This window comes from Phocoena sinus, chromosome 2, assembly GCF_008692025.1.
Source record: "Phocoena sinus isolate mPhoSin1 chromosome 2, mPhoSin1.pri, whole genome shotgun sequence".
NCBI lineage: Eukaryota > Metazoa > Chordata > Mammalia > Artiodactyla > Phocoenidae > Phocoena > Phocoena sinus.
Window position 1 is genome coordinate 46,644,331 of NC_045764.1, and position 72,089 is coordinate 46,716,419.

General features: G+C 37.1%; 1 long non-coding RNA gene across 2 annotated transcripts; it reads right to left on the reverse strand.

Annotated features, from left to right (window-relative positions):
* Window positions 1-7,164: 7,164 nt before the first annotated feature.
* LOC116746976 lies at window positions 7,165-24,155 on the reverse strand. 2 transcript variants are annotated; one of them, XR_004347936.1, is made up of 5 exons: window positions 24,027-24,155; window positions 22,443-22,569; window positions 19,958-20,076; window positions 17,849-18,060; window positions 7,165-7,830 (listed from the first exon to the last, which is right to left on the reverse strand). It is a non-coding gene; the product is annotated as an uncharacterized LOC116746976 (long non-coding RNA). The 2 variants fall into 2 exon arrangements; XR_004347937.1 differs by lacking the exon at window positions 17,849-18,060.
* Window positions 24,156-72,089: the final 47,934 nt, after the last annotated feature.

Consider the following 72,089-nt stretch of genomic DNA (forward strand, 5'->3'; position numbering starts at 1 on the left):
AGAATGAATTATAATGACATCACTGGGTCGTGAACTAGGCCCACTGGCTACTTTCCAGAATGAAATTGACTAGGAGAGATCAGATGAGCCCATTTGTAACCATCCGGGATGCAGCCAGGGAATCGAGGTTCCAGCCCCCCATTTAGGACACACTTCCTCTTCCTCTTCGTCATCAAATACCATTGCAATTTCCCAGGCAAGGTTTCTAGCCTAGCAGTGTATTTCCATCCATATTCTAAAGAACACCCCGAAAGTTCTTTGTACTCATTTTCAGTGAAAGGCATCATGAAAAATATTAACATGTCAACATCTGGCTGACACCTTTGGTGCATTTTCATCATGTTGCTGATGGGAAGCATTTTGCCTTCAAATAAGCATAATTTTCCAGTCTTTTCCATCTTCTTTTTTGTCTCTCTTGCAGCATAATAAATGGTGTCTGAAGCCTAAGAGAAACTCATTTCTGTTAACAGATCATTTGTAAACCTTTAAGGGCAGCTGGTGAGAAAGGGGCATTTTTTTCTTCTGTCTTAACTTTCCTGGTTGTCTCTCTAAATGCAAAATGACACCTCATTCAAAGCTTTCTGGTGTCATCTTAATCTCCCTTATTTTACACTTTCTACCTTTTTGATATTGCTATAGACTGCATGGAGGCTTTTTACCTAATACTGTAATACCTATTATCTGAGGCATTTAGGTATATAGGCTCTTGCCAGCTAAGAATAATGCAGATCAATTGGATGTCAGCAGTCCAATAAAGTCAGATAGTATATATATATTTTTTTCAGCATAGAAAAAAAGATGTCTGCTTACCTGACCTTAAAGCCAGCACATTTCAATATTAATATATTTTATGCATGCATGTGATAATGTTTTACAATTCTTATGGATATGTAGGGAAGTCTCATTTTTCTCAGTGGAGGGTTATTACCTACTCTGAGGGGGCTATGATTATAGATACTTGCTAAGACAAGAATAATTGACTATAAAATACCTTTCATATTCCCACAATTATTTTTGCATTGACTAAAAGTGTCAAGAAAATCTGATTTTATTAGCTGGCCCCTAATTTGGACTCCATTTAATTTTTTATCTGGCTTTTTCCCCCAATGTGTTTTTAGTCTGGGAGAGTTGGCAATTGTACAAAAGAACAATCTGTTACAGAACCTTTACTGAATGGAAGTTTTATAATCCAAGCATAACATCAAGTATCAAATAAAATAAAAATGTATGAGATCAGCAAAGAGGACATGCTCCAAGGTAAGGAACTGATCTAGGGCCTAGGAAAAAAGAAGTTTAAATCAGAATCTGACAGCTCAGCTATGAAGTAAGGCTGTGGAACAAAGGGTCAGATGCAGCTTTGACCCCTCATTCCCCTCCACCCACCAAGAGATCAGATCCCATCAGCACTGAGCCTATTTCCAGTAAGAAGCAAGGAGCGGAATTGTGCTTGTTAAGAAGCAGTGTGGACATATCTAATGGACACTGGAGGGGAAGAGGGAGGAAGTTTATTGCCTCTTCAGGAGCCAGGGGATGCTGTGGACAGAAGGAGTAGCAGTGACATGGTACCCACTTGACTCTCAAAAACAAAATCCACCCTGGTTACCACAGTGCTTCTTTTCATGCCTTTGTCTTCAAAATATTAGAAACAAGGACAAATCAGTGATCACAAGTGGACATTGTGGTCAAAAGCATGACTGCTTCTGAAAAGAACTCAGATGAAGAGGAGGACAAGTGTTACACTGTCACTGTTAATGGGTGGAGGATCTTGGCAACTCCTTTCTAGGACTAGCATTCTGATTTTGGAGATCCTAGAGGCATAGAGGCATTGGATTTTCAGGCAGTAGAGGAAGTAGTGGACAGGAAAAGTGGAAGTGACATGGCATCCATTTTACCCTTGCAAATAAATCCTTCCTGGCTTTCATATACATATCGGTCAGTGTAGACTTGTCTTTACTTTATGACTAATCTAACTCCATAAAACTTAATTTTTTATATTTTCCTGAAATCAATAAGCATGGCATACAACTGAAAATGAGACTCATGGGTACCCCACACTCTCAAGTCACCAGTGAGCCAACTACAGTTGGGGCCAGACATTTCCCCCAGGTGATGTGAGTGGAATCTGCTACCATCAACCATACCTCATTCAACTCAACCTCACACCTCATTCCCAGTCTACTGATGGAGGAAATCATGGAGCAGAAAATTTCTCAGCTCTGTGAAGAGTGCAGGCTCATAGGGAGAGGCTATTTTCTTCCCATTCCTAAAATAACTGGTTGTAGGATGGGAGATTCAAGGGGATAGCTTGTAGAATCTGGAGGTGCCTGTGGGAAAGGGAACTGACTTATTATGCTTTAGCTGAGTGTTTGCTGGAACCAAGAAACCGTAGCATATCCTAATGCTGCCATGACCAAGTGGAAGAATACAGTGAAGGAGATTCTGTGTGACCTAAACAAGTGCTTACTTGTGTTTTAGGGCAAAATGCCCATGAGACTGGACTCAAAGTTGGTCAAAAGTGATCTTCAAAGGGAGGAAGTCTACTAGGAAGGAGATTAAAGATGGCTAAGAGAGTGGGGCTTGCTGGGACTGTGATGCAGTGTGCCTGGGAAGAAGACAGAGCCACTGCTCCCACCCTAAGTGGCCTTCCTGCCCCCAGAGGGTGAAAAGAAGACTCAGTGGTTCCATCTCCAAGTGAGCAAGCACCGAAACTAAAGAGGGGTCTGGAGACTTAGGGCTGCCTAGGAGGCTAATTGGCCAATGGAGAAGCAGGCTAAGAACTTCTGGGGACATCAAGGGAACAGGTAGGGTCTTCAGAAAGATGTTCTGAGGTTAAACTACACACCTCAGGGAGAAAGAGTACATCATGAGTGGTGGTTACTAGCTGCAAAGAGAATCGCTGAAACCAAGGACCATGCCCCAATCTGACTTTTCTACCAATTTAGATAAATCCTTCCTCCTTTAACTTCTTCTCCAATATCCTACATTTAATACCAGAAAGTCAATGAAGGACAGGGGAAGTCAAATATGCATTTAGTTCTTCTTGATCAGGTCAGATCAGGAAGGCCAGAAGAGCTTGACTAAGAAGAGGGAGAATGATGAGAGTGTCAAGGAAAACACTTGCCTCCATTTTCCAATCCAAGCAGCCATGATCAAGTCTGTCATGGGGTCAGCTGGGGGAAAGAGGAGAAGAAATTTGAATCCAATATGAGATTTTAGTTTTAAAATAGGCTAAATGGAGTTTTAATATCTGAGAAGGAAACTTATAGAGGCCTGCCAAGTTATTTTTAAAGAATGGAAAAGGGAGGTTTTGGCATAGCATGGTTGAAGATCAGGATTAGAAAACAAAGTAAAACAACAACAAAAAGGACCCATTTTGTTTCTTACTCAATTTAAGGTTATTTTATAAACCAGTTTTACTGCTAAGGTGTTCATTGTACTCTCTGTCTATCTGACCAAAATAATCACCTTCTGACCTGATTAATAATTTAACATAAGCAACAGGAACACCTAAAGAGATTGTTAAGGGGTTATCTGTCATATACGTAGCTGTTGATGATTCCAAAGCAAACCATGACTGCTTTGTCAAATTTAATTACATATGTAGGAAGAAAGTTCCTTGCTTCCCTAGAACCTTATTTATTTGGGAGCATTCACTGCCATTTCTGGCAGCCACTTCCAATCGTAAGGTTTCATTTAAGAGAGACAATTGTAAGAATCATTTATAAATAAACACATAACACTGATTTCACCCTCAGAATAGACAAGAAATACCTTACCTTATTCATCCCACTGTCGCTTTTGGTATCTCAGGGAATGAAAAGACAACATAGTGATTTCATCTTATATTATTGAAGGAATAAACATATAAAATAGATACTTCAGGTTAATTAGCAGAAGTTTCCTATGGTGATTCATCATTTCATTTTCAAGACTCCACAAATTTGGTGGGTATAAACACAACACCTATAATGAAAGAACAGGGGGCTGTCCATTTAATATTCCAGAACAATTGGTTATACTGGTAGCAATCAATCAACCACTTTTATTTTCCATCTATTTCCTACTGAATTCAACCCTGAGCTCACAATCCACAGCAGCCTTCATTTCCATTTCTGTGTAGAGGGCTCTACTTACTTTTGCTCGTGGCCTCAGGCACCTAGACCAGCCTGGATTCCTGAAATGAAGGCATCTGTGGCTTCCCTAGTCTTTGGCTTGTATTCATTTAGTATTTCAAAAGATGAACATGATTTTGATGTACTGTGTCCTGTATCTTATCCTTTGAGTTATCTTTTTCTCACTCTTTGACCTGGATGCTTGACTTCTTTTGTCCTAAATCACAGCCTCAAGACTGGACCATAACAAAATATAGTAAAGTGACTGTAGTTTTCACTGCACAGCATAGCAGGGTAAGTCATCTTCAGCAGATCCTATAGGAAACATTCCTAATAGCTCAAATATCCTGAAATTAATTCACTTGCAGAGTCATTCCATCCTCTTTCAGTTGACCTCAGTGACAACTAGACTAATGTCAGGAAGACAACTTGTTCACCTCTCCTTCCTCTTAGGAAGCCATCACTTGATAGAGCCCATAGGTTGGAGAAGATACCATGTAGTTATAACCAAAAGTGTTATTAACCTTGACCAAGAGTGAGAACCATAGAGTCCCAGACTCAGACTTTAGAGCTGGATGGATGGGCTCCAAATCCTGGCTCTACCTTTTTCCAATGCATAGACTTAGGCAAGTCACTTAAAGTCTCTACACCTTCTCTGTAAAATGGAAAAAAAAATAATATTTCCTCAATCAAGTGGATTAATGAGGTGGCATAGAAGATAAAAGCCCAGGCTAGATAGCAAACTGCTCTCAATTAGTGTCCAGGGTCACCACTAATCAGGTGTGATCCATGGGCATTGAGTTCTCTATGTTTCAGTTTCATCATCTATTTAATGAGGATGCTAACAGTAACCAAGTCATTGAAACGCTTTGGATATGAATTTAGTTATTATTGACAAAGTGTTTAGAAAGTGCCTGGCCATGGTTAATACTCAATAAGTGTAAGCCATTATGAATGATATTATTGTAATATACTATTATTTGTATCACTACCCATAATCAAAATAATGAGGTGAATATTAATAATCTTCTTAGCAGGTTTGACTTGGAGCCACAACCATAAGTCATTAGTTTACTGAAGGGGGTCTAAAGCCAAAAGACTGAGAAACAAAATGTCCCTAAATTGGCCCCATAACCACTCAAGATCCCAGCCACTTTCCATCTCTGCTGGGAACTTAGCAAATCACATCTTATGGGGGTTTCTTGTTGGGCCCCAGCCTCTGCCTGAGGACCTCTAAGTTGGGTGAGTAGTAAAGAGGAGATAACTCTTTTTTTTCTATTCTAGAAGAATCAATGGTATTAGAAGAAATCCATTGCTTTAATAGCAGGAGCAAAACCAGTTCAGCCAAGTTTCCTGGGTGATGGGGAAGTTGTAGCACATCTATCAATGCTTACTATACATCAAGCTGTATAAGAAAAAAGACAAGCCTCTTTTCACCCAGGTAAAGCCCATAGATAAAATGACCAAGAACCCCACCATGATAGAGAGAGTGAATGTGAAATACACTGACTTTCATTCTTCAAAAAACAACAAAAAAAGAAAACATACATATATATAGTTTTAAGTTGAGGGCACTGTGGAGAATACCAGGCTAAAGCAGTCTCTGGTTTGTCTAGTGTGTAATGAAAGTAAAATAAGTACACAGATATCTCTAATGCAAAGCAGGAAGTAGTAAATGTCAAAGAAATCCACAGATGTGGTGCAATTAAAGTGCTAAGGCAGTAGAGAGGGCTTCCTGTATAAGCTCTGCAACAGAAGTGGCATTTGAATAACTTTTAGGTTCTGTTAAGAACTCTTATGCCAAACACCAACTCCTACCCCACCACCAATGGACCAAGCATTAACCCATGCCCTGAATGTCCCTTTTCCTTTCTCTGCCTAGCAAGCATGTACTCATCTTATAATACTCACTTTAAGGGTTATTCCTCTGATGCACCTCTCCAAATAGATTTGGCCCTCCCCCATTTGGGAACACACACAACTTTGTATCCACTTCTCTTCCTTTGACATTTTAACTCATTACTCTGCTACAGTTCCAGTCTTTCAATCCTCAGTGCCCGGGGATAGAAAACTTTGTGGAATGATTGAACTTTAGTTTTTATAATGAAGAAATCTTGAAGAAAATGAAGCTTCCTGCCATCTATGAAAAGGAAAACATGGAAGAAAGGAGCTCCTTGTGTGTGATTGCCTGATGATACATGATTTGATTTAATCGTCATGATCCAAATATTACCAGTTAGCATCATTATCTCCTTTGACTCTTGTGGAAACTGAGGTTCAGAGAAATTCAATGACTTATCCAAAGTCACAGTGCTGTTAAACTGAGTAGCTGGGATTCGAACCCAGGTGGTTTCCTTCACTGTGTGATGTTCTCAAATAAGGAGATACATCAGCAGAGTGACATAGATGCACCACTTCTGAGGGTTACTCGATATTAGAAAGTCAATAGTCACTTTGGCAAACTCTAAAATGGGTGCTTCCTACCACCCCCAAAACCACCATGGAGTTTGCTCTTTAAAAAAATTTGCCTACCTGGAATAAATGCATCTGTTCCTGAGAAAGGGAAATCAGTTTTTTTTTTTCTTGCCCTCTTCCTCCATCTCTTCTTCAGTTTCTATCTCTCTCTCTCTCCCTCTCTCTCTCTCTCTCTCTCTTTGTGATGTAGAGGAGGATTAACTTCCTCAAGTGAAGATGGTGGTGATGAGAATGATGTAGATGTTGATGATGATGATGATGAAGATGACTGGGTCAAGCTTATGCTAGGATATTGGTTTATTCCCTAAAGGGTCTGCCCTGGGCTTCAGTTGCTAGGATGGTACAAGATTGAAATTTAATTTCATTTTTTTGATATCATAGGAAATAAAACAAGCTGAATATTTTGTTTAAAAATTGTTTTTCTAAGGAAAAATCAGAAATGAACAAAATGATTTACGTGCAAAATTAGACATCGTTTATAATTTTTTAAACTAGAAAAACTAATTAAAAAACTAAAGAACTAGAAAAAATTCAATGTTCAATGATAAGAGTTTAATAAATTAAGATAATCTATACATATGGAATATTCTATATTTATTCAAAATATGTTTACAAAGAGAACATGAGATAAAATGTTGTGATATGTTATTAACTCAGACATCAGATTACAAACATATGAAAAGCATAATTTTAATTAGATAAACACTATATATATGTATATATTTGAAGAAAAAGATAAAGAGATTAGAAAAACATTAACAGTAGTTAGCTCTGTCTGACTGTGTAACTGGTGATTCCTATACAGTTTCCTAATTCTACCAGTAACATGGAATTCTTTTGCAATCAGGAAATAAATTCAGGTTTGATAAATGCTTGTCAAGCACATGGAATTTCATCTTGCAACTCCTCCTAGAAAAAAATTTTTTAAAATATTTTTTTGGTATTTATTGCTTCATCCCAACCACGGTTTCCAGGAAGGAATCTCTGTCATCCTGTAGCTAGTGTTTATTCATACCTCTTCACTCTTGCACCCATCAGTCTGCCTTCCAGAAAACATCCTTGATACAGTTCAGTGCATTGAAAAGAAAGTAAGCTTCAGAACGAGGCAGATCTGAGTCTGAATCCATTTTCCCATATTTCTCAGCTGTGTAATCTTCAGAAAACTCTACTTTCTCTGAGTTTCAGCTTCAGGAATTGGTGAGAATTAAATAGGGTTGCATATGCAGAGCAACCAACACAGGCCCTGGAATACAATGCATTAGTCACTAACACAGGTCATTACTTCCTTCTGCCTCTCCTTCTCTCTGCACCTCTCCAAACTTACTGATTTTTCAAGTTCCAACTCCCATTCTAGTTCAAAGTCTTTCGTGACTCTCCCTGGGCAGCGTGATGTCAATTTCTAATTATGTTTTCGGACAACTCACTTAGCACTTATACACAGATTCATGCACTTAGTGAGTACATGGCAGGTCTCACCACCCAAATAGAAGAAGCAACCCACTCATTGCATCTAAGGCTCTCATTTATTATAAACTTTCAATCAGCAGCTTATGATGCAGAGCTGAATCTTATCAAGTTGAGTTTTGAATGCTAAAGTAAACTTATGAGTCATAATATGTAATAGAATAGTAAAAACTGCAGTCTGCAGTCATGTTTCTTCTTGTCTCACCTGGAACAGGCTGAAAAGCTATCAGTGGCCCGTGGGTGGTACCTGGTGGCTGTATCTGAGTTGTCAAGATAGAATGTCACCATCCAGAGAGACAAGAGGCCTCAAAAAGCCCAGGAATAGTCCTGATTCTTGTCAGACTGTGGAAAAGTGCTAAGAACATAAATTGGTGAGAGCACTTGATAAGGTAAAGTGAAGTACTTGGGTCCTACAGCTATAATTTCTTCTCTTACAAGTCCATCAGTCAAGTAGATTACTTGGGAGCTTGGTTTCTATGGTAAGGAAGCAGAAAAAAGAGAGAGAAGAACAGAGGCACACAATAATATCTGTCTAAGGTGTGTTTCTATTAGTACTTTTCTGTCTAAAATTATTGACATGCCAAATCTAATGATTAAATCCCAAGCTTTACGTCCAAATGCCTGAAATGCCCGTATTTTACTTCTAAGAAGTTACGAGTTCTTTTATTCTCATACACTTACTTGTCTTCCAAGCAGTGAACAACATAAATAAAGCTATTTTTATATTTGATAACTTAAAACCATCACTTAATAATATATCTTTAGTATAACATTCTTCTTTTCTTCCAAAGTCTTATTTTTTATATTCAGGAGAAAACAAACTATATTTACCTCTTCCTGCTGTTGTGTAGAATGTAAATAGGAATAAATATATAGGTAAGAATCATGTGTTGTGCTGTCAGTTGAGACTGATTTTTTTCTTCAAAAATTGAAATAAAAATGCACTAAGCGGTGCATAGGAAGAATCCCTTTTACTACATTGTCCCCATGAATGAAAGTTGAATTGTTTGGCCTCAGTTAATTTTTTAAGAAACTTGCAAATGAAGAGGAAGGCAAGCTTTTAAGAAACCTGTGGTCATAAACATAAGATTTTGATGCCAGAGAGTAATTAGTGCTTTGTTCCTCTTTTGAATAGCAAGGGAGGGAAGGTTTTTTGGCTCTCTCTCATTCAATTCTATTGATCTGCCAAAATTTTACAGAATTTAGTAACATCTATTATTTCTTTTTACATATAGTTGTCCCTATCCCTTACTTGTATTATTGCCTGTTTCTTCTTTGCTTTTTTTATTTTGCATGTCATAAAAATGCTGAATTTGTACAACTTTCAGGTAATTATTTTTATGAGCTCACTGCAGGTTATCTTCAGTGCTATCACGAAGCCGTCCAGTGGTCAATGAATCATACAGAATATTTCATGATTCCTCATGCAGCATTGCTGCAGAAGCATAAATCAGTCTGTAGAAATACTTTTAAAAGTTGGGAGCAAAGAGCATCCTTATAACATTGTTTTTCTAATTATAAAAGCAGTATACACAATGTGAAATATTTAGAAAGTAGAAAAAAAAGTGGAAAAAAGTAGTTAACCTCCTCATAAATATTTTTAATATTTTAATTTATATCTTTCTGTTATGAATGCTAACAGGCACAAATGTAGAGTTTTGTACTCTGATTTATTGTCACTTACATCAGAAAGAGAATATTTTCCTTTGTCACCAACGAGTTTTCAAAATTATTTAAGAATCATTTTTATATCATTGTCTGAATAAACTATAATTTAAATTGATATTGACTTTTAGACTATTTTGGGTTTTTACCTGAAAAAAAACCTAACATAGGAAAATAGAAAGATATGATTTTATGCAGTTTAATTTGGTCTGGTTACACAAATTCTCCTTCCCCCCACCCCATGCCTAAGTCACACATAATTAAGATTCTCTTCTAAATTCAATGAGTTTAAAAAGTTTAATGAGCCTTTTCTGAAATAACAAAAGATAAGACTCAAGTTAAAGAAAAGCACCTTATTCGCAGGAGATGATAGTTAAATGGTAAACAACAGTTGTCTGAGAGCAGCTAGGAAGGGTCTGTCTTTCTGTAAGATGATTCACATACTTGAACTAGAACTTCTGAACTCTAGAACAGGGGGTTCTGTGGCAAACTATGGCCCAAGGGCCAAATCCAGGCCCACGGCTGCTTTTGTATTACCCATAAGACAAGAATAGTTTCACATTTGTAAATGGTTGAAAACAATCTAAAGAAGAATGATATTTTGGGAGACCTGGACATTATATGAAATTCATATTTTCATGTTCATAATAAAGTTGTATTGACATATAGTCAACACTCATTTGTTTAAATATTTCATTGGCTGTTTCACACTATTAACAGCAAAGATCAGTAGCTTCTGAACAAAGTACAAAACTATTTACTATCTGGTCTTTTACAGAAAAACTTTTCAGAAAAAAAAGTCCTGCTCTAAATGATCATCAGGTTTTGAGTAAAGTAGCATTAGAAAAGTCTAGGTTCATTTTCTTTCTGCCCTCACTCTGAATCCCTTTCCTTTTACTTAGCAGTATTATTTGCTCCCATCAGGGAAATAAGGATTGTCAGTAATCATTTGCTATCAGAGTTGCCTTTGAACTTCAGGAAAGCCGCCATCTTGTTTTTGTTCACTTCTCTAAAGCTTTGTGTCTGCCACATGAAACACAAGTAAGTCCTTTAAACTTCTTGTTATCTTGAGACAGGGCAAGACCTTTACCCAATTTATTTAGCTATGGAGGAGAAGAATGAAAGATTGGGTCCTAAGCGTTATTCAATGGCATGACATGGTTTTCCCTGGAAAGCAGCCAGAACTGATGCTTATGAGGTGTTTGTCTGATGAACTGTACCCCTGTGACACTAAGCAGAGCCTGGAGGAGGTGGCAGTCCATCCTTCTAACTCAGGTTTGACTTACAAATCAGAAGAATGTGCAAAGTCCATGGAAGCCAGACCCACCCCTAAGACAGTCTAACAAGGGGACTATAACCCCTGCTTGTTGAATAACCATTTGGAAGGTGGGATGATTTGGATTGTTGTTGAAGTGTATTATAAGATTTTCGTGAAAGCAAAATAGACCCTAGGTAACTGCTGACTGTGATATTTGCTTTAGTAACAGGATGTATGGGAAATAATTATTAGCTAATGTCTATAGGTTACAGAGAAACTTTCTACATAAAGGAAGCCATATGTTGAATGTATGGAAACTTCCAGCACAGCTGACATAAACAGAAAAAAAATAACAAAAATGTTGGGAGGTTGAGAGGAAGGGAACACTGTGTCAAAATGCCTCCAGGATAAAATTCCACATTCAGCAAAATAAGATGAGCCCAAATATTTGATAATGAAATTCTCTTATAATAGGATTTTATTATTACAGAAATCTGTATGTACCATGAGTTACTTCCGTCTACCCCAACTGTCCTCAACTTCAGTTTTAAAGTCAGATTGGAATTGTACATGCTCTGTACAAACTCATGAGGCTCTAAGAACTGATTTTTGTTCTGGCCATGAAAACAAATTCTACAAGAGTGTTTGACAGTGTTTACAATAAGTAAAATTCTGGGTAACTGAGGTCAGTATGAAATGTAATGACTTTGCAAAGACACAATTGCATTGTATGTGTTACTGCATTAAATTTAAGTGACATTTTAGTTTTTCCAATTAAAAAAGTAGTATATTTATTATAGAAAAATTAATAAAAAAGAAATTTTAAATGAAACCTCCATAATCTCTCTACCCAAAGGCAACGTTACTTAAAGAGTGCTTCCTTTCAGTCTTTTGCTGTGATATTTTTTCACAGTTCTAATTATACTCAAAGTTCAGTGTAGTCTCTTGCTTTTTCACTTAACTGCATAACATAATTTCCATAGAAGACATTTACAGTTATCTTGAAAAAGCCTTAGGGATGGTTAGGCAACCTATTAGAATATTTAGATATTAAGAATAAAACTAAATTCAATACCCAAAGTGCACATTTTCTGTAATCACAGAAGAAACAAAACTTTTGTAACTTTTTTTTTTATCTCATGAATTCTTTTTTGGCCAAGATCTTACAGTCTGAGTGAATACCAAAACAAAACAAAACAAAAAAAGTCGGGGAGGAATAGGATGGGGAGAAACCAAAAAAAAAAAAAAAAAAAAAAAAAAGTCAAGAAAAAATGAAAAGGAAAAGAGCCAAAGAATTGAAAAGAAAATATGCCATTCCCGAAATACAGCTGGTCCTGCTGAGAGTAATAGTGTTTGCGTAAATGTGTAGACAACTCCCTAAGCTGAATTTTTTTAAAGCCTACCTCTCTGATACTTATTGCATTAATCCCATGGTCCACACAATTGACATTCAATAAAGAAAAAAAGACCCAGAACAGAATTCATTTTTTAAAATACTATAGTCTTTTAAGTTAATTTTTTATTTCACATTTTCCCTTCTTATTTCAATATTGGCAAATTAGATATGGAAACAAGGCCATGCCAGAGTGGCATGGCTGGTATTGACCTGGCGGGGAGCCGTCTCCTTGCAATGGGTCACACAGCATGGCTGTGGCCGGTCTCAGGAGCAGCACAAAAGTCATAGGATCTGATGCCAGAAGGCAGAATTCCTTACTCTCCAATTCCTTACACTCCAATTACTTACATACTCTCCAATTCTTTACACTGCCCAAAACAAGTTTTTCCTTGAGGTCTTCTTTTTTTGAAATCTCTGTATTAGGGCTGTGTGTGTCCCTGATACAAAACCCCAATGCCACTTGCCCTCTTCACAGGAATCAGGAGAGAAAGTAATCCGAGCTTTTCTTGGTCTACCTCAACACTGAGACATCATAACATTGAAGTGTAGATTTATAGCATGCTTTATGTATATTTTCTTAGTCCCAGGGCCCCCCTTTTCACAGATACATACACAACATGTCATGTAGAAAATATAAATCGTTGATGGTATAGGCACTTTCTTCCTTTTTAAACCTTTCCAAAGGTCTTTTTGTTAAATACACCCAGATGCCGTTTGACAGATGAGGGGCTAATTGCTCTGTGAATTACCTCTATCGATTCCTGTTTCATGTTGAGCCAAACAAACAAAAGATATTAATGCTTTGAAAAAAATGAATGATGACCTTTCTCTGCAAACACAGCTTGCGGTCTCTGATTATTGGTGATTCCAGAGAGCAGCGGTCAATGGCAATAGCTGTAACGCTATGATCACTATAATAAGCTTGCCTGACCTTCTCTGCCATGTTAAGTGGTTTAAATTTATTTGCCCAACAACAGAAGAGCTTTCATTTAAAGTCACAGAACATTCAATTCAATTTAAAGACGTAGTGTCTTCTTTCCTCTCCTTCCTTTCTTGTCCATTTCCCCACTTCAAACACCTCCATCCCAAGATTCTGAATTGTTTTGCCATTGCAGAATAACCACCTTACCTGTGAAACCCATTCCTTCAGTTCTTGTTGGAATTCTGAATGTCATTTTCTCTTTTCACTTGTTCTTTCTTAAGACACTAGAACATTTTGTTTCTCTCTCTGTGTAAGTTTTTTTCTGTGGATCAGGTTTGGTGTTCTAGATAATATGAGCTGTATAAGAAATCAAGAATGCATATTATCTAGAACATCAAACCTGTATACTGTATAGCACTGAACTCTACTCAATATTCTGTAATAGCCTATATGGGAGAAGAATCTGATAAAGAATGGATATAGGTAAGGAAATTTTGGGCTGTGTTAAATGACAATATAGATATAATCAACAGAAAAAACAGAATGAATGAATAGTGATGCTGGGTAATAATTCTAAGAAAACCAAGAAAATTGTTGCTCAAATAAATATTTAGAAACATTCTCATTTAAGAAAAAAAAAAAAGAAAAAGAAATGCAAGAGGGTGCAGTCCTAAGCTCACTAGCCTGGGAGCCAAGCGATCCAGTTTCATTTTTGTCCTTAACTAATGAGACTTTGAATCAGCCTTTTTTTTTTTTTTTTTAACCCCCAGAGCATGCTCATCCAACTTGGTAAATGCAGAGGACTGGGCCCAGTGACCTCAAAGCTTCTTTTCAATTGAAACATACTAATTTTCAAGATATCTCTACTTAAAAAAAAAAAAAAAAAAGAAAAAAAAACCCAAAAAATTCTTTCATGTAAATAGCAAAGTTATAACTTGGCAGTTAAGAAAACATGTTTGTGGTGCCTTTAAGGACTTCCTGAGTTTTTGTCAACAAAACTTCATAATAGTGAACATGAGTAAACCACAAATGGCTAAAGCCTTGAATGGTTAGGAAGTGGATGCAGCCCCCCTTGGTTTAGGTGGAAATCTCTTGAAAAGGGTACCCCTGACACTTCCACCAGTTTCCTGGTAAAAGACAAGCCAAAAATACCAAGGAAGTAGTTCTCCTTAGAATAGTTTGGTCCCTGTGCTATAAGATTAAAGCAGGAAGTAAAGAGAAAAACACCACAAATAATCAAAAGGCTTCCTGCCTAAGTTTGACATTCTCAAGAAGTGAGGTCTGAATTTAGATAGAGAACTGGGTGATTTTTAAGGTGACTTTCCTTAAACATTGTCTCCTCAAGACAGTGACCAATAAAATCACCAAGCCATTCTTGAGCTATACCTGAGTTTGCCATGTTAAGAACCTCATGGAGTATAAGAAAATGCAAGATATGGTTCCTGACCATGTCAGATTCCTCGCTCTGCCCTCAAAGCAGCAGGATCTTTCGCAGCAATAGGATATTTGCAAATGCTGCGTGCTTTCTCAACATAGAATGCCTTTCCATCTTTCTCTCCTTCAAAATCCAAACCTAGGGGCTTCCTAATCCCTACTTACTCTTTAAAATTTTTCTAGGCTTATCTCTCCTCTGCCAGAATGCCTTCCATAACACCCTATGGGTTTCATCATAGCACTGAGAATATACTTTCATCTCAGTACTTTGCAAATCTATATGATTTGCTACTCTTTTGTCTCACTCCCCTAGAAGTTCACCCTTTGTGTCTCAGGCTGTTGCCACAGAAGTTGGGTCTTATTAGGTGTCCAACTGATGCTGGAGGATGGATAACGAATGAGTCCTACTGTATCAGGTAACTATTGCTGTAAAACAAGCCACTCTAAAACCAGTGGCTTTAGACAGCCATTGTTTATTATCACTTGTGAAGCTGTAGGTCACCTGGGGCTTGGTTGATCAAAGCCGAGCTTGGCTGGGATGACTCCATTATCTGTGTTTTTCAGTTTCCTCTTGGAACCTGGTATGTGCTCCTCAAGGCCACAGCAGAAGCACAAGAAGGAAAGCAGAAACTCCCAAAGCCTGTTGAGGCATACTATCATTTGCACCTTGTTCTTTTGGCCACAGCAAGCCACATGGGGAACCTAAGTCAAAGGACAAGTCGATACACTCTTCTCCTTTAGTCACATGACAAGGTCACATACTAAAGGGTATGGGTACAAAGAGAGATGAAAAATCAGTCTCAGTCATGAATCCAAACCCATTAAGAAGGAAATACTGACAACCATATTAAGATAGGAATAGAAAATTGGTTACTCATCATTAAAGCCATTTGGCCAAACTCCAGTGTCATCTCCTTTATTCTCATATCACCAGCCCATAGCCCAACCATTTAATGACCTATGTGGTCCATAAATATTTACCAAATTAGATTGGATCATAGACAGTAAATAGAGTAATCAGAATTGGAAGAATCCTGATATCTTCATTTTTATTTTTTTTTTTTAATTAAAGAAAATAGGTATGGCGGTCAGATGTGTTATGAATACAAACAAAAAGCTTTAAACACAAAGTGTTTGTCCTTTATGAATGAAGACACTTTTACACCATATTTCACTATGGAACTTGTTTAAAAATGTTCAGGGCCCTAATAGTAGCTCACACAATAACCTTCTTTTCACTTTTAAACAAGCTTGGAGAAATATCCTGTAGGCATTGCTGGGGCTTCTTCTTTAGAGAGTTTCCACTCAATTCACTGCGTTGGTGTTGAACCTCTAATGTCCAGGCGTTGATTTACTAGGAAGAGCATAGTTCACTTAAAAGCAGAAAAAGCCCTGGCAGTAATCAAGCCCTGTGAATTCCTGGCCCTTTTCCTTGAAGGCCCAGTGGGGCCCACTCAACTGGGCCAACCCCACACTATGCACACTGGATTGGTGGTCCTCTTATCATAGAAAATTCCACCAGGGCAGCCAAAAAATACAAAAGGAAGCACACAAGAAAAAAAAAAAAGTGAATATAGTATACAGGCCTGTGGATTGAGTTTTATGAAAAGAAAAAAAATAAGGAGGGTAATTTTTCTTAGCTCTTTTTCAAGATTCATTGGACAAGAAATAATGGGACAAATGGCTTATCAAATATAATAGCTTTACTATTTTTAATGATGCTACAAGGACAACTTTAAAATGTCTCTCCTCATTTTCCCCTATAATCAGATCATTTAAATGTGACTATTTGATCAATAGAATCATACATTTTCCCACGATTTTACATTTCATTTCCTATGCTGAAGAGTTTGTGTTTATTAAAGGTATGCAGATCCAAATATTCCCAACATTTCTTTCTTGCTTGACTTTAGTTTGTAAATATGTATGGTATCAGAACCCTGCCCTATAGCTGAGAAACATGAAGTTCCTGGAGGAAACAGGATTCTTATGGTTGTTGTTTTTTAAACCCACCAACATTTCAGAATCTAGTCCTTCAGTTTCAGAAAAGATTAGTGAAAGAAGAGAATGTGCTTTCTTGCTTTGCCCTGCCCAGTCTCCTGGATTTGTCTGTGTGTTTCAGTATGTAGAGTCTTCTTTACATGGGAGCAGCTCCAGCATTTTAATTTCTCCACATTTCTGCTTATAATTCCTCTCCATTTTCTGCTGAGAGAACTTTTAAGTAATCAGCTGAGAGAGAGTGTAAATGTTGAATCCTGATACCATTTGAGCAAAGGAACTGTGACAGAGTTCTCATGGTCATCAGTAAAATTCTGTCCAATGTGAGACTGGACCTAGGAAATGCAAAAATCCCTAATAAATGTCAGACAGGGCTCAACTTCTTATCTGTTGCCTATGAAATGTTAGAAAAGAAATGAGTTTGTTGCTAGGAATTGATATGATCCAACGTTCTCATTCATTCTTTTCTGTTCTATCATTTACTCTAATGTTGGGTAAGACACTCGTTGAAAATGTGGGCAGGGGACAGGGAATTGCCAGAAATGGGAAACAATGCTGCTTTACAAATATTCACAGCTGCAGCTTTCTGTAGCTACGCTCCATTTTCCAGTGGACTTTAAAAGAAAAATTCATGTTATTTTGCCATAAAAGGGAATAAGTTCTTAAGTCCAGCTTCCCAAAGACCTCAGACACGAAATTACCACAGCACTCCCTAAGGTCCAGAGTACAGAATTTTCCTCCCCTCCCACATGCCTATCCCTAAGAAAAGAGTTTTCCCACTAGATAAAATAATTAAAAGCATTCTCAGAATAGAAAACAAAACATGTATGGCTTGGACATGAGCCTATTTTCAGACATAATCAATTTATTGCATATTTACAGTTTGGTATTCCAACAGCTGTGAAACTATTATATGTGGGATTTAATGGCTTAGTGGAATCAATAAATAAAGTGTACAAGAGTAGTTGTGTGTGTGTGTGTGTGTTTTATTATTCTGCCTACCTCTGATTTGTAAACTAACTTCACGGAGAGTCCTTAAAAGGCACAATACACCAGCCCACGTGAAGTCATTGGTTATCTCTGAGCTGGAACCTGTTTTTTTAAATCCTGTCTAGGTAAATTACCTTTCCAGTGCAGGGTATTTCCTTTTAGGAGATTCCTTGGGAAGGGCCTCCAGGGAACTGAGTAACTTTTTAATGGTTCACTCAGATTAAGAGGAAGGAAATGTGAACTCCTCTCGGGGGAGGCACCACACTCGAGGCTGTCTGCATCCTGTAATTCTTCCCGAGTCTGTGAATCATACTTTTAAGACGCCTTTTCAAGGGCATTTGCCTTCCTTTAAGAGAAGGCCAACACAGAAAAGACAAGGTTTAAAATAGGTCTCAATCAAACTTTAGCAATAAAAACAATTGCCTGATTCTCCCCCTGTCTGTCCAGGGAAGGTCTCTCTGCATCCTTTACCTGCATGCTGCCCCTCACCTTGCACAGTACTTGACTGGATTACTTTTATACTTATTTTGCTTTCAGAATTAAGATGATTTCTAATATCATCTAAGAGTCTCTGAGTTATAATTCTGGACAATGTTGTCCATTACAACCAGCCTCTGAGACTGATTTCACTTATGCTGTAAGAATTTGAAGAAATGAGCTATCATAAGAAGCTTTTTCCAAGTATCTTTCGATAGAAATCTTGCTTTTAAAACCATGTCTTTATTTAATAAAATATCTTGTATGTAGGCAAATATAGACTATGTTTGCACCTTTTCCCAAAAAGCAAGAACACTTCTGAAAATAGTGTTGGCACTGGGTAGGGTTGAACAGGGATTGAAGCATGAGATCATTCAAAATTTCTGTACAAGAATGAAGTAACAAGAGCATATTTCTAAAAGGCAATGTCAATTGTATTGCAGTATCAATAGTATTTATTATTTATTAGTATTATTTATTATCAATATCAGTTACTCAGTGAATAAACTGTATTTTATTGATCATATAAAAACAGCAACTTCTAATTTTTTAAGCTACTACAGAGGATGGAAAAGCCCTATAAAAATATGCAAAAGGACAAATGTGCAATGATAAGGCATACTCATGTGAACCCTAATGTAAACTATAGACTTTGGGTGATAATGATGTGTCAACATAGGTTCATCGATTGCAACTAATGTATCACTCTGGTGGGGATTTTGGTATTGAGGGAGGCTAGGCATGTGTGGAAAATCTCTGTACATCCCACTCAGTGTTTCTGTAAACTTAACACTACTCTAAAAATACTAAAATCTTTAAAAAAACTATCCAAAATTAAATTCAAATTATATTAACAGAATGCTCTGTGTTGGTTTGTATAGATCTCCTATACAATCACCTGTTTGTGATTTCTTAATTTAAGAGTTTCTAGGAAATCAACATTTATTTATTTGTGTGTGTGTGTGTGTGTGTGTGTGTGTGTGTGTGTGTGTGTGTTTTGTTGGCTGCCTCTCTATGGGAGCCAACCTGTACTGACTTGAACTCATATGTTGCAAAATGTAACCTGGGCTGAATAAGGTCTATGTAGTCTTTATGTCCATTTAGTGTGAGTGTTCATATGTGTTTTTGCAGACATATTCATGTATGCCACGCCAGACCCCACTGGTGATGGGGGTTAATGTATGGATATATGTGCCATGTTACTTCCAAAAATCCTAACAGTTCTGACTTATGAAACAAATTTTACCCTAAGACTTTTGAACAGGAGATTGTGGACAAAATACATTGAAAGACAGAAAGTAGGAAAGGAAGAAAAGAGCAGAAAAGGGAACAGTTGAGTTCTATTTTATCCCTTCCCTGATTTTTTGGGAGATTTGAGTCGTAGGTGTCCATGCAGATCTCTATTATTATAATGGTCACTTTTTATTGAAATTTATTGTCAGTAATAAAGTACAAAACCCTAGAAACATAATTGTTTTTCTACTCACATATATATCTTAGAGGTTTTTATATGAATGCTTATAGCCCACATTTTGTTTCTATAGTTCTATTGCAAGAGAGTACCTGGAAACATGTCCTTCTTTCCTCTTATCCACTGATGTCTATGATTGTACGGTTCATTGCTTTAGAATAAAACGACAACAAATATGTCTGAAAGCCAAGTGTACATTCAATTTTAGCAAACTTAGGCCCAAGGAAATAGCCCAACTAATCATGTCTTCTGGGTTTAAATTTTAAACATTAAACTTATGTTCCTATGCACGTACCTCAACATGTTAAGATCCCATTAAAATAAAGAAGCCAGACACTTAATTGTGTGTTGAAGGTTTCCAAGCCATACTGCCGGCCAATAGATGGAGGTCCAAGTAACATTACACCTGTAACTCTGAAAGAATGTCTTAGATAAGTAGTCATTCAAACATGAGGCGCGACTGGTTAAGTTTTAGAAATATTTTCTTTTCTCTCCTTTTGGTTCCTTTGCCCCAGTCTTCAGTTTAAATATCTCCTGTTTTTCTTTGCCAACTATTGGATTCTTCCATATACTTGCATACACTCCATACACACTGAACAATGTTCAGTGTGTATGGAGTGTATGCAAGTATATGGAAGAATCCCTTGAGGGGTGAGGCAGTTTTCTTAATTATCCAATCTTATCCAATTCAAGACAAAGGACATTTTGCATTTAACAGCATGCTGAAAAAATATATAATATTTTTAAAAACACTAGAGTTTTTTACCAATCTAGATTTTTAAAGAAATGTAATCTTTTATTTACCTAATCATAGTGAATAAAACAATTAGTACTTGTTTTGAACATAAGAATCACAGCAATATGAGCAAAGGTATTGAAAGATGAAGTGGTAGATTTTATTTCTTTGAATCGGTGGTTGTTTGAGATGGCAAAACTGAGAGATAGCCTTCTCCATCCATGATAACTTCAGTATGTTGTGGTTTTTGAGGTAAACCCGAGTGTTTATGTGGTGGGAACATGATGGGAGACAGAACTTAGACAAGTTCCCTTCCAGCCATTCTGAACCACAGTGTTGTTCTCTGTAAGGTGGTAGTAACAATAACTCCCTCACAGAACTAATGGGAAGATGACAGGAAATTTATCAGGCAAATTTCCTGGAGATCTCCATCTCTGGTAGCCTCTGCACAATAGAAATTGCAAGGTTAGCAGAGGCCAAAATTCTCGACCATCAATTAATTTCATCAAATGTTACTATGTTAATTTTCTTTACAAATATTATTACTGACAGGTTAGTCCTTTCAGAGGGCCTAAATCGGTGCTAGGGAGACAGTTCTGAATGAAGCAATGTTGAAGGCTTTGAAGTGTTTGGGTGTAGGAAAATTGTCTTCCTCATAAAGTGTTGAATGTTTAATTCTGTGTGAAAGAGTAAAAAACGTGAGGCTAAGGACTGAAAGCATAAATTAGGAGTTTGTTGTTGAAAAGGAAGGAGGGAAGGAGGGAAGGAAGAAAGGAAAGAAGGAAGATCAAGGAAAGACATTCCAGTCTCCAAGATCCTCATTAAATTTTTTTCCCAATGCTTGAGAATTGAAAAAAAGACATCATAGGCAGATTCTAATATTCTAAAACTGCAATCCAATTGCATAAAAGCATAAATTTAAATCTAAATCATTTGGGACAAAATATTTAAATATCCTCTATTTTTGTTTAGTGCTGATATCTATAAAAATCAGTTCTGTTACACAGATCTATATTATAGAGATTATATATACAAATATTTTATTACTTATGCATAAAACATGATTTGTTGGGGGATATAAACTATGGCTTTCTCAGGTATCACTGCTACTTGATTGTCCTGAGTATTGGCTTTCTGACAGGGTTTGGAATGAAGCCATTTTTATTAATTTAGTTATTTTTGCTGATATAAAAGGCCGTCTATCATGTTAATGATGTATTGGTCTGCGGTCCCACCAAACAATAATTACAGAATGTTCCTAATAGTAAATCATTTGTCACAATCACAGCTCAGTACAACAACCTTTTGTTGAGCAGTGGAAGACATTATCCCAATAGCAATATACCTTTATGTGGACCCATTAGAGGAAGCTAACACCCAGCGCCCTGCAAATCCCTGAGTTTCAGGTCTGAAATGACCTCCCAAAAATGTCAGCTTGGGGATGTGCACATGCCCTGCTGAATTTCCTGCAGTCAGCCTATCTGATTAGATGGAACCAAAACATTCTGCTGAGGATGGAATAGGCTAGGTTCCAAAAGAATCTAAAAAAAAAAAAGCTCTCCTCTGAAAAAGTGGCAAAGCAAAATGATCAGAAAGGGGAAAATGTTAAAGATTTTACTAAACTCTATTTTTAGGAAGAGCTGGACAAAGAAAGCTTCCAATATCCCACCCTGCCCCATCCCCCACCCCCCAAATTAGAATTAACAAGAAGGCATCAATATCTAAATTAAGTGAAAGTCACATCATAAAAATGATCAGGCTCTGTTTTGTAAAGAGTCACAACTTGATTTCAGTTATTGCTAAACAATACTTGTAAATAATAAAAGCAAATATTATTGAGTATTTCTACCTGCAGGAACTGTCGGTTTTCTTGCTGCTATTCCTCCCTCTCTCTCTCTTTTTTAAGTAGACTTGATTTTTTACAGTAGTTTTAGGCTCCCAGCGAAATTGAGAGGAAGGTACAGAGAGTCCCGGCACCTCACAGGGTGCACAGCCTCTCCCCGCTATCAATAGCCTCCACATTTGTTACAATTAATGCACCTACATTGACCTACAATAATCACCCAGACGACACTGCTTGCATCAGGACTTCTTTTAAGCAAAAACTTTGAGATGAGCTCCGTTTTAGAATGGAGGACACAGAGGCACAGAAGAGTAAAGTCAGCTGTAAACTGTGGAGGGAAAAAAGGGGGATTTCTGAGATTTTGCCAATTTCAAATCCTACCCCGATTGATTAACCACTGTTCATTATTGAGGTAACAGTGAAATAAATGGACATCATTTGTCCAGCACCCATACATTTATTGATTTTTGCCAAGGTGATGTCAACCACGCTTATTGGGCAACAGTATCCTCCTTTCATAGACAAAGTAACCAAACCTCAGAGGAGGGGAAGCCAGGATTTCAATCAAGGTGCTTTGACCTGAACCTGCACTATGTCATACTGCCTCTGTCCCCGGGATTCTGGAGGAAAAGCTGCCATGGAGCTGCTGACAAATAATTGAGTCATGGCTTGCTTTGCTGGAGTGACTGTGGTTTTTATAACATTGATACCCGAACCAGAAATCCACAGATTTTATCTAAACAACAACAACAACAACAACTTTAAAGTAGATTTCTATTTTTAATTTTTCTAAATATGTGGATTTTTGGTTAGAAATTTTATTGAGGATGGAATGGAATGAGTGTATACATAGGAAGAGATTCTAAAATATTTATTCACTAAGCCTGGTGATTTGAAAATAGCCTAGCCTCAAAGTCAATTAAAATATAAAGGGTACAGTTTGGGGCAGGGCGAGCCATAGCTGTGAAATGCCTCTAAAAGACCACATAACAGAATAAAGAGGTTTTCCTTAAGCATCAACAATGGAAATTGTTCTAGAAGTGTACGCAGAGGAAGATGGTGAAGAGTGTAAAGCCCATGCTTTCCAATTCTCTTTGGGTTTTAAAAAACCTCTAATAGAGCTCTTTGCCCCAAAAGTGAATTTGTGAGGTTCAAATTAGCATTAAATGGAATAATTTGCATGTACCTTCTCCCTTCAGATGTTTACCATGTTTTTTAATATCTAGAATTCTGTTAAAGGTATCTGAGGATTCAGCAAGCATGGCTTGCTTTGGATTTTTAATATCAAATTCCAAATAATGATTACTTAGTATAGTAAAATGCATATTCCTATAGATTTTTGACAGCCACTGGTAACAACGAAGAAGTCCTTGGGCGAAGCTTGAAGGCCAGTATCAAAGGACACCAGGGGACCAGAAGGATGGGTTTTGCCCAGCCTTGCATCCCTTTTCCTCCTGTTCACTAGACAGCCTGTCTACAGAACTTACAGCATCTTCTCTAAGGAACCCGGTTCAAACACACAGGCATCCTTGACGTGGGTACTGCTTTTCCAAAGGGGAGAAGGTCCCTTAAAAAAATCAGAAGGCTTCCTCTTGCCCCAACCCTGATGTCCCCTACCCCTATGTTCTGTCCAGAAGAAAAATCCCTCAGCCGCAATGGTTGTTTTTATTAAATTCTCCTCAATAAAAAGCTCAGGCAGGATTTATTAGGTACTCAGGACGGACGTTTAGTATTTCGCCAGTTATTAAGTGAAAATCAATAGAAAGCAAAGAAAATGGAACTCACTGCACTGTTAGCGCACCGTTGTCGCCCAGATATTATGTCGGCTGTCTCGTAGATTCATGACAGACGAAAGAGGCTGGGAGAGAACTTTCTGCTTACATTGCACGCGCCAAAGTGGGGTTATTCATTAGAGCAGGCAGCCGGCCAGATGGATTTCCAGTTCAGGTTTACCATTTATCTTTAAAACGCCTGTATCGAGTGAGAAAGAACACTGATATTATGTGATATCAATGGCAGGTTTATGTATCTAAATCAGGATTTATTGTTATTTTGTTCCAAAGACCTTTTTTTCTCAAGAAATACCATTTCACTGGAAGAAAATAATAGCTAAAACCTTGTCAAAGATAACCTTGCATGCTGTCCGCGCACCACTAGCTGTAAAACAAATAGAACCCGGTATATAAATAGTTTTAACCACATCCTTACAAATCATTTCTTCTGAATCTATTCCCCCCATTTCAATATGTGTGTATGTGTGTGTGTTTAAATACCGCAAACATGATTTTTGGTCATTTGATGTTTTCTTTGACAGGAGTTTAAATAATGCTAGCAATTGTTTGAGTCGTGTTTAAAAGGCTTAGCAGGTTTATGTCCTTCGGTGGAATGCTACTTTTTCAAAAAGCGTGCTTTGGAAAAGCAAAGTGGTGTGCTCTTATTCTTTTCTTCCCCCACCTTAGAATAAGCTTTAGAGTCAAAAACACTGATCACTTTTTTTTTCAAACTATTTGAGGGTCTCCAAAAGCAGGGATGTGTTTTCCTTTCACTTGAATGGATTTTTTTCGACAGCCTCTGGGTTTTCGATTCCTTCTCATTTAAAAGCCAGTTTATAGCCAACCTGATCAGGTTGGATCTTCTGTCAGTCTCGCTAAGTAACTAAGCTGGCCAAATGCCAGGGTGAACCACTGTACTCTCTTCATAAATTGCTCAGAAGAAAGAATATAATCCCTGTATTTGTAGAGTGTCATTAGTGACACGATGAGGAGGAAAAACTGATATCTGGGTTTTGATTGAAGCAGTTGCTAATAGGAATTTGTGCACATATTTTTAAGCCTCCTTAGTTTTACTCTTTTTTTTTTTTCTTTATGTTTGGGAAAAGAGACTGTAAATTTAGCTCTATGTAGACGAATATTAGACAGTAGCCGAATACAGATGCTTACTTAAAGATCAAAATGCACTTAAGTGACACCAACTTAGAACAATTCTCTAAACATCAACTAAAGCTTTTTGCTTCTGTTGAACAAAAGTGATGCTATAGTACAGAGTAAAAAAAAATAATAATAATAATAGAAGTATATAAAAGGATTAAGAAATATTTGTTTTTACTCATCTCCTTCTTTATCGAACCAGGTGAATTCATCAATGTTTACTAGAAATCCCTTCTTGTATTTTCCTATTTAGACACGGGGACCGGTTTTTCTCTTTATAAATGTGCCAACAAGCCAAACGGCATTTGCAACATAGATGCTATCCTCAAATAAAAACATGGGAGGATCTTTCTACTTTTCCTGTTTCTTTAGAAAGGTCATGCTTAACTTTTCCTGTGTTTATAAATGTCTATATGTATTTATGTGTATGTGTCTGGACCTGTTCATGGGGAGTCAATACAGAGCAGTGTGGTTAAGAAGTGAGCTTGAGAACTACATTGCATAAGTTCAAATCCCAGCTCTGTCATTCACTGGCCATATGATTTGGGCAAGTTGTTATAGATGTGTACCTCAATTTTCTCATCTGTATAATGAACATAATAATTTTATAGATTTCTAACCAGGAATAAATGGGTCAATATATGTAAACTTAATAGAGTATTACTTGCCTAGTATTAAACCCTCTGAATGTACAAAATCCAGAACATAAAGTTTCCCATTTTAATACTTTAGTTTTTTAACAAAATAGAATGTAGTCTCACTGGGAACTCAATGAATCCTCCATTTTCCTATTTACCCATGTATTTGGACTCCACAGAAAGATATAAAGTCTTAAGTTTCAGTCATAATGAGAAGCCCACTTAACCAAAATTTTGTATTAAATACATTTGCTTTAAAAGAAGCTTTTTTTGGTGGTATCAACATTCAATCTGAAATAACAACAACAACAACGATAATGATAATAGTCAAGGAGGATAACTAAAATACTGATTTACTAGTAGCCATAGTGATACAGTAATCGTGAGGCTTAATGTCTGAGTGGGGACCTACTTATAGATACCGTCTTAATTTGTTGAAAACAATGTCTGGTTATTTCATTATCTAACAATCAACATCAGTAACACATGCAGCTATGAGAAAGAACTGATACTGCTAATTAATATGACTTGGGCAGTCAGAAAACGAAAACATTGGAGCCAAGAAAAATCCAAGTCAATGACTTGGATCCCTTGCTCCTGTACATCATGTCACTTGAACACCTGCCAAGACTGCTTTACTTTGACTTTACAGAGTTAACCCACTAGGCTTTCATCTTGCTTCCCCTCTGAACTTTAGGTTTCTTAATTGTACAGCGGGTATACTCTGCCTTCTTTCTTCTCACTCCAGTGAAGAGCTGAAGAAAGAGAGCGGAAAGCACTTATTAAAAGAAAACAACACTTTCTATAGTCAGGCTGATGGGAAAATTGGTACAATTTTAAAACACAGTGCTGTTATGAAAAAGTAACTATTGTCTACTTTCATGCCTGTCCCTGGGTACTCCACATTCTTTCAACAAAATTGTGTGGGCATTAACAACAGGGAGGGACACAGTGTGAGTTCTGCAATTAGGCTGCCTGGCCTAGCACCCACTCTTCCTCAAGATCTGCAAGACCTGAGCTAGTGATTTACCTCTCTGGGCCTCAGGCTCTTCATTTACCCTGTTGAGATAACAACTAGTCCCTACTTACGTACTGAGAAAAATAGTACTTACTCATGTATTAAGTGAGGTCATACACCTAGTAAATACTCAATGAATACTTTTGTTACGATTTGTTCTCTAAGAGGGCAATGTGATGCTGGTCAATACTCTGATAAGTCCCTGACCTCACTGAGTTCATGGTTGATCAGGAAATTCAGATAAGCACCCAGGCAACTTCCATATGGTAGGATATTGGAGAGGACAACCTCACTGTTCTTTAAGGCTCTGGGTGGGGGTAAGAAAGACTTCCTTGTGGAGGTGATATCTAAGCTGAAAATTTAATGAAGTCATAAGGTAGTGATCTTCTGATCACTGTAGACCTGTGATGTCCAAGGGAGATCTCTGCAGGGATGGAATGATCAATAGCGGCACCATCCAAGATGGTGGCCACTAGCCACGTAAAATGATTGAGTGCTAGAAATGTGCCGAGTGCACACTCCATTTTCACTGTCATTTAATTTTATATTTTTAAATTTCAATTTCAATAGTCACTTGTACCTAGTGGCTTAAGTACTGGGCAGCATAGCTCTAGACAAGAGGGGAAAACATATGTAAAGGTCCAGAGGTGAGGGAGCTCTTAAACATTGAAGACCTGATTTTTTTTTTTTTTTTTTTTTTTTTTTTTTGCGGTATGCGGGCCTCTCACTGTCGTGGCCTCTCCCGTTGCGGAGCACAGGCTCCGGACGCGCAGGCTCAATGGCCATGGCTCAGGGGGCCAGCCACTCCACGGCATGTGGGATCTTCCCGGACCGGGGCACGAACCCGTGTCCCCTGCATCGGCAGGCAGACTCTCAACCACTGCGCCACCAGGGAAGCCCAAGACCTGATATTTTGAAGAGCAGATTCATGAAGGATGAGATCTTTGGAAATTAGCAGAGGCAATGCACGGCTTACTGAAAAGTTCAAGCTTCCACTGAGGGCCATGGAAAGCCATTGAAATGACAGTAAGGAGAGAGATGTGATCAGATTGGCATTTTAGTAAAACCACTTCAACTGCTGTTAGTATAATAGCTAGAACAATTAACAATTTAACAATAGTTAAACTTTTCTGATAACCCGATCTCATTTAATCTTCCAATAAACTATATGAGATAGATCTATAACATCTCCTTTTATACATCTTTACTTACCTGTCTTCAACTTAGCAACTTATGTTCATACCACAACTCCCTCCCAGAAGACAGACTTGATAAAAGTAAAACATTCACCTGATATTTGTGCACAAATTCAGGCATGAGAATGTTTGATGAATCAATTTGGAAATGGCACCAGTTTACTTCCAAAGAAATATTTAAGAATCTTTTTCCTAAATGTGACCTGCTTTGGAGGTGCAAATCCATCATCCACCCGTGGGCTCACGGGCTGCCCACCACTCCTGGCACATGAATTATCTCCTCCAGCCGTTGGTGGTGAGAGGGCTGAGCTTTCCCGTGCACACAGGAGTCATGGTGATGATGGAGCAGCCTCGCCTTGCTTCACGAGCATTTCCTTTCACTCACACATCCATCTCCATCCTCTCCTCCCAGAGAAGTTGACAGGAGAACCCGGCCTAGACAAGGCTAGCCAAGGCCATATGCTGACAGCCCATGCTGACCTGACTCTCCATGTCAGGTCTGCGAAGATAAAAGATGGCACCCTTCCAAGTGGAAATGAGGAAGGAGCACAGCCTTCCCAGGCTGAAACCACCTTCTTCCCATCTCTCTCTCTCTCTCTCTCTCTCACACACACACACACACACACGAAACTTTCATTCAGCAATTCTTTCAGTTAAAACATTTCAAAAACACACTAACATCTAATTTTATTAGATCGAGTCATTTTTTCTCTCTCTCTTTTAAGGAGGATTACTCATAAAATCATCCTTCCTTAAAAAAAAAAAAAAAGACAGGGAATGTAAATGCTGCACTAATTTAATTACACACTGGCTCTGTAAGACACTAATGTAAATATTCTGGTGAGGAGGCCTAAGACACTTGAAGTAATTACTTAAGGACTCCCTTTCAAAGAATCTCTCCCTTTTTTATTAAATGCCTTTTAACATTAGCACTTTCTTCCTGACAAATTAAATGAAATTTCATTACTCTCCCTGACTTAATGGCATGAGGCTCCTGCCGAGGTGTGAGTTAACCCTCCCTGGACAGCTGACAAGGGAGCCTCCATTCAGTCAAAACGTCAGTGTCCTAACACACAAGAGAAAGAAGGCCCCGAAGAATCCTTTGTGTTTTCAGCAGAGCAACCAGAATCCTTCATCTCTTCGATGTTTTTTCAGCTGTGAGCCTTACAAAAATCTAAAAAACAGTAATATTGCTGTTTCCCAGTCTCCTCAAGTTCACAGCAAAAAAATTAAAAAATTAAAATAAAAATAATATCAGCTGAGACCCCATGATGGCCATATCAAGGACTATAACAATAGCAAACAGTTACAGATTAACTATTAAATACCTTCCAAGCAAGTTACCTCTTTTAACTCATTTAAGCCCTCACAAAAATACTATAAGGTAAATACTGGTTTACCCCGCTATCTGAAAGTAGAGCATTCCTATGAAAACTTTTGTAGACTGAAATAGTGTAAACTGAAGAGGCAATTACCTTAGGACATGACTTGCTAATGGATGTACAAAATACATCGAGATAAAGCACAGATGCTCACAGACACAGTTCAAAGCTATGAAGCCTGGATGCTAAGATGCAGTGTGTAGTTCCTGCGGAAGGAGCTTGGGGGAGCTGTTCTCTCTAACCAGGGTGTGGGCTGCCTCCAGAAGGGCTCTCTGCAAAACAAATGCTGAATACTAATTTCACTCTTTGTCTTTTTTTCCTAAAAGCAAAACTTCTCTTCAAATTTCTTTCAGTTAATGAAAACAGATAACTTGTGCAGTCTTTCATAAAAGTAAAATGGTGTAAAGCAAACTTTCAAAACTCGGGGAATACCAAAACAATTGATATTCCCACTCTAAATTGAGGAAATGAATGTACAGAGTGGTTAAGCAACTGACCTGGGGTCACAGAGCTAACAAGCAGGAGAACTGAGATTCAACCCAGTTGTGCAGCAGACATCACATACTTTTGCACATACAGCTATCAACCCTGGACAAACTCAGAATTATTCCCATATCTCTTTTTACTTTTGTGCAAACTGAGAATCATATGTTACACAACAGCCCCAAGATCCTGCATTGCATTTCTATTCGGGATCTCATCCCAGCTGTGTCTTCAAAACAACTGAGCTTCAAAATTAAGTTTCCAAATGGTGAGACCTGGAAAAATTTATTTCTAGACCTGCTTTATTAAACCTGTGAGGAAAAAAATATATAGTAATTTAATCTTGAAAGAAAATAAAGGAACCATTACTTATAAGATTGAATTTATTCTTAATAGCTTAGGAATCAAGTTATAAATATTTAAGAAAATACAGAATAACTACTCAGGAACTATGGGCTGAGGTCCTTATCCTACAGATATCCATATGAACCGAGCGTAAATCCATGTCCATTTTTCTTAAAGTAGTCAAGAAAGCTTTTACAAAACAAATCCTGCCAATTTTTTTTTCTGTTTTGAGAGATACACTGTGGTTGAGAATACCCCAGAGAAAGAATATTGAGATAAGGTTGACACTCATGAGAATGGCTTGGGGATGCGCTCCCTAATGGGTATCTCCAGCACTTTTTTTTTTTTTTGTATCTTTTTCAGAAGAAATGGTCCTATTTTCTGTCCATCAAGTTTTGCATCTAATATTTTTGAAGACTACTTGTTACTCTTTGCTTAGACCTATCTTTCCTTCTCACTCTCATTTTGGGTTTAATTTTACCGTATCTTCCATACTTTCAGAATGTTCTGCGTACTGCATAGGTTCATGATGAAAGAACATTCTATCTGGTCAATTTGCGTTTCAAGAGACAGGGCCAACTTTTAATGAGAATGCATTACGATTTTGCTTCCCTTTTCTCTATGTGGCCCAGTGATATTTCTCTTTGGCTGAAACTGTTTTCTCGAAGCACAAGCCCTTTTCCTGTCCATGTTACCAGTAGCTCGAATTTCCCAATGTCATATTCCATCTTCCCAAAAGGGTGTCCTTTCTAAGACCTCAGGCCATGTGGAAGAAAAATAATCAGCTCCAAGTTCAGAAGACAAATGTTACAAGGGGGATTTTTTTTTTTTCTCTCCTCTTGGTTGTTCTTAAACATATGTAGTTTTAGGGATCAGTATGTCACTGTTTTGAAAGAAGCAAGGACTTGAATTTATTTTGGTGCAGTTATCAGATTTTGAGGAGCTGGATCATTTGTTTTCCTCTTGTGAGGTCCAGGTAAAACTTCATTCCCTCCATGGCCGGGTGCTTCTGACAAACAAAAATCAAGGACCCAAAATAAGTATTTTATCTAAAAAATGTGAGCTATCCCAAAACAAACATGAAAAAGCACAGCTGCCAAATTCCACAAGTAAAAAAGAGTTGAAGGTTGAGACAGCTCAGGATCTCGCTGGGGAGTAACGGGTGAAATTTGGCCAGCTGCCCTTAAGACCTTCAGGGACACTCAATCCAATTGCCATGTCTTAGCGGATGTGAATTTCAAGGTTACACCTGGGTGTTCAAGGGCAGGGCCAAGTGTAATCGGCACTTAGATCATAGATTAATCTTATTTGCCATCTATTAGGTTTGATTCCTCTTCCCTCTCTCCCTCCCTAAAGCCAGGATTATTGTGATAGTTTAAGATAATGGATTCTAACGGAAGAAAGGTCATGCAGGCATGGAGATTTGGAACCTTAAGATAATATGATTAATCTAAAAGCTTCTTTCTCAAAAGGGAGGGAGGGTGACACTCTTCATATGTCTGATTGAGAGAGGAGAGCTGAAAGACCAAGAAAGAGCAACAGAAAAGGGAGTGCAAAGGAACTGAGTCCTTGTCAACAACTGCAATTAATTATCATTGTCAGGATGATCTTTCATTAGTTTTCACACTAATAAGATAGATTTGCCTCATGCCTGAAGCTGATAAAACCTTATTGGCAATGTTGATAAGACTATGTCAGTATGGAGAGGCATTCATGGACATCTTCATCTTATTATATTTTTCTAATTTTCCAAAACTAAATGACTCAGTGGATATTGCTAAATGTAACTACATCTAGGTGGTTGGGACCCTAAGGTGCAGGAAAAGTCCTTAACACAGCGCTTGGCATAATCTAAGCAGTAAGTAAATGTTAGCCATGGTTATAAATGCTACAAACACAGGCATACGTGTTATATATTTTAAAGTACGCAGTTTACTCCTATCCCTTTTAGATATTTCCACATAACCCTAGCCAACCAACATGGAGCGATCCATAGAAAGAAATTAAGGCTGATAATATTTATTTATTAATCATGATGAATCAAGATTCTAGGCTTCTAACCATTATTCTTGGTACATCTGAAAAAAAAAAATGAAACTTAAATGTGAGTTCTCTACTGTTATATTTTTCCATTCTTCTAGGGGAACCTGTTTTGTTTTACTCTTTAGTTATTGTAAGTGCTAAATAGTTTTCATCACTGTGGCTCAATGTTATTCTGGGGTTATTTAAATGTACGGAAACATTTGTATATCCTTTTGCTTTATGTATATATATAAATGTGTATAAATATATATATATATTTGCTTGATATACACATATAATGTTATATAACATTATAATATGTGTATATCAAGCAAATACATATATTTATATTTATACACATTATATTATATACATATGTGTATATCAAGCAAATTTATATATATTATATGTATATATGACCTAAAATCATTTCCATTAAATTCAACTTACACTTTTTTCCTCACTTCTTTTAACTAAATAAAAATGTGCTCTTGGATTTTTTAAGGCAAAGAGCAGAAGAGATGAATAGCCCTCCAGTGTAGCTGACTCCCTCCCGAAGGCTCAGATTTGTAGCCTTAGGGGAAGAAATATGAGATTTTAATTTCTAATTTCATAAACAGGTTCTTTCTTTTAAAAAATGGATCTCCCTTGATTCCTTCACAAGAAATAAAAACAGGCCATGTGTTGTTTCCTTAACCAAGATGATGGGCAGGATAGAAACGGAGCCATTCCTGGACATACGGAACCCAATGCAAGGAAGGCATGCAGGGCAGCAGCACAGTTAGCATGTGAGCCACGGATGCTTCATACAACATGTGAGATAATAATAGATGTCCGTCAACATCTGTTGAGATTCTCAAGACTCCACACAGTATTAAAGCTGTAGGAAATAATTACTTCTCAGTACAAATCCTGCAGCCTCACATGAGAACCAGCTGCCATATGAGTGAAAATGCTTGTGTTCAAATCGGATTCACCGGCAATCGCTTCAAGATGTACAGAGAAGCTAGAATAAGTTGATGTAGAACATACGGAAAAGTAAAACACATCCCTCTGGGTGAAACTTCCTTTTTCTGAAATTTTGAAACTTCTCAGTAGATAAAATGCTATAATTCATGGACTTCCCGACTAGAAAATGTGGTAGTCACTAATTCATTCTGTAGCTAAGTGGGTGGAGAAAAACATACTTATAATTTCTGGAACAACAACAAAAAATTACCTTCCATTATCTAAAACTAAATTTTGATTTAAAAAAAATTGACTTTCAAAAATGTGTAAAATGGAGCATTGGGGAGTGTAAAAGGCAAAATGTGTAGATTCAAATGTTGACTCAGGGAAATTAGTCGATTCCTGATCATTTGTTTAAACTGGCTAAGATTGAAATGTTCCAGGGCCACCTGTGATATCAGTTCTTCAGTGTTTTGTTTCATTTCAGTGTGTAATAATTGGAAAGAGAAACAAACAATGTGAGCCCTATCCTGTTCCCTTTTTCTAAGGAACCACCACAAAATACACCAAAACAAAAATGAAGCAGATACCGGCTTTGACTGCTCAGTTTATTCTGATCTAGAGGGTGTTCCAAGAGAACTGGCTGGGTTCTGGTCTGTAATACTCTTTCCTACTCTAATCTCACTCCCACTTTCTGATCTTCCTTATCCTCAGAAAGAGGTGTTGGCATTCGGCAACCCCCATACCTCACAGCTTTAACTAATATATGATGTGTTTATTCTTCCCAGGCCACAGGCCATATCACTCTCAAATGACTGACAACAACTCTGAAATGAAGTGGGCCCAAAGTGGGCTCTAATAGGTATGGGAAGCCTCTCTAGTCAAACATAAAGCAAATTAATGTGCGCCCCTCCTGCACCTTCAGCCTGCAAATGTCATAAAGTAATAAGCAGGGAGCCCCTCTCAATGTGGAGGGCTGAATTTCAATCAATTTACATATTAAAGGGACAGGCCACATTTCATTTGCTTTAATATCAAAGGTGTAAGTTTCTAAATTCTAAGGTGTGTTTTTTTCTAAAGTGTTCCTGACCTTAGACTGAATGCACTGATGAGTAATGACACAAATGCAATTATGTATCTATCTCATTCACTGTCTTTTAGTTGTAAAGAAGGAAATCGAGAAAAGATTTAAGAATAATTTGTATGGCTATGTGTTACCATTATTTATATGATGTCAGAATGTGTGTGTGTGTGTTAACAAAGTGGTGTAGAAAAATAGACTAAGGAAAATACAGAGAGCTACAATATAAATTGATAATGCATTTAAAAATATTCCTATAATTTCAATTTTACCCCTTTCCACCATTGCTGGGGAAAGTGGTCAAAAAAAAAAAGTGATAGACTTAATGATTGATGCTTGAGAAGATTGACATAAACAGACTCATAATTTTTATCAATGTTTGAACCTTTAATATCCTAAACTATCTGGTCTAAAATTGTATCACAAAGCCACCTACTCTGTGATTAGATGGCTGTGGATTGTAAGAGACTTCTTATGCCTGATTTCCAACTTGCTTTAGTAAATTCCTTTGTTCTTCATTTATGTTTGATATGACTTTCCTACGATGTTAATCATCAGACTAACCAAGTAAGTTATTAGTATGTAAAGAGAAGACATGCATACATGCATTCTATCTCCTCTCTCTCAGACACACACACACACACACACACACAATGCAATTTTTGGTTATCTCTTCTGAAAGCAAAAAAAAAAAAAAAAAAAAAAACCCTGTGCGGGCAACTTAATATTGCTAAAACAAATGAGCACACAACAAACAACATTTGTTGTTATTTTGTTTTTCAGTTGCTGCTAGATGTCCTAGAAGAATTATTTATTTCAAATGTTTTGAGTCCGTTTACAAATAAAGTGCAATGTAAGCTTTCTTCTGAGTGAAAATAAGCCAATTTATCTCTTATTAAAGAAACTGAGAAGGGTTTGCAAACGCTGATTATTTTAAGGAAGAAAAAAAAAGAGCTAGGAAACAGATTCTCTAAAAAAATTTTTAAAGTTTTGTAACTTATCCCCAGAAGTTTTCATTATTTAGGATTCTTTTCCTTATTCTTTCTTTTCTTTCTTTTTTTTGTTTCCCCCAGTTTGTTCCAAATGAACAGAATTAAAATGCAGCTTCTAAGAAAATCTATCTAAACCCAAAGCCAGAGTCGCATCAAAATATGAAAGCAAAACAAAACTGCACCCGGCATAGAACATATTTTATTAAAGGATTATGCATATTTTCTTAATTTTTCCTCTCTTTTAGATTATGAGATTTACATGTAAACTTAAAAGTTATGTGATTACTGTTTGTAAAATTCAAAGCAAACTTCCTCTTCTTTCTGACGTTCTTGAAACTAAAAGATATTACTATTGTGTGTTCATTTTATGTGTGTATATGTGTGTGTATGTGTGCATGTGTTTAGACCGGCAATAATTTTGATCCCTGGAACCTAGTATATTCTTTCTTGTGTAGTAAGATAATTCAATATTCTGCTGATTACAGAGCCAAGATCAAAAATACACATTTAAAATAGTATACTTTATAAAATGGATTGTGATTGTCTTTATAGAAATTAAAATAGAAATAGCTTGCTTCCACATGCCATAATAAGGAAACTCTGCTGCTTTGACTTGGGTTACAAGTTTTGTGTTTTCATTAATCTTGTTAATTTTGTATTTATTTCATAAAGCATTTCTGCTTTTATATTTTATAAGAACGTTCCATGTAAAAAAAAAAGTGTTTATTTAAGATCTTAATAAAAACTTGGCCTGACAAAGGGAACATGTGTTAAATGTTTATGCCTTTTAAAAAAATTGTCTTGTTTGTGAAAATATTAAAAATTTAGAACACCAAGAGGGTTAAACAAAACAAAATCTTTTCAGTACACCAAATTGCTTAATGCAGCATTACTGAAGCTTATTTACAACAATATGTTATGATATGTATGGTCACTTAACATCTTGCATTATATACATGTGGTTCCAAAAAGTTCTAATTAGAGGAAATCCTAGTATTGATATTTGAAAAGAAACTGGTAAGACTTTGCCAATTAATAGAAATAAAAGCCTGAAGCTGGACATTCGGCAACCTTAAAAGTCAAAAGATCTTTCTACCTTCAAGCCCCACACAGAGAAAAAAGAGCAGAATCCAAGATGGCCTTTCAGAAGGGAGAAAAACCACATATGTTACAGAACATGTTATTTTTTTAATGCATTTTAAACTGAAGTATATCCAAAAATGCAATCAGAAAGTGTGGATGACATATATTATGTGGGAGACAATCATGCGTATTTTTGGGGGTAAGTTATACCTACAATTATTTCTGTGGGCACACAAATGGAAGATTAGCTTTTAATAAAGAGATACAACATTTTAAGTGTATAGCTTTTTAAAATCAGTCTCTCTTTGCAAGTAAAGCTTTATTACTTTTGAGTTCTTGACAGGCACTTGAAGAAAGGTCACATAATAAACTGTGCTTATTTCTCATTGCAGAAAAACAATAAGTCATGTCTGCATCCATTATTTACCAAATTGTCTTCATTTTTCTTCACCTGCTGGGTTTTCAGGAAGAAAGACAAATAATATTATAAAGCCAGCCTAGATATTTTCACAATTATCCAGAAATACAATAGTGAGCTAGTCTTCCAGATGTGAAGAGAGTAAAGGAAAGAATTTGTTATCCAAGTCATTTACTAGAAATATATTAAAGGCTATTTTCACAGAAAAGATACATCTGAAATCAGAAATATATGAATTGGGAAAAAAACATTTTAATAGAAAGTGATGCAAAAAATTTCATTATACTATTTTCTTTCAAAGAAATTATATTTTTTATAGGTAAATGCCAAGTACCTTCTTTTTCAATTTTTTTCTCCCTTCCCTGCTCTGTCTTTGATAGTTACTGGCCTGATTAAACTCCTCAATAGAGCAAAGAAATATTTTTAAGTGTGTTAGCAAAGAAAATACGGTATTTTAATGTGTTTCCTTAACAATCAGAATATCTTAGTGGTTAAGAGTCTGTCATCAAGGGCCAGACTGCAAATCCGTGCTCTGATCCATGCATGCACTGAACTGGTCATTTAACTTCCCTGTGCCTCAGTACTCCTGTACAAGTAAAATGGTGGTAATGTTGTTTATAGTCTCTGCTCTTAAGTAAATTGCCCAAGATTATATAATAAGCAGGCTGAAGCTGGGATTTGAACATAGACAATTTAGATTTAGCATCTATGCTGTTAACCAAAATCTAGCATGCCCCATATTTCTTCAACTACAGGAAGGAGCTTCAGAAGACAAACTTATGTCCTGTCCTGCCACCCTAATGTTATTTTTTTCAGTGGGTCCAACCTAGCTTAGTCAAAGTGTCTTATCACAAACTGGATTCCACAGAACTCTATTAAGAGGACATGAAAACTCAGGAATGTAGAGAATCCATCCTCTGCCATAGTCAAGAAGACAATCTGTGGAGAAAGAGAACAAAACAGATGGAGAGATCTGCAAACATAGAGACATATAAGGCTCCTACGACTAGAACAAGAGTCTCCTGGCTTCCTGAGAGCCTTCCAGGCTTTATCATGCCCTTGGTCAGCAAGAATATTTGGCGAGTCTGTGTGTGTGTGTGTGTGTGTGTGTGTGTGTGTTTTGGGGAAGGTCATGAGATTTAAGCCAGTTTCAGAGAGTGTTTATTCTTCATACACATAAAATTCTTAAAGCATACTGGTAATATACTTTGCTATTTTAATTGAATTTTGGTATGTATTATTTTTTTATGGTTTCCCAATGCACATGGCATCAGATTAACATTTTCTAGCCTCTTCTTTCAGGTTCATTATTACCTGGCTCCAAAACAATCCATGGCCCCACTTCCTGCCCCTCTTCCTCCTTTTGGGGCTGCAGCACCTTTGCCCCTGCTCAGCTGTTTCTTCTACCTTCATTCCCTGCTCCTAGATTTTCTAGGCAGTCTCCTACTCAACTCAAAATTCAACAAAATATCCCCTCCGCTGCAATGTCTTTCTGAACAATTTCGGAAGGCTTAATCATTTCTTGTTCTTATTCTCACAATATTTTATTTGTCTTTTAATATAATATATGATGTTATCATTAGTGGTTAAAATGTTTCCCTTCCAAGCGCAGAGACTTATCTTTTTAACTCTATCACTTAGGATGGTGCCTGCGGCAAAATAGGTGCTCAAAAGAAACAAAATCTGTTTTAGTGCAACTGAACTTGGCAAACATCATAGGAAACTTATTTATGTATATATGAAATTTTGTGAATTCTACAAAGTACTTCATCCAGAAGTAGTATAAATACATATATTATATGAAATCTATATAGCATATGGGACTTACAATAATCAGCAAATATAGAGATTAATGAAAATGGAGAAATATATTAAAATGAAGTTTTTTAAAAACCAAAAGGCAGGGGTATACCTTCAAGATGGTGGAGGAGTAAGACACGGAGATCACCTTCCTCCCCACAAATACATCAAAAATACACCTGCATGTGGAACAGCTCCTACAGAATACCTACTGAATGCTGGCAGAAGACCTCAGACTTCCCAAAAGGCAAGAAACTCCCCACATACCTGGGCAGAGCAAAAGAAAAAACAGAGACAAAAGAATAGGGACGGGACCTGCACTTCAGGGAGGGAGCCGTGAAGGAGGAAAAGCTTCCACATACTAGGAAGCCCCTTCACTGGCGGAGACGGGGGTGGCGGGGGTGAGCCTTGGAGCCACGGAGGAGAGCGTAGCAACAGGGATGCAGAGGGCAAAGCAGTGAGATTCCTGCAGAGAGGATCAGTGCTGAGCAGCACCCACCAGCCTGAGAGGCTTGTCTGCTCACCTGCTGGGGTGGGTGGGAGCTGGGAGCTGAGGCTCCGGCTTCGGAGGTCAGATCCCAGGAAGAGGACTGGGGTTGGCTACGGGAATACAGTCTGAAGGGGGCTAGTGCACCACAGCTAGCCGGGAGGGAGACCAGGAAAAAGTCTAGAACTGCCTAAGAGGCAAGAGACAATTGTTTCAGGGTGCACAAGGAGAGGGCATTCAGAGCACCATCTAAACGAGCTTCAGAGATGGGCATGAGCTGCGACTATCAGTGCAGACACCAGAGACGGGCATGAGACACATAGGCTGCTGCTGCAGCCACCAAGAAGCCTGTGTGCACGCACAGGTAACTATCTACACCTCCCCTCCAGGTAACCTGCACAGCCCGCCACTGCCAGGGTCCCATGATCCAGGGACAACTTTCCCAGGGAGAACACAGGGTGCACCAAGGGGTGTTGAAACATCATGCTGGCTTCTGCCGCCACAGGCTCACCCCACATACCATACCCCTCCCTCCCCCTGGCCTGAGTGACCCAGAGCCCCCAATCAGCTGCTACTTTAACTCCATCCTGTCTGGGTGGGGAACAGACGCCCTCAGGCAACCTGCAAGCAGAAGTGGGGCCAAAACCAAAACTGAACCCCAGGAGCTGTGTGAACAAACAGGAGAAAGGGAAATCTCTCCATGCAGCCTCAGAAGCAGTGGGTTAAATCTCCACAAACGGATGTACCCTGCAACTGTAGAATACCTGAATAGACAACAAATCATCCCAAAATTGAGGTGGTGGACTTTGGGATCAACTGTAGACTTGGGGTTTGCTTTCTGCATCTAATTTCTTTCTGGTTTTATGTTTATCGTAGTTTAGTATTTAGAGCTTATTATCATTAGTAGATTTGTTTATTGATTTTGTTGCTCTCTTCCTTTATATATATATTTCCTTTTTCTCTTTTTGTGAGTGTATATGTGTATGCTTCTTTGTGTGACTTTCTCTGTATAGCTTTTGTCATTTGTCCAAGGGTTCTGACTCTGTTTTATTTTTTTTGTTTTGTTTTGTTTTGTATAGTTTTTAGCACTTGTTATCATTGGTGGATTTGTATTTTGGTTCGGTTGCTCTCTTCTTTCTTTCTCTCTTTCTTTTTTTTTAATAAATTTTTATTTTTAATATTTTTTTATTAACTTTATTTTATTTAGTTAGTTTTTATTTATTTGTTTCCTTTTTCTTCTCCCTTTTCTTCTGAGCTGTGTGGCTGACAGGGTCTTGGTGCTGTGGCCGGGTGTCTACCCTGAACCTCTGAGGTGGGAGAGCTGAGTTCTAGACATTGATCACCCGGCCCCATGTAATATCAAACACAGAAAGGTCTCTCAGAGATCTCCAGCTTAATGTTAAGACCAGAAAGCTACAGTGCTGAACACCTTATGCCAAACAACTAGCAAGACAGGAACACAGCCCCACCCATCAGCAGAGAGGCTTCTTCAATCATAATAAGTTCACAGACACCCCAAAACACATGACCAGATGTTGTCCTGACCACCAGAAAGAAAAGATCTAGCCTCATCCACCAGAACACAGGCACCAGACCCCTTCACCAGGAAGCCTACACAACCCACAGAACCAACCTTAGTCAACAGGGGCAGACACCAAAAACAATGGGAACTACGAACCTGCAACCCACAAAAAGGAGACCCAAAACACAGTAATTTAAGCAAAATGAGAAGACAGAGAATCACACAGCAGATGAAGGAGCAAGGTAAAAACCCACCAGACCAAACAAATGAAGAGGAAATAGGCAGCCTACCTGAAAAAGAATTCAGAGTAATGATAGTAAAGATGATCTATAATCTTGGAAATAGAATGGAGAAATTACAAGGAACTTAATCAATAGCAGAATAACTGAGGCAGAAGAATGGATAAGTGACCTGGAAGATAAAATAGTGGCAATAACTACTGCAGAGAAGAATAAAGAAATAAGAATGAAAAGAATTGAGGACAGTCTCAGAGACCTCTGGGACAATGTTAAACACACCAACATTTGAATTATAGGGGTCCCAAAAGAAGAAGAGAAAAAGAAGGAGACTGAGAACATATTTGAAGAGATTATAGTTGAAAACTTCCATAATATGGGAAAGGAAATAGTCAATCAAGTGAAGGAGAACAGAGAGTCACATACAGGATAAATCCAAGGAGAAACATGCCCAGACACATGTTAATAAAACTATCAAAAATTAAATACAAAGAAAAAATATTAAAAGCAGCAAGAGAAAAACAACAAATAACATACAAGGGAATCCCCATAAGGTTAACAGCTGATCTTTCAGCAGAAACTCTGCAAGCCAGATGGGAGTGGCTGGACATATTTAAAGTGATGAAAGGGAAAAACCTACAACAAAGATTACTCTACCCAGTGAGGATCTCACTCAGATTCAATGGAGAAATTAAAACCTTTACAGACAAGCAAAAGCTAAGAGAATTCAGCACCACCAAACCAGCTTTACAACAAATGCTAAAGGACCTTCTCTAGGCAAGAAAAAAAGAGAAGGAAAAGACCTACAATAACAAACCCAAAACAACTAAGAAAACGGTAATAGGAACATACATATTGATAACTACGTTAAATGTAAATGGATTAACTGCTCCAACCAAAAGACATAGACTGGCTGAACGGTTACAAAAACAGGACCCATATATATGCTGTCTACAAAAGACCCACTTCAGACCTAGGGGCACATATAGACTAAAAATGAGGGAATGGAAAAAGATATTCCATTCAAATGGAAATCAAAAGAAAGCTGGAGTAGCAATTCTCATATTAGAAAAAACAGACTTTAAAATAAAGATTATTACAAGAGACAAAGAAGGACACTACATAATGATCAAGGGGTCAATCCAAGAAGAAGATATAACAATTGTAAATATTTATGCATCCAACATAGGAGCACCTCAAAACTTAAGGCAAATGCTAGCAGCCATAAAAGGGGAAATCGACAGTAAGACAATCAAAGTAGGGGAATTTAAAACCCCACTTGCACCAATGGACAAATCATCCAAAATCACAATAACTAAGGAAACACAAGCTTTAAATGATACATTAAACAAGATGGACTTAATTTATATTTATAGGACATTCCATCTAAAAACAACAGAATACACTTTCAAGTACTCATGAAACATTCTCCAAAATAGATCATACCTTGGGTCACAAATCAAGCCTTGGTAAATTTAAGAAAATTGAAATCATATCAAGTATCTTTTCTGACCACAATGCTATGAGACTAAATAACAATTACAGGAAAAATATCTGTAAAGAATACAAACACATGGAGGGTAATAATACACTACTAAATAACCAAGAGATCACTGAAGAAATCAAAGAGGAAATCAAAAAATACCTAGAAACAAATGACAATGAAAACACGACCACCCAAAACCTATGGGATGCAGCAAAAGCAGTTGTTAAGAGGGAAGTTCATAGCAATACCATCCTACCTCAAGAAACAAGAAACATCTCAAATAAACTACCTAACCTTACACCGAAAGCAATTAGAGAAAGAAGAACAAAAAATCCCCAAAATTAGCAGAAGGAAAGAAATCATAAATATCAGATAAGAAATAAATGAACAAAAATGAAGGAAACAATAACAAAGATCAATAAAAAAGATGGGTCTTTGAGAAGATAAACAAAATTGATAAACCATTAGCCAGACTCATCAATAAAAACAGGGACAAGACTCAAATCAATAGAATTATAAATGAAAAAGGAGAAGTAACAAGTGACATTGCAGAAATACAAAGGATCGTGAAAGATTACTATGAGCAGCTATATGCCAATAAAATGGACAACCAGGAAGAAATGGACAAATTTAGAAAAGCACAACTTTCCAAGACTGAACCCGGAGGAAATAGAAAATATAAACAGACCAATCACAAGCAGTGAAATTGAAAATGTTATTAAAAATCTTCCAACAAACAAAAGCCCAGGACCAGATGCCTTCACAGGTGAATTTTCACAAACATTTACAGAAGCACTAACACCTAGCTAACTCAAACTCTTCCCAAATATAGCAGAGGGAGGAACACTCCCAAACTCATTCTATGAGGCCACCATTACCCTGATACCAAAACCAGACAAAGATGTCACAAAAAAGAAAACTATAGACCAGTATCACTGATGAATATAGATGTAAACATCCTCAACAAAATACTAGCAAACAGAATCCAACAGGACATTAAAAGGATCATGCACCATGATCAAGTGGGGTTTATTCCAGGAATGCAAGGATTCTTCAATATATGCAAATCAATCAATGTGATAAACCATATTAACAAATTGAAGTAGAAAAAACATATGATCTCAATAGATGCAGGAAAAGTTTTCGACAAAATTCAACATACATTTATGGTAAAAACCCTCCAGAAAGTAGGCATAGAGGGAACTTACCTCAACATAATAAAGGCCATACATGACAAAACCACAGCCAACATCACTCTCAATGGTGAAAAACTGAAACCATTTCCACTAAGATCAGGTACAAGACAAGGCTGCCCACTCTCACCAGTATTATTCAACATAGCTTTGGAAGTTTTAGCCACAGCAATCAGAGAAGAAAAAGAAATAAAAGGAATATAAATTGGAGAAGAAGAATTAAAACTGTCACTGTTTACAGATAATATGATACTCTACATAGAAAATCCTAAGGATGCCACCAGAAAACTACTAGAGCTAATCAATGAATTTGGTAAAGTAGCAGGATACAAAATTAATGCACTGAAATCCTTGTGTTCCTATACACTACTGATGAAAAATCTGAAAGAGAAATTAAGGAAACACTCCCACTTACCATTGTAACAAAAAATAAAATAGAATACCTAGGAATAAAACTACCTAAGGAGACAAAAGAACTGTATGCAGAAAACTATAAGATACTGATGAAAGAAATTAAAGATGGTACAAACAGATGGAGAGATATACCATGTTCTTGGATTGGAATAATCAACATTGTGCAAATGACTATTCTACCCAAAGCAATCTACAGATTGAATGCAATACCTATCAAACTACCAATGGCATTGTTCACAGAACTAGAACAAAAAAATTCACAATTTGGATGGAAACACAAAAGGCTCCAAATAGCCAAAGCAATCTTGAGAAACAAAAATGGAGCTGGAGAAATCAGGCTCCCTGACTTCAGACTATACTACAAATCTACAGTAATTAAGACAGGATGGTGCTGGCACTAAAACAGAAATATAGATCAATGGAACAAGATAGAAAGCACGGAGATAAGCCTACACACATATGGTCACCTTATCTTAAATAAAGGAGACAAGAATATAGAATGGAGAAAAGACAGCCTCTTCAATAAGTGGTGCTGAGAAAACTGGACAGCTACATGTAAAAGAATGAAATTAGAACACTTCCTAACACCATACAGAAAAATAAACTCAAAATGGATTAGAGAACTTAATGTAAGGCAATACACTATAAAACCCTTAGAGGAAAGCATAGAACACTCTGTGACATACATCACAGCAAGATCCTTTTTGACCCACCTCCTAGAAAAATGGAAATAAAGACAAAAATATACAAATGGGACCTAATGAAACTTAAAAGTTTTGCACAGCAAAGGAAACCATAAACAAAGCAAAAAGACAACCCTCAGAATGGGAGAAAATATTTGCAAACAAAGCAACTAGCAAAGGATTAATCTCCAAAATGTACAGGCAGCTCATGCAGCTCAATATCAAAAATGAAACAACCCAATCCAAAAATGGGCAGAAGACCTAAATAGACATTTCTCCACAGAAGATATACAGATTGCCAACAAACACATCAAAGGATGATCAACATCTCTAATCATTAGACAAATGCAAATCAAATGTACAATGAAGTAGCACCTCACACTGATCAGAATGCCCATCATCAAAAAATCTACAAACAATAAATGCTGGAGAGGGTGTGGAGAAAAGGGAACTCTCTTGCACTGTTGGTGGGAATGTAAATTGATACTATGGAGAACAGTATGGAGGTTCCTTAAAAAACTAAAAATAGAACTATCATACAACCCAGCAATCCCACTACTGGGCATATACCCTGAGGAAACCGTAATTCAAAAAGAGTCATGGGGCTTCCCTGGTGGCACAGTGGTTGAGAGTCCACCTGCCGATGCAGGGGACATGGGTTCGTGCCCCATTCCGGGAAGATCTCACATGCTGCGGAGCGGCTATGCCCATGAGCCATGGCCACTAAGCCTGCGTGTCTGGAGCCTGTGCTCCACAATGGGAGAGGCCACAACAGTGAGAGGCCTACGTACTGCAAAAAAAAAAAGAGTCATGTACCACAATGTTCATTACAGCTCCATTTACAATAGCCAGGACATGAAAGCAGCCTAAGTTTCCATTGACAGATGGATGGATAAAGAAGATGTGGCACATATATACAATGGAATATTACTCAACCATAAAAAGAAACCATATTGAGTTACTTGTCTTGAGGTGGATGGACCTAGAGACTGTCACACAAAGTGAAGTAAGTCAGAAAGAGAAAAACAAATACCGTATGCTAACACATATACATGGAATCTAAAAAGAAAAAGAAAAATGGTTCTGAAGAACCTAGGGGCCAGACAGGGATAAAGACGCAGACGTAGAGAATAGACTTGTGGATGGCGGAGGGGGAAGTATAAGCTGGGATGAAGTGAGAGAGTGGCATGGACATATATACATTACCAAATGTAAATAGATAGCTAGTGGGAAGCAGCCACATAGCACAGGGAGTTCAGCCCTGTGCTTTATGTCCACCTAGAGGCATGTGATTGGGAGTGTGGGAGGGAGACACAGAGGGAAGAGATACAGGGATATATGTTTACGTATAGCTGATTCACTTTGCTATAAAGCAGAAACTAACACATTGTAAAGCAATTATACTCCAATAAAGATGTTAACAAATTGTTTTTAAATAAATAAGAAGAAAAACTAAAGGCAGACTAGTGTTTTCTTTCCTTTTTCATTATAAAAGTAAAATATTATTTTAAAATAAACAGCATAAAAGTTCAACATTTTGAACTAGAATTTTGAACTAATTCAAATCAGAAGATGGATTCATTCTTCTTACTACTAAGAAAGGTGCATATTTGTGTGTGTGTGTGTGTGTGTGTGTGTGTGTGTACTAAGGTTTTAAAATATAAAGTATACACTATTTTCCTCAAGCAAAATATTCAAGCAAAAATATTCTTAAGGACTTACTTTTACATATTTTATTATAGTGAACACAGTATATTTGATAATTTTATATATATTTATAGTTATATTTATAATTGTATTATTATAGATATATTATAACATATATAATACAAATAATATATGATAAAATATAAATAAACATAATAAAATAATATATATAATAAAGTAAAAATATTATATATTTCATTATTGAATACACATTCTAGTAATAAACTCACTTTCCATTAGTGCTTCTTCTATCTGCCTTTTCCTCACAAATGGGAACATCACAGAACATTCCAGACTAGCAGCCAGGAGACTTAGGCCTGGCCCATCAGCCCACTTGAGTCTGCAACACAGGCCTCCTCTTAGCTCTTCCCTACTTAAGTCTGAACGTTGTCGTGAAGATAAAATAGGATAATGTGCATGCTAGTGCCTTGAAAATTTTAAAGCACTATATAAATGTAAGATGTTATTGTAAAAGGGTGTTTAAAACTATAGCATATAAAGACTTGTTGTAAAAATAAAAGTGACTCTAGTCACTTATTTTTATGAGGTACTTTTCTCTCTTTGGAAAAATATAATTTACTAATTCGAGAGAGAGCTATTAATTTCTCAGTCTTTCACAGCCATTAAAGAAGGGATGATGGCTTCAATTCAGTTTACAAATGGAGTGGGCATACTGCAGGGGAATGCTACTCTCATGTTACATATAAATGAAATTAAATTAAATTAATGAAAAGGGAAGAAAAGCATGTGTAGATAAACAACTAACTCATCCCCTCTGAGGCCCAATCGATGTCTGAAATGAGGCACCAGTTAAAATATATTCACTTTTGCACATCTCTTTCCCATGCTTCTTCAGATTTCACTTGGAAATTATTTCTAAAATACTATTAATAAAAATAATATCTGTATGGCATCTACAACACTTATGTAAAAATTATCATCAGGTTTTAAATTCAATGGGGCTTAGTGAGCCTCTGTGCATCTACAATGAAATATGAAAGAAATACTTAACGATTTTGTACAGTGTTTCCAGAATCCACTGCACAAATCTCTCAATGTCAGAAAGTCATCTTAAATGGTAAATGGTGGAAAACTGAACTCATGTCAATAGATAAGGATAGTCTCCATACTTTGATTTTTGAACATTATATCAAACTGCTTTAGATTCTTTAATAATTTCCAAAATGCAATGATCGATCAAAAGTGTAGAGTGTAAGAAAAGGAAAGTAATTCTCTAAAGGGCATGAAGCTTCATTTGTTCTGTAAGTTATCATCTGATTCAACCTTCATGATGGTTAGTAATAATCTGCTGCTGACAGCACATCCTGTTGTGTTATTGAAGAGGGAGATCTCTGAGTGATCTTAGGGAAAGTTGTGAACCTCTCTATGACACAGTTTCCTTATTAGCAAAATGGGGACAGATACTTAATTTTCAAGCTCTTTGTAATGCTTAAAAGGGTTAAATGTTATAAACCAAATTATATAAACTTTAATCAATGTAACTTTTATTAATATGCCACGATGTCATTGTAAATATACGTGAAATTACATATTCATTGGGGAGGGGTGTACTTGTGGCATGCCATAGGACTCTCTATACATAGCTATTTTGTCATGTTTTCATTGATAACTTGTAAGAAGGTAAAGGACACATTAATATAATCTGCTGATGACATAAACATAAGGGTATCAGAAATTAGATAGCTGTATTGATACCTAAAATGAACTTAAATTAAGAAGATGTAACTTACAAACATGTAGGGCTTGTAGAGAAGCTTCCTAGTGCATCTAAATACACGACAATAAACAAATGACTCATTCAGAAGCACCAAGGCATCCATTCTCTTCAGTCCATCAGCCACACCAGGAAAACACTGCAACCTTCTGTTTGCAGCTGAGGAGAATCAAACTTTTACATTCATCAAGTTTAGATGAATTCATTTTAATGAAAGGAGACACTCTGCCATTGCTTATGAGGTACAATAAAATATTGCACTTGTTATGGACTCTTGAATCCGAATGCTATTTTTGGATTAACACTTATTGAACATTTCATAATTTGGGGGGAATTTTTATGTGTGCATTATCTCAGACATATAGTATTTAACTTAATTTTAAAAAAGAAAAAACTGGGCTTAAAGACTTAAAATATCTTAACCAAGATCACAAGGCTAGTAAATTATAATACTGTAGTTATTGTGAGTCATTTGATGAGAAAGCCCAGTCTTTAAGTTATGCTGCAGACCTGATGCTGTATCTTCCCCATGGAACCTTTCCCTCTCTTCCTCCCTCTCTCTCTCTCTCACTCTGTCTCTCCTGTGACTGGTCACTTTATATTTAACAGAAATCCATCTGCAGTTTCATGGTATAACATGTTCATGACCAGCACAGTTTTCAGTTATGGATATTACCTCTAAATTCTGCTGAGGAATGAACTGGTATTAAATCCTCCTTGTCTTTTCTGAAGATAAACCTAATGTATTGAAATGGACCATTTTCACTTAATTTTAATATAATCAGCTTGGAGCATCTACTGAAAATAGTATCTAAGCATAAGTTGCTGATTAGAGTCTTAGAAATAATTGAAAAAAATTATGACTGAGTAAACCTTTACTTTTCAACAAACTTCATATACACTTAGTTGTCCATGTTTCTTTCTATTTCTAATATTTTTTTGTTACAGAAATGGAAAAATTTCCTTGTATAAAAACATGCAGGCCATGTCAGTGAGAAAGACTGTCAGTCTCTACATTGTTTAGTTTTAGCATGAGAAAAATCCTTTAGTTTAGTGGTTTTGTTTTTAAATCTGATAACATTTTTAAGCTATTATAACTTGTTTTTTATTTCATTTAATTTAGTATTCTGCTTTATTCACCCACTCGTCTAAGGCTTTCAGCAATGTGCCAGCTTAAAAATGCATATAGGAAAGAAAATGGTACACTAGGAATCTCCAAGCTTTTGTTCCCCCAAAAGAAACATTAAAAAAAAAAAAAATCTGCACCAACTTTGTCAAAACTCTATAAAATAATCACAGGCTTAGAGCAACCAAGTTAACAGCCAATCAAGAAAAAGTCATCTTTAAATGGTAGGAAAACTTTGTGGCATTCTAATTCATCCTTGCCCCTACTCTCTCCCTGGCACAGTAGTAGTCCTGGTTTTGAGGTGGTAGCAATCTGGTTCCCAGTTCCCTCCCTTGAACAAGAGGGAGCAACATAGATCTTATCTGCAAGTAATTGTGGGCATCTGTTCTAATCTGTTTGGGGGATAGCCAAAAGACTAACATGAGGTGCTTATCTCTAATTTGCCTAATTCAGAACTCAGGCAGGAAAACAGCAGGCATTATTTGTAAAAACTACAAAGTGACAACAGACCTACAGACCCCTGGAGCAAGGGATTATGAATGGACTATACAATAACCATCTATCTAAAGCTGGAAGGAGAAGCTGGAGTGAAATTAGGAAAATTAAAACATTCAAAAGCAACCATGTTTAAAAAAGGAATTTAGAAGGCTGAGCACATATCCAGGCAAGATGCTTACTCAAAAAAGTCCTGTGAAGACCTAAGCTTTCACCTTGGGCTGAACCCTAGATTTAGAGCAGGCCTAAAAAAGCATTGATGGAGTGCCCCAGAACAGTCAATCTGCAAAGACTGGAAGAGATCCTGGCATTCAAGGAAATTTCTATCAAATCATTAGCTGAACATAAGACAATAAAACAGAGACTTTAGTGATCGTATAGGACATGAAATGGTCTTTGAAAAAATAATTTGGAAAAGTGTCAAACAAATAGACTACTACAGCCTTCAACAATCAAACAAACACACACATACACACACACACATGCACACACAAAACAAATACAGCAATTCCTGAGGAAGGCGGAGATCTGATTTCCAGAGTTGCCACATTATGCTTGTCAAATGCTCAATTTTCAACAAAAAATCACAGGTATACAAAGAAACAGGAAAACATGGCCCATTCAAAGGAACAAAATTAATTGACAGAGCCTGTCTCCAAAGAATTTCAGATGTTAGAATGACTAGACAAAGATTTAAAAATAACTGTTAAAATATGTTCAAATAGTTAATGAAAAATATAGTCAAGTAACTAAAGGAAATGAGAAAAAACAATATACAAATGAAATGAGAATATCAATAAAGAGTTAGAAATTATTAAAAAAATAACCAAGTAAAAATTCTGGAGCTGAAGAAGACAATAACTAAAATGAAAAATTTACTAGAGTTTCAACAGCAGATTTGAGCAAATCAGAAGAGAGAATCAGTGAACTTGAAGGTAGAACTGAAATTATCAAGTCTGAGGATTGGAAAGTAAAAGAATCATCATCAACATGATTTTGAAGCATCATCAAGTAGGCCAACATAGGCACTATGGAAGTCCCAGGAATAGAAGAGGAAATGACAGAAATATTATTTGAAAAAATAATGTCTGAAAGCTTACCAAACTTGATGAAATGCATGAATCTACAAATCTAAGAAGTTCAGTAAGCTACAAGTAGGATCAACTTACTAGACACAGAGAAACATTATAGTCAAACTGTCAAAAAGACAAAGATTATATATATATATATATATATATATATATATATATATATATATATAAAGCAACAAGAAAAGAGTGACTCATCACATACTATATCCAACAAAACAGGCTTGCAAAAATGAGAGGAAACCTAAGATATTTTGTGATAAACAAAAATCACAGGGAATTTACTACCACTTAAATCTGCCCTACAGAATGAAGTAAGTCAGAAAGAGAAAAACAAATATTGTATATTAATGCATATATGTGGAATCTAGAAAAAAGGTATAGATGACCTTATTTGCAAAACAAAAATAGAAAAACAGACATAGAGAACAAATGTATGGATATCAAGGGGGAAAGGGGTCGGGTAGGAGGAATTGGGAGACTGGGATTGACACATATACACTATCGATACTATGTATAAAATAGACAAATGATGGGAACATACTGTATAGCACAGGGAACTCTATTTAATGCACTATGGTGTCCTAAATGGGAGGGGAATCCAAAAGGGAGGGGATATACGTATAGGTATGGATGATTCTTTTTGCTGTGCAGTAGAAGCTAACATAATATTGTAAAGCAATTATACTCCAATACAAATTAATTAATAAAATAAAAATAAATGGAACAGACCAGTAAAATTACACTTGTGTGCTGCTTCAAGTACATAGCAGGATGGGTGAAAAATATTCTGTCACTAGATTTTGATATTAAAGATTTTTTCATTAGAGCCAAAAAAAGAAATTCTAAAGGGAGTTCTTCAGGTCAAAATGAAATGGGTCCAAACAGTAACTCAAAGCTTTATGAAGATATAAAAATCTCTGATAAAATAGCTATATGGGTCAATATAAAAACAAGTATTATTATAACTCTGGTTTGTAACTCCTCTTTTTATTTAATATAGAAAATAAAAGACAAAACCACAAAGAAAATATCTATAGAAAACAATGGGAAGGGAATCTACACAAGCCATTACAAAAAAAGAACTAAACACAAAAGAAAGCAGTAATGGAGTAAAAGGGACCAAATAGAGCTATAAAACATACAGAAAACAAATAAAGAGGCAGAAGTAAGTCCTCTCTTATATAATTTAAATGTAAATGGATTAAACTCTCCACTCAAAAGGCAGAAATTGGTAGAACGGATTAAAAAACAAAACAAGATCCAATGACACGTGGTTTAAAAGTGACTCATTTTAGATCTAAAGACACAAAAGGGATAAAAGTGAAAGGGTGGAAAAGACTTTGCTGGCAAATAGTAACAAAAAGAGAGCTGTGGTGGCTATACTAATATCAGAAAAAATAGACTCTAAGCCAAAAACTATTCTAAGACACAAAGAGGAAAATTACATCATGATAAAAGGGTCAAGTCATTATGAACATATATCAAGTACAAGCATATATGCACAGAGTCCCAAAAGATATGAAGCAAACATTGGCAGAATTGAAGGGAGAAACAGACAATTCTACAATAATAGTTTGAGGATTCTACACTCTATGTTCAACAGGTGTCCTCTTTTCCCAATTGCTGATTATGTAAACTCACCTACATTTTCCATCCGTATCCTTCCCACTTTCCTTTTGTTATCATTGAGAAATGTTCCCTTCTCTTATCACATATTTGTGAATTGTCCAGTTTTCCTTTTCTATTGCTTTCTAGTTTCATTCCATTGTGATTAAAAAAGATACACTGTATGATAGCAATCTCTTTAAATTTATTAAGATTTGTTTTGTGGCCTAAACTATGGTCTATAGTGTAGAATGTTCCACGTGCACTTGAGAAAACAATGTATTTTGCTCTCTTTGGATCAAGTGTATATGTCTGTATATGTCTATATATGTCTGTTAAGTCTAATTGGTTTATAACATTGTTCAAAGCCTTTATTTCCTTACAGATTTCTGCTGGAAAAATATAATAAAGTAAAAATCCAATCAAATTTCACATCCTCCTCCAGATTTCCTTCCCTTTAAACCCAATCCATGAAAAGATAGGAATACAAAATATAAGTGAGCTTACTTAGTTAGAATGAGGAAAAGAAGACATTTCTTTGTAAAGCTAATTTTTCTGAAGAAGATGTGGAGATATCTTCTGTAAATGAGAAAGAAGGTGGGGTGGTACAGATGCTAGAGGAGAGATGAAAAAGTCTGCAAGAGCTGTGGAGTGTGAGAGTAAGATTTGACCAGTGTTGAGAGTAATTGGAAGTTAGGATGGGTTGCCTTGATTCTAATAAACCAGAATGCAATCTAATGTCCTGTAGGCCCCTAATAAATCACTTAGGGGAGATTCTGCTAGACGAATTATGGAACTCTATCCAACTTATTTTATACTATCATAAGCTTTGACAAAATTTTAGGTACCTTAAAATATCAAGCATTTAAAAAAATTAATTATCCTATTTCTCTAAAAGTCCAATGATAACAAAACAGATTTAAACATTATTAAGAACATAAAAAATATATGTTCATATATCTGAATCATTTAGTTAATAATAAATTTAGCTAGGGGTTTCCTGCACACAAAGTAAAAGGGATGCATGTTGACATACAGATTTCTTATTACCATTATAAAGGAAATCACCAGAGAAAACATTTATTTTTTTGGTGCTAAATGTCTAGCACAAAAAGTATCATATAAATCTTCATCTAAAGGACATTAAATAATATAGTGGGCAATATCTTCAACTTTGAACTTCCAAAAGCATGGAAAATTCTTTAAAATGGCATTTCCTATAATATCCTTCAGTGAAAGCTGAGAGCATAATGTTAAATCTCAACTCAGAGAAGGCATTGCTCTGGAAAATTAAGATGGTTTTGTTCTTGTGATCTGATGGTTTACTTTAATCTGAGAATACAATTTGTGGATTCTAGGGGAGGGGAGGGATGATGTATTTGTGTCTTCAACAGCTACTCTGAAGCACCACATGTCTCAAGCTAGTCTTTAACAATAGTTAGTGTAAGATCAATTCCTAGTTGAATATTCTTATGGGGGCCTATGTAAATATTAGACAACCTTCCAGGTCACTAAATGTGATCTTCATTTGTGCTTATTCTGCTATTTGCTCACTGAATCAAAATTGTATTACTATAATTATTAGTATTATTGGTAATAATAATTTTATGATTTGAATTTTCATTTCCAAAATCTTTAATTTTTTTTTAGTGGATTACATAGCTTCTTACATATCTTTTAGGATTTTAATTGTGCTTATTTTAATATGTTGATCTAGTTGCTCTATTAACTCTCTGTTTCCCAAAGTATACTTTGTGGTGGTAGGTATCCTTGTCTTTGCTCAGTTGTGTGTGTTTCTTGGATATGTGCACACACTTATGTATCTAATTACAGAGGCTTTCCTCCAGTAATGGTGTAGACACACATAGCATGAGTTGCCTGATGAGGAGAAAACACTAGTATTGAATGCTTTGTGTTCTGAGTATGGGTCTTCTTTCAGTCTGGGTGTCCTCATACTCTGTTCCTCGATGACTTCAGAATGATTGGAGTGGGCTTGGTTCCCTGAATCCTCCTGATGTGGTAACCAAAGTGTTACTCCATGGGATGTCCCTTCTGCCATCTCTTTTTGGAGTAACCCAGGAGATATGCCACCTTCTATAGTGGTTTCCTGATAGATTTCTGGTTCTCATCTTCCTAATTCCAATTTCACATGCCTTTCATCTTTGAGATTTCTTTTTAATTTCTGATGTAATATGTTTCCCTTTTTTAAGGTGGAGTTAATTTTTTTAATATTTATTTTGTGTGGTTAATAGTTATTCGGGACAGAACAGGATGGGAATATTTCCTCATGTGCTCAGTCTGCCATCTTATTCAAATCCCTCATGATTCTGGTGGGGTCTAGAATACTAAACAAATAAACACTTAATGAAATAGCTCCCTGAGAAGATATTCCTTATAAATGGAGATACTGAAATCTGATTTTAAACATGACCAGCTTTTACTTACAGAATAATATAAAGGATTTACTCTATTGATCCACAAAGCTGAAAATGAACAAACCTAACATTTAAATTATGATTTTCCGTAGCTGAGATGTCTCTTTCATAGCTCATTGAGTATTTTGTAGAGTATAACTGCCTGCACAGAAAATCCTCATTCAGTGATTTTTATATGGATCCTTCCATTTAGAAAAATAGTCATCAACTGTTTTTATATTCAAACCTGACAATTAAGTTTTATTTTTCAGATAATCTGAATTCTTTTTCTCTTTTACAGTACTTCTCATAATAATAAGGCTTACAGTAATTTAACCAGGATTTTACATTTGTAAACTGTAAAATGCTGTTAAGAAATGACATGCCATTTTAGTTTTATGGCCCACACACAAAATTTGATCAAATAGTTGTTTGATCAATTCCAATGCTTAAGAAAAAATAGGCAAATTCTTTCTTTTCACAGATAATATGGAAATATTTATTTAAGACATAAGCAGTTTTCAAACATTTCCAGTAACATCTGGGTCACCACACCCACAATATAAAACAAGAGGCTATAGGGTGACCCTCTTCCTGTCCACTATCCCAGGGGTCGGTAACTTGGTTTCATTCATTTTTTTTCCTCTAATCTTTCTTTAATAAGTTCATTTGAAGCACACTTACATTCACATGCACAATGAGGAAAATGATGTCAATCACTTAATGCCATTTTCTTTTCTTTCTTTTTTTTTTTCTGGTAAAAAAAGATCAGAAGCCAGAATAAAGATTATTCATGAGACAGATATCATGCTAAATAGGAATGTATGCTTTCAATATGAATAATGGTCTCTAAAGCTGAAAAAAAAAAGTGTCTACTTTCAAACACAGGTGACCTAATCAGCACTTTATAAATGATTAGGGGAGCTCAGTTTCTTCTTCTGGAAAATGGAATTGATAATATTAAATATTTGGTGAAGGGCTATTTGGATGTGGAAGTGCATAAATTATATCTGTGATATTGGTATCTGATAATTGCATTTCCAATAGGAATTACAATTAAGACCCTTGCAATATGACATACTTTTGATCATTTTAATTTCCTTTGTGATTGCAGAGAATGATAATTCTTTGGGGGACTTGACTCCAATTTTCACATTACAAAAGAAAAGTCTGGATAATGGAATAATGAAAAGATGAAGGAAGTCTTGATCTCCAATCTCTTACTTCTACCATTCCCATTTCTGCAGTGGGATGCCACCTGTGTTCTGCTCATTATAAAACTTTTAGCAAGAGGCTAATGAAATGCAAAGCTTTCTATAAGAACAGGACTAGCCTTCCTATCAAATCATCTAAAATATTTATTTGCTTTCTTGAATAATTGATAGGGGCATCAGCTCTCCCGGTCAATTGATTTATTAAGGGACTGTTTGGAATTAAACAGCTTAAAGATATTAGATTTAGCAGTGATCTTGCTTGTTAGCATATTCATTTACCTACGGGAGCCCCCATTAGATATTGTTAATACATGACGTTTCCAGTCACGGCCTGGATCTCCTCAAATTGCATTAATGCCAAGCTGTTTAGCCACAGAATAACAGGTTTGATTGAGTGCTTGGGTTTGGTGTAATTAGATTTTCCTAGAAAAGGGGGACTACTTTAATGCCATGTGCATTAAACTAGATATGTCATCAGCATTACTGTAATTGGTGAACAGGAATGCTGGAGACCTGGCTGCATCTGAATGTTTGTGTTTATGGCTCACCCGTCCATTCTCATAGATGACACATAATAGCTGTGCTTACTTACATATGCATGACCCTGAAAGAAAAAAAAGGAACTGACCTCTTTAACAAGCACCTCTTTTGAAAAAGGTAGAAAATTCTATCCTGAGTAATGGGATCAATTTTTTGTTTGCTAAAACTGCCAATTATTTCTCTTACTGAAAAGGTCACGTGGCTGGTTAATCAATGATGAAAACAGTGTGTGAATGTATGTGGGTATATTCATGTATTTGATTTGCATTTCACTCTGAAACTATCTGCTTCAGTTTCAAACTGCTATTCTGATTAAAGGCCACAACCACACTAGAAGAATTCTTGTTCACCAATGCTTTCTCCTAGGAATTACATCTTCTTATAAACAGAGGTACAGGTATAGGAAATAAAATTATTTCTGATCACTTTTCTCTAATGGAGCTGATTCATCTTGGGTTTAAACAACACTGACTTTGCCCATCAAGGAACAATGAGCCCCTATACGACAATCTGTAGAGTGGGATAATTTAGGAGCATGGATTAAGTTGGTCTTAGACCAATTGGGAAGTAGCCAATCTTTCTTTTCCATTTCCATTTCTATTTACTTTCTCTCTTCTCTGGGTTTAAGGTGTCCTTGGATTACACCTTAGTCGTCCACAACTTAACCTGGAATGCTCCACTTGGTTTTGACTTCCTCTTTCTCTGAATCACATCTTAAATTTAAAAATATATATACTGGCCTTCTCCATTTCCTTAGGTTTATTTTTTTTGCGGTATGTGGGCCTCTCACCGCTGTGACGTCGCCCGCCCGTTGCAGAGCACAGGCTCCGGAAGCGCAGGACCAGCGGCCATGGCTCACGGGCCCAGCCGCTCCGCGGCATGCGGGATCCTCCCGGACCGGGGCGCAAACCCGTGTCCCCTGCAGCGGCAGGCAGACTCCCAACCACTGCGCCATCAGGGAAGCCCTTCCTTAGATTTTTGATCACACAAAAAACATAACACTATTTCATTTGAAGTTACATACATATTAATACATAGTAACCAAACGTATATGTCACTCTGTAATTTACAAGGTTATCTCATTTACTGCTATCACTTCTATATTTGGTTAATGAATCTGAAATTTGGGAAAATCAATCTAGTTCTCTAAAGTCACTCAGCTAATAGGATTAGAATCAGCATCTGAATCATTTCAATGTTCACGCTCTTGCTGAAACCACACAACTCAGACTGGGACTTGAATCCACTCTCTTTTAAATGAAATCACACACCTGGTCTCAAGACTTAATGAAGCTCAGGCTGTTTATGTCACGTTGCAGAAATAATTCAGTGAGGTGCAAAGTGATGGATAAGAAGTGAATTTATTTAGAGATACACATTCCATAGACAGAATGTAGTCCAACTCAAAAGGTGAGAGCGGCCCCAGGGCATGGGGTCATCTCGGAAAGTGAAAGTGGCTATGGAAAAAACACTCCACAGACAGAGTGTGGGTCATCTCAGAAGGCAAGAGGCCCCAAAATACTGAGTGGTTAGTTTTTATGGGCTGGGTAATTTCATAGGCTAATGAGTGGGAAGATTATTTCAACTATTTTGGAGAAGAGGTGAGGATTTCCAAGAATTGGGCCACCACCCAATTTTATGGTCAGTTTCAGAACTGTCATGGCATCTGTGGGTGTGTCATTTAGCTAATACATTACAATGAGCATATAATGAGGCTCAATGTCTACTGGAAGTCAAACCTTGCACTATCTAGGGCCTAATCAGTTTTAACCAGTTATGTCATATCTTCAATGGCTATGTCATTCTTTTAAAGGGTGTCCCCTGTCCCCTTCCCCCCTGTTTCATTTCCACTAAAATATACTGTCTCCTTAATGATGTTGACAGTCAGCAAGTACTTTTTGAAGATAGCTCCTTAATCCAAAGGAAGGACTCAGACTGGGTTAATTTGCAGTTGGGTGGGGAAGGATAGGCTGATATTTAGTGGCTGGTGTGTTAGACTGAGTTTGAGGGTAAAGGGGCATTTAGAGAAGGGATCATCCCAAGTGGGTTCTTTTGATATGTGAGGGGAAGGGTGTTACTTAGAAAGCCTCGTAAATGGTCTGGTATCCTTTTCATTCTGTATTAGTAAAGGTGATTCTCTTAACATTAGAAGTTGTTGATAGGGTTGCCGAACAGTGACAACTCCAAATGTCTATATGGGAGGGAATTAGAGTAGAAATCATTAGAAGGAGTCTTGTTTTGAAGCTAAGTTTACATAGCAAGCACCCTGTTTTTACTTGGATTGGGGGCCTATGCAAATTACATGGCAGAATAATGCCATCCCCACCCCTGATCATACCTACACTTTGAGAGAGGAGGAAATTTAGCAAGATGGAAAACGTCTTCTCAATCTACTTCCATTGACCATTTGCAGAAATGAGATTATCCTATTTGGTTGTAAACAGCATTAAGATAAACATATATGCCAATGGTGTCTTCACTAAATTTGTGATGGAATTCTAGATCTCCAAAAGGAATTCTCAAAAACAAAATGTTTCCTAAAATATTTTTAAAACCTTATAAACAATGAGTTACGTCAGCAATTATCCATGAATAAATGCAAAAGTAAATGGGAGTAAAGAGGTGTTGGAGTCTATTTTACTCCATTATATTATCACCTTATGATAGTTTCAAACTTATTTACCAGTTTCTGAAAAATATAATCTTAATGAGATACATTCTCCCTAATAATGGCTGTGTAGTGGGTTTGTATATTAGTACAGAGACCAATGGAGATGCCACTTCCTAGAAAGGCAGTTTGGGGGGAATTAGAAGCCAGAACTGATATAATCTACTTTATTTTCTTGAATAAAATAAATACATACATATACACATTTATAAATATAATATACACTATGTATAATATGACAAATGTATACTATATACATATAATATACTACACATAATACTATTATTGTATGTAAAAGAAAGCAATGACTTTCAGTAATGAGACTGTAAACTGGCTTCCTAAGGCTGATAAGAGGCAGCCTTGAACTATTGTGAGTATTGTTGGAAATAGTTCATAGTTCAAAAAGGTGGCTAATTTTCAGGGTAGTATTTACTTGAGACAATTCTGCAATGTTTATTTTATGTAAATATAAAAATATTCTTAACATTCTCTAGAAGTGTTATCATACCATCTCCCTCTCTCTCTCTCTGCCCCCCCTCCCCCACCACACACGTGTACACGCGCACACACAGACACACACACAGCCAGTTTCCTGAGCTGTGACCAGAGCAGCTCCCTTCCACAGCATAGCATTCCGCCTTACCCCCCAACAGTGCCTTGGTTCAGGTTTGGGGAGGGTCACGATAGGTGCTCACCCCTGTTCTAGCCACAGGAGAGTTCATTCAGTGGGCACATCATCAGGGAACCCTCCAGGCACTGAGTGCCCCCCTCCCCTCCCCCCTGCATGAAGGTTGCAATCCATTGGAGGTAGGGGTGGGAGTGGGGCCTTCTTCATGTATTAGGTTACTGTGACCTCAGGCAGGGGACTTCCAGGTCCTCAGTCAAGCCCTGTAATTTCAATTTTCACTGGGTCCAGCCAACACCATAGCCAGTCCCGCACATACATGCTCGCATAAAAGCTCAAAGCAATTGCTGCTGTCAAACGTTGGCCTCACCAGCTCCAAGTGCTTCCATAATTATTTTTTTTTTTTTTTTTTTTTTTTTTTGCGGTACGCGGGCCTCTCACTGCTGTGGCCTCTCCCGCTGCGGAGCACAGGCTCCGGACGCGCCGGCTCAGCGGCCATGGCCCACAGGCTCAACCGCTCCACGGCATGTGGGATCCTCCCAGACCGGGGCACGAACCCGCGTCCCCCGCATCGGCAGGCAGACTCTCAACCACTGCGCCACCAGGGAAGCCCCTTCCATAATTATTAATGCTCTAACCATCGCTTCCAGCAGACACAAACACACTTTTGACTTGGAAGCAATAAACTTTATAATGGTTCAGAGATTTGCCTACGTTTACAGAATTTTCTTAATACTTCTGTTGTTAACAGGGAAGTGATTAAATGCTTGTCAAAAATCCCTAGAGACAGTGAGTTAGTAAGTTAATTAAACACTTTCCTAGGACTCAGTTTCCTCATTGACCAAAATGGATACCAATGATTGTTAATGACTGAGAAAATATTTAACATTTTTATGAATATTATTTCCCCTCCTCCTTCCTCCCTCTCCCTTCTCCACTCCATCCTCCTTCTTCTTCTTCCTATTATTATTATTGCTATTACTATCATCATTGCATCACACTAACAATTCTTGATCAAATAAATCAAGATCCCTGCATTCACTCATATCACCACTGCCTACATCACCTCCTGAGTATAATAGGGTGGACTATCCATAAATATACTTAAACTCTCCTTTTTCTTTTTTTTTCCCATTTTGGGCTTTTTCACCTCTTTATTTCCTCTTCCCCTAGCCTGTCTGGTTTCCAGCACTCAGAGCCATCTCTGAACAATGTTAGCACTGCTGTAGGGACCACAAATGTGAGGATACTGTGCACCACTGATTTTGACAATTCCTCCAAAAAGAATTTGAGTTGTTATTAATAAAACTCCTGTTTTTAGAGACATTTGGGAGAGAATCTATGAAAATATTTGGTAATTTCCTTTGAGGATTATCATATACCTATGTGAAAACATTAAGTCTTTGAGGTGTTTTATTTTTTCCTTTGGATTAAAAACTCCTGCTTCCTTGACTCTTCACAAGTAAACTTGAACCATCCCACTCTGAACCAGATTAAGAGTGACACACCCAGTTGGGTGGTCTAGGGCTAGATACAGTCTCCTCCAGAGGCTGACCAGAGTGCAGTAACTCCTCATGAATCCACCAGCCTACCCAGATTCATATTTCTGATTCATGGTCAGCTTGTCAGTGACTATGAGCCCTAGATTCTATATTTGTGGAGTTTATCGCTTTTTCTTCTGTGATGTGTGACCCTACATTCAGAAGACTTCATTCTGCTTGTTTCTGACCATTTCTCTAAGTTGTCAAGAGTGTTTTGTGGTTTTTTTTTTGGTTTTTTTTGCAGTACACAGGCCTCTCACTGTTGTGGCCCCTCCCGTTGCGGAGCACAGGCTCCGGACGTGCAGGCTCAGCGGCCATGGCTCACCGGCCCAGCCGCTCCGCGGCATGTGGGATCTTCCCGGACCGGGGCATGAACCCATGTCCCCTGCATCAGCAGGTGGACTCCCAACCACTGCACCACCAGGGAAGCCCAAGAGTGTTTTTGAATTATACTCCTGTATTCTAGAGTTCCAGTTAGCTTTCTCTCTTTGGTTCAAAGCACAGGTACAATGAGTATTCCCCATGTAAAAATATTTTGATGTCTTTTTTTAATGAAAACCAAATATATTTTCAATTATTTTGGTTACAGTGTTGTAAAAAGATTAAAAAACAGGATAGAAAGATCTTATGTATTTTATATATATATATATATATATATATATATAGTATCTATCTGTATCTGTAAATAAATGGATAGATATGAATGTATACTTGTGCATGTGGAATTTATTCTTCTGGCTTAAGAAGGCAACTCGATGAAGTGACATACTTCTGCTAAACAGCACACCTCAAGGTTTGTTATGCGGCTTCTGAATTATCCCACCTATTTGAGGAACTGAGATTACATTATGCGTATTATTGAACCAGACAAATAAGGTGTGGATGTTGAATTGAACAAACTCCTGCTTATATTCATGGCTTGATATTTTTAGGAAAGCAATTCTCATCACACGTCCAAAAAGAAAAATAAAAGTGAGGGAAATTAAGATCCTAAAATATTCATTTTATTTTTCAGGAAAAGAAAGCACATCACCTTTAAGGAACATGAATCCTTCTCTCTCCCTAACTTCTCACTCCACTCCCACTAGAGCTCAGCTTTGGCCATACTGAGTTTTTTTTCCCCTTGGTTTCTTTGTGTGCGTGTGTGTGTGCACTTGTGTGTGTGAGTGTAGGGAGAAACAGCCATGTGCCTGAAGTGGCAACAACAGTCAACGGAGCCAGAGCCTTAATCACTGTTTACTGATTGAGTCCATTTTACTAGCAGGCAGTGCTTTTCCTGAAAGCTGTTTTCCTGGCGGGGTGCAAGACTGCTTTCGGGGGAAAAGGGCGTGTCTGCGTGCTGCCTCGCTCACCATCCCTGGCACAGTCCCACCACCACTGGCGGGGCCTTGCACCAAGGCAATGGGCCGGCATGTCAGCCTCTGCCTCTGACGGTGCTCATCTGGTGGCGGTGTTAATGAGAGCTGGAGAAAAGCAGAAGGGAGGGCACAAAGGACCCAACAGGGCATCAAAACAATACCTATGGCAGCCAGCACCAACACATTTCACACTGCGTCTCCACTCATGGGCTGAAAAGACTCGAAAATGACAGATCGAGGATTTTACCTTCCCCTCTGAAAGGCTTTTTTGTTTGGTTTGTTTACACTGCTCTGAGGTTGCCTGGCTGTTATTGTTGTTGCTGTCTTTCCGTTCCGCGTTTTCGTACAATTGTGGATGTGTTACACTTAAAATAATGGATGAGACATGAAAAAGAAAGAAGGTCCCTTAGAAATTGCTGGTATTTCTTGAATAGGTTTTCATCACCTTCAATATTCCCCCTCCTTGTTCCCCTGTTTGTTGCGATCAAGCCCTGAACTTCTCCATCGATGGGCAAATCCGGACAATTGCGGAGGTGGGTGGGATGACCTGTGAAATTAGGGCTGCAGGTAAAAAGAGAATTGGGTGGTGGAGGCTTTGAAAACACTCTGACGGTATTTATGTTGGTGTGTGGACATCAACGGTATCCCTGGGCTCTTTTAGGAAACTACTCCCAGTATCAGTCAAATGGCTGCAATTCATCCCCATTCACACGTGTCATCTTTGAATCTGTTCAGGATGAGGGGACCAATCAGTGATCAGATGTTGGGGTCTACATTGGTGTTAGGCCTAGGAAAATTCAAGGGCATGCATTGAAGCCAGGGATGGGACCCAGGGCTTTATCTAAAGAGGGGCATGCCAGCCTCATGAAGTTCATGGTTACAAATAATTCCCCCAAATGAAAATCTTCTGTCCCTCTCGGGCTCTTTGCTCCTCTGCTGTCAAGTCCAGATGCTTTGGGGGTGGTTTCCAGCCCTGTGCTGCCTACATTTATTTACTTGAAGGACCTATTTATTCATCCCAAATAAAATGTTCACCAGGAGGTTGCAAAGCCATCAGTGGGGATCAATGGTGGTGGCTAAGTGCCTTGAAACTTCCTAACCTGGCATCTTCATTTTTCCTCCTGTCCAGGCGCCCTTTTCCCAAAAGCACTGGACCCACTGTCACACCCAGTCCCCACTCACTGTCTTCTTTCTCCCCAGGTGTAGTAGGCCCATTTCCCCTTTCTAATAAACAGTTGCCTTGGCCACCTGAGAATTATCTCTATAATCTCTCTGTCTCCTGTTAACTCACAGGACTCAAGGATACTTGGGAATGACGTGAATGTCTATGGAGCATCTTGAAAACATTTGATATAAACGGCACTTGCTCTCTTTAAAGCACTTCATGCATTCTTACATCATCAGCTTAAGAAAGCATGCCACTTTTAATTCATTAGTGTTTATCACAACCTATGCTAGAGATGTATTCCTTTCCAACCTCAATAAAAAGCCCTCTGATTTCTATCTTACCATCATTATTCATGTTAATAATGATATAAATAAAATATTCCTAATGCCTTTATAAATAGCTATCAAGTGATGTTATTTCTAAGGATTATGTTTTGGAGAATCAGAGACACGTCTGACAAAGTAAGGTCTCTACAGTCTTGCTTCAGCCAGACTAATGACTACTTTTGCCTGTGTAAAAAGGACTCCGTTTCATGTATTAATATCATGAGCAGTTGAACATCCACCAAATGTATATGGTTAGCGCCTTTAGAGGTGCAGAGGCAGACACCAGAAGCCCGTTTCTGCTCTCCGTGATTGTGTAGGTAAGTGATCCCAACACCACATAGAGGGCTCTGACTCACCAGAGACGTTTTTACAGATGTTAACTACTTTGCTTGAAAAACCAAAGAAATAGCTGACCTAAAACAAACTAGAAACATCCCTCAAAAGTAGACTTATTTCTCTAAATGAAGTAGAGCAGTGGCATGAACCACTCTGGATTTTTGTAGGAGTAAATGATCACAAGGATGCCCTCATCTTCACAAATATCCACAAAATTATCTCGTTTAAAGTTTTTATTTTCTCCTTTTCTACCCAAGGTAGATAATAAATATATGATGTGGAGGGGAGAGAGAGAGAGAAAAGGAAAAAAAGATAAAGTGAGAAAAAGAAAGGAAGAGAGAGATCACCTTTAAGTCTTTTCTTTTCTCTTTCTTTCAAATGACACAATAGAATTTTTTTTTTCCTGAAGTTGTATTAGGGGTTCACTTAAGCAGAAATGAAGTGTAATATGCAAATAGTTCTAATTGGACTGCTAATAGAGCATGTCTCTGTTGTTTTTTTGTAGGGAGTTTTATGCCTATGTAATCAGTGCAGACAGCCGTTAAGTAAATGAAGAGGCAACTAACAATGTCAGAAAAGAGACCGGGCGGTTCCGGCTGACACTACCCTAATCTTCCAGGACCCATTAAATGGCAGTTTCAACGCATTACCTACCATAACATCCTTGAATATCACTGATTTTATTTGCAGTATCAAACATTCCATTTCATGCCCCATTAACAGTGGGAGCCTGAGCTTTTTGACGCAGCTAAACATTTTACTAACTACCTGGACTAAGTAACCAATTAACTTTTGGAGACAATACGGCCAATTAAGCGCGAAAAGGTAAGGCTGTCATCCCCCACGAAAATTGAATTTCCTTTTCCTGATGGCACTTATTGTCGCCACTCAATTGTTAATGGGGATTCAGTCCCTATTAAAGTATGAAGGCAAAGCCGAATGCAAAAGTTCAGAGGACTTAGTTCCTAAAGAATAGGTCACCAAGTGTCCCAATTGGCCACTAATTCAGTTAACTTTTCTTCATGCCAGGTTACTTATTTGATGTGACTGGAGCAGGGCTCTCAGATGACATTCTGTGATAGTACATTGCACAATCTGGTAGCTTCCAAGGAACCCACAGGCCCAGGGCTGTAGTTTGGGACGTTATATGGAGGTTTGGGAGGGGAAAAAAAAAAAAAAAACTGTTTTTTGTTTTTTTGTTATTTATTATTATTTTTTATAGCAGAAGTGTCGGTGTCAGAAAAGATATTGCCCTGGTTATCACCACCTTGGACTCTTCAGAAATAGAAACAAACCCTTGTATGGAAAGGTGTGCTCCAAATTACCCTCTGTGGTTTAGGAAGTGATTTTCTAAATGGCAGGCAAGGTCGCTGGTGGTGATTCTGCTTGGTGGATTTGACTCTAGTTAACTGGAATGGTGCACAAGTAATGAACTTGGATATCACATTTTGAAAGTGTGAGTCAAATTTTATCTTCCTGGTAGGAGGCTTTTATCTTTGGAGGTGCAAAAGAAAATTTGTCCTGGAGGGAATCTTCCATAGACCTTGTATGAGTGAAAAACATGAAGCTTCTATTAAGAGTCATAACCCAAATGTGGGACAGAGATTCATGTGTCTGGTTCTGGTTTTTTTGTTTGTTTGTTTTGTTTTTTAAGAACAACTTTGTGAAAATGTAGCTGCTCTAAATGTGAAGAAAAATCAAGGATTTTGAAAAATTGGGAAAGAAGAGAATTCCAGCAATGATTAGTTGAATCTGACTGGGTTACGAAAAACGCAAGGCTTGGATATTTAATGTTGGCAATCATTCCTAGAGCAATACAATTCTGTGACATTTGTTTAAAGCCTTTTCACCTACACTTAAAATCAGATTTGAGCCTGAAAACTCATAGGCAAAGCAGTGATCTGAATTGTGCTCAGAATTATTAATTTCCCGTATTGTTTCAATGGTAAAGAATTTTGGTTCCCATAGAACAGCTGTTGAATTGCCATGGGGGGAAAATACATGGATTCCATTGTTATATTAATATTCTAGATTCATAATTTTTTAATTTTGTTTCTGCAGTGATAGGAAGCAGGAGCAAAAAGGATTAATGTTATATCCTTTCAAGTTTAAGTGCCTTTTGAAGAACTTGATAAGAATTGTTGCTTCCGAAGAAGATTTAAATAAGAAATGGTTCTTCTATATTAGTATGGATCAATTAATAACATTGATCGAAATCTCCTTTTGAATACTTTCTTGGATTTTAATGATCTTTTCTCAAGAGACACCATTTTCTTTACAGAACTGATTGCTGTGGGCTATTTATTTTAGCCATTTTCCCATGACAGTGGATGATTTTTAAATGATTACAATAGTTTGAACTTCCTGTTATTTAAGATAGAGGAGTAAAACCAGATCTCAAATGCTTCCCACTCCCACCCTCCAACATCGCCACAGGAGAATAATGAAAACAAACAAGCAATGACAAAATTCCATCAGCAGCACTCACACTGTGGAAAGGGCTGGTGGCCAGAAGCACCCAAAAATCCACATCAGTAAGTGAAGGGGACAGGAGACATTTTAGGAAGCACCAAAGCTTCCCAGGCTGCTCAGCATCCTCTGGTGCCAGGATGCCCTATGGAGCTTCATACAGAGATGCATTGTAGCAGACTCTGGGGCTGTTCCTTCCAGCCCTCTTCACAGTTAAGGGAGAAGCCGAATTTCATCTCTTGGATTTATGAGGAGTGAAAACTTCAGAGGAAAGTGAATAATCCATGTTTTCTCTGATGCAAATGTTTCTTCAGGACCCCATACTGTGTCTCTCCTACTAGAGGAAGATACAACATTGAGACACCAACCTTGATACTGGACCTTTTACAAGCAGAGAGGGCAGATACCAGGTGCAGCAACCAAGGTTACGTAGAGATTCCATCTCCAATTCTCAGGCTACAGAAAATCCAGCCCTCAAACTATATATCTCAGGGGAGGATATGTGGAGTGTTGAGGGTAGGGGCTGTGGGTGGAGGGAGTGGGAAGGAGGAGACTGCATAATTATATGGAAAAGCAAAAACAAAAAGATAAACAAAACTAGGATTCTGGAACTTACTTTCCATATATCAGATAAATAAATAAATATATACACACATATATACATATATATATAAATAAGATTTAAAAGTTTCTAAATTAGGATTCATCAATCATTAAATAAACCATTTAGAAGAAAGCATGGGTAAATTTGGTTTTCATCTTGGAGTGGGTAAGTCTTTCTAATAAACAAAACAATATTATGAGATAAGGTAGATATACTTGACTAAAAGTATTCTGGATAACAACAGCAAAAACAAATACCACAATTTTTAAAAGGCTATATATATCAAAGCCAATCTAGGAAATAATGTGTTTCATCATTGGACAAAGGTCTATTTTTTCATTAATAAAAGCTCAAACAAATCGATTAAAAAATAGAAACCTGGCAATTTACAGAGAAATATATACAAAGAACCAAAAATATATACTTAGTCTCTCAGTTTTACTTACAGTTTTAAAAATTGCAAATCAAAATGAGAACAGGCTACCATTTTTCATCTCTTTGATGAAATAAATGCCAAGGTTGGTTTCTCCCCAGAACTAGAGAGTTTGGAGGCAAACTACCACCTCCTCCAAACTTTCTGGAGAAAAATTTACTGATGCATCTCTAAATTCAAAATAAATACTTTTCTAGTTACGCACACACACACATACATGCATGTAAATATATACATACATATAATCTTCAATATGCAATTTATATGTTATACATATGTAAATTTTTTGTTTTTGAAAAGATTAAAAAATAATTTTTAAAATGTTTTTTTAAAATAATTTTGACAACAGTAAAGTATCTGTCAATAGAAAAGTGTCAAATTATGGGTAAAGAGAGACCCTAGATACAGTAAGTTAAAAAAAGCCAATGCACCATGATTTATGTAATATAATTTCTTCTACTTATATGATATTTCTCATTAGGTATACATATAAACATATGCATATATATTTCATATATATTTGTTTTATACTATTATGTATAAATATAAACCCATATATTCTGGAACCTAGTACGAGCATGAATGTTTATATTTTCTGAAAGAAATCACAAGAAATTACATACAGTAGTGGCATTTGGGTTTTGGTGGTGTTTGTTGAGAGAGAGGCTTTTACTTCTTTGGTTGTTTTGAGTTTTTAAATTATGCACAAGTTCTTTTATGTTGTAAATTACTATCAACATTGTTAATGAGAGTAATAACCTTATGGGGACATTTGGCTTATTTGACTGTTTTTTTCTTTATATTTCTTACTAGAAACTATCAAGGCTGCTTTGTAAAAAAAAAAAAAAAGAGCTTTTTTTTTTCTTGCTACCTATGTGTTTATACATCAGGGAAAATTTAGAAAACACAGCCTTTTCCTACCATCAAAACCCAATATCATTTGTCCCTCTGGATGTTCCTGGAAGGCCTATAGTGCCCAACACTGCAATGAAACACAAACATAGCTCTTCCCTCAAGAAACTTATGTTTTAATAAGGGCTATATATTCTAGTAGATGGCACATGTGATAACAGGGTGCAATTAATAATCCATTAATGGTACTTGCAAGGTTGCAATGACAAGATATAAATGAGATGCCTAATCATGTTTGAACTTGGATTAATATTTAGCTTTTTGAAATAATAGTTTTCCAATAAATAAAGTAATATAGTTCTCATTTACAAAATTTTGAAAGCACACGTCAAAAAATGTTCAGTTTTAAACAGTTTTATATCTTGCTTTGGCTGTGAATCTTTAAAAAAAGGAATGTAGGTAAAGGTCTGAGTGATCAGTAAAGGCTCAGTACTAATACGACAACTACAACTAATTTCATTTTTAACACATTATATCATGAACATTTCCTCATAGAAGTAAATCATCCTTGAAAGCATACTACACATGATTCAGTAATAGAATATAACTTATTTGAATAGCTCCTGGTTTCTAGACAGTCGTTTTGAACGTTATCTTTTTACATGCATGAGACTTTTTTTAGCTGTGGCTTACAACAAAATAGTTAAAGAAATCTTACATAGTGCCTCCTTAACGTGGCTGTTCTGCTTCTAAGAAGGGAACTCAAGAGATGGAGGTGGCTAAGGGTAAAACTGAGAGAGTCTGCACTGGCCCCAAGGTCTGGTTCATATACTTCCCCTTGACTTTCCAAACAAGCCTACCCCACTTGTGACTCTCAAATTCTCTTATGCATACTTTGCAGGTGGGAAAATATGCATTATAAAAATAACGTGAGGGCTTCCCTGGTAGCGCAGTGGTTGAGAGTCCACCTGCCGATGCAGGGGACACGGGTTCGTGCCCTGGTCTGGGAAGATCCCACATGCTGCAGAACGGCTGGGCCCATGAGCCATGGCCGCTGAGCCTGCGTGACCGGAGCCTGTGCTCCGCCACGGGAGGGGCCACAACCGTGAGAGGCCCGCGTACCGCAAAAAAAAAAAAAAAAAATAGTGTGAGAAAGTGCTGTTAAACATGAATGCTTTAAAATCATGGTTTTCTTTTCTTTTTTTTATTGAGGAAGTTTGGACTGGCAGCAGTATGCAATTAAGAGATAAGAGATGCACCTGATAAAATAGGTAAGTAATTAAGAACCTGCTGTATAAGAAAAACATAAATAAAATAAAATTCAAAAAAAAAACAAAAAAAGAGAGAGATGAGTCTGATAGGCCTTTCCAGAAACGACTATCACCATATAGGTGTAAAGTGGTGCAGGCTTGATGTGATATGAACACAGTGGGCATGAAAAGGCAGATGTGTGTGAAGGAACAGTGCGTGGGACTCAAGTGACTGGCTGGGGCATGAAGGCAAACTACAAAAAGGACACTTGGATTTCAGGTCTGGGTAAGTTTATAGTGTAATCATAACAGGTATGGATCAATGGGAAAGGAGAGATGGGTTAACAAAGCATGTGACGGCAAACACGACGTTAACTGTTCAGGGAAGTTGATGAGTTACAATCTAATGTAAGAGGTCTTGAGTCTCCAAGATTTTTAAGTCCCAAAGTTGAAGATATATTATAATTTGTGACAGAAGACTCTAGAGGGTCTTAGTGCCAACCAGCATGCTTCTAATCTCTATCAGGAGTAAAATGACTAGGTTTAGAGCACATCCAAAACTGTGGAAATGGATAGAAGAGTTGATATAAACGAAGCCATGGGAGTGCTGAGAACTGGACAAGCCCTAGCCTTTCCAGGGAAGAGCAGAATACAGGGTGACTCAAAGTTCTGAGTGTGGGGATAGAGTTATAGGACCACAGACAAAATGGGGGAATTAGGAGAGAGAGACATTCTCTGCTAAGGGACTGAATTCATTCAAAGTCACTTAGGTTGTAATAATGCGGTTCATTTAAGACCTGGGACTTGCTGAAATAATATGGTTAAAGCCATGAAACATTAAGATTGTACTTGCCATAACAGAACCTGTTTGGACTATTATTAATCTAATCTCGTAAGTGCACATAATACCCAAGCAAGCAAACCAAAGCTTTGAATTTGGTTTACACTAATAGTAAGACTATCTTGTGGGCTTTTCACTGGGATTCTCTATACCATTAAGCAATTACTAGTGGCTAGAACACTAGCCCACATGTCACTATTTCTGGTTAGGGGATTTTCTTGCCTGCCTGCCTAAATCTTCCAATTAAATGCAATGGTACTACATTCATTTCAGTCCTTCATTTACAATGCACAGTGGAAAGTATTGTTACTTTAAATAAATAGTTTTAGGAGCTGTTGAACCACACACAGAGCATTGCTGAGTTTCAGCATTCCACCAGTAAGAAGATATCATTGTGTAACGGGTAAAAGGTAAGACCTGAAGACAAACAGTAAAAGGTAAGACCTAAAGACAAAGAGAAGTCCTTTTTATTTATATAATAGTGACATTTTTATCAACAAAGCTACCCCACCAATGACACCTTCCAACTATTTCTTTGTGTTCATCTCTGTTAATTTCAGCAACAGCTTTATATATAAATTTGTTCTATTGAAAGTTTTATTTAAATTTAAAGCCCACCACTGGACAAAGGAGTACAGTTACAGGTCATTCTACAGGGTTCATCATAAATAAATTTGAAAGTTCTAAACAAAGTCATGAGGGTGACGATGATGATGGTAATTTATAATTATGTTTTTGTGGAGATGAAAATAGAAAAAAATAACTGGATTTTTTTCAAAACCAGATTCATGCCTGAAAACAAATGTACTTATTGGTAGAGTCAATATGTGAATCATTTTTGATTATTTACAGTGAGGACCTTTTTTTCCATAACATTATAATGATATATAAGATCAATATATAAGTTTTCCTCAAATCTCAGAAAACCAGTTCCTGAGAGATCATCTCTGAAACACAGGGTAATAATTAAGCATGCAGACTATTACAGTCATAACATCTGAATTCATGACATGATTCTAGTACCAACTAGCTTTGTAACCCTGAGAAATGTACTTCTCTTGCCAATGCCTCAGATTTATCTGTAGAAAGAGAATGG